This window comes from Rousettus aegyptiacus, unplaced genomic scaffold (genome assembly GCF_014176215.1).
Source record: "Rousettus aegyptiacus isolate mRouAeg1 unplaced genomic scaffold, mRouAeg1.p scaffold_m13_p_1, whole genome shotgun sequence".
Taxonomy (NCBI): Eukaryota; Metazoa; Chordata; class Mammalia; order Chiroptera; family Pteropodidae; genus Rousettus; species Rousettus aegyptiacus.
In genome coordinates this window covers 25,470,249-25,541,341 of record NW_023416284.1, presented here as the reverse complement: position 1 = coordinate 25,541,341, position 71,093 = coordinate 25,470,249, and the positions used below count along the sequence as shown (strand labels likewise).

Below are 71,093 nucleotides of genomic sequence, written 5' to 3'. Positions count from 1 at the left end.
CGTGAGGCTAAGTGAGGGGAAACAGACACTAGTTTCATAAACCTAGAATCAGGCCTCTTTTTCTGATAATGAGTTCGGTCATGAACTTGTCACTTAGAGATGCTATTTTCCAGGTACATACAGTCTTGACCATGTGTCTCCATTGGCCCTCTTGCCACTCTCCTTCCTACCCACTGACCCTCACAGCACCAGGCTTGGAGCCCAGGGGGCTTTGCTGAGGCTCCAGTCCACAGTGGGTAAAGGGCAACATTGCTAGCCCTATTAGCCTCATGATCCTGGAGCAGAGACCTGGGCCCATTCTTCATATCAATTTTTTTCTAACTAAGATAGAAATGAGGACAAGGCTTCTCCCTGAGGAGCATACAGACAGCTCCTCACTCTGTGGTAGGACCACCCTCCCAGTCATCTTTAACCCTTTAAGGTCTAGCCCACCCTCACAGTCTAGGGCAAATAAACTTCAGAGCTCCCCTTGTTGCTCTCCACCTGTCTGTGCACTCCTAGGGTGTCATGCCCAGCCTGGTGGGCTTTGTATACCCTAGCACACTCCCCTGAAGGCCTTTGGGGGAGATCACCAGGTCCCCTGAGCTTCTTGGGAGGTAGAACAGCAGAATTAAGTGCAAAGATTCCAGGAGACAGATTACCTGGCTTTGCGGCCAGCTTATCGCTGCCATTAAAGTTTACTTTTGGGCAAGTTAGCAAATCTCTTTGAGCCTGTGGGTAATAATTGTAACCTATCTCATAGGGTTTGCATGAGGATTAGGTCGGGTGCTTAGAACAATGCTTGGCACATAGTAAGCACTTTAAAAAGGTGTATTATTATTATTATTATCATTATCATTATTATCATTATTAATAGTAGTACCCTGGGCAAAATCTCACCAAGTAAGGCCACTTAAGTCAGAGTGGAGAATATTTGATGCAAATGGGTAGAGGCTAGCTTTATGTCTGGGGACTTACGGTGGTATTCTTAGCACAGTGGGATAATGCCAAGACAGGATTACCAGGTAGAGGTGTTGGGGTGTTAGTGGTAGGAGATTGTTGCTAAATGAAGGTGTTGTCAGATGCTGGTGTTGCCAAATAGCTTTCAGTCTGTTATCCAATGGTAAGATCTCTTCTGACCCATCACCCTGACTTTTGGAGGAAAGGAACCCAGCCCACACCCTAACAATACTTAGCTCAACAGCCACTGATAAGTTTACGTCCTGGGTGGTGGTGCCCTAAGGCCTGAGGCCAGGGAATGGCTAGGTTGAAGAGGTAGGGGCTGAGCTGGCCCTAGAGCAAGAGCTTCCTGGAACAGCTGCTGTGTTGGAAATGCCTCAGCCTGTTCCCCATTAGTCCCTTTGTTTGCCCTGTGGCAGAGGAGGGAGAGCAGGGCAGAAAGTAGGAAGGAGTGACTCTTTAGGATCCCAAAAGAGGCTCTTTGGGGAAGAAGTAGCTGAGGACCCTTGAAGTCACCTGAGGCTGCCAGTTCCTGCCTGGATGTTGGTTGGGCTTTTGTAGAGCAGAAGAGGTCTCAAGGCTGATCCAGGATGCCACAATGCTATAGACCACTCCATGGGGCGGCCCCCTATCCTGGGCTTCAGAACTAGCTGGGTGATGGGTCTGACTTCTGAGCCACAGTTGTTAAGGAGCTGAGGGGCCCAAAGAGTTCCCTGAGATTCCTTGTGTGTATGAATAAAAAGGGTTCTGTGGAAAGTAACCTCCCAGAGTGATCTGATCATAAATTCCTAACTGAGAAGGTTACAGTGGGTAGTGATGACCCAGACATATAACTTTTTAATAAAAAACTTATCCATTGATCTTGTGCATCTAGGTTAATAGACTTTTGAGATGTCAGAAGTAATACCCCTCAAAGGCATAACCATCCTCAAGAAGCACATAATCTTTTTAATTATCCTATAATCTAATCCCCACCTCACTTCCTCCCACCTCCATAAAATCTTCCTTATGTCCCTGCCTTAATTTCAAATACACAAAAGAAGTTGCAAAACTTATTTTCTGGAGCAATTGAGATCTTGCTCCCTAGCATATGTCATCGGTTTGGCACAAATAAACTACTATAAAAATTCCCTACAGGTTCAGACATTTCTTATATTAACACTTAGGACACCTGGTTTCCCCTGCCCCCACCAGCCCATGTCCCTGAATCTTCTCATTGTGGACTCCTGGACTCCAAGTTCAAGACCCTCCCTACTCCCCAGGAAGATTGACTGCTGAAAAGACCTAAGGAGGATGGAGTGGGAGAAGCTGTGGTCAGCCTGGGTTCAGAGAACAACATCATCTCAAGCCATAGCACAGCTCTGAGGGAGCCCCATGGGTTGGACCAACCTACCAGGTAGCCTCAGGAGACACAAGGTCAGGTGAAGTGCACTCTGGGCAGGAGCCACAGCCTGACCTCAGGGGAAGGGGTAGGGACTGAAGCCTGGCTGGCAAGGACTCTGCCCTGGCTTTCATCATTCTTATACCATGTTCTTGCATGGAGGCCCTGCCTTGGTCTGCTGGCCTTGACCCTCTCAGAGGTAGAAGAATCTTTAAGAGTACGTGACTTACTGGACTCAGGCCAGCGTGGCAGAAGCAGAAGCCCTAGAGTCCCGCCCTCTCCTCTGGACCTCTGCTTACCTATCTACTCAAAAAGCTTGTTGGATAACCCAGCAACATGTAATGGCCGCTTCCACTTCCACTATGCCATATGGAGACCTCCAGCTCTTGGTGGCTACTTTCAGACTTAATGGTAATCCCGTGATCCTCATGCTGATTAGGAGCAAAAGATAACAGCATTGCTGGGGTGCTTAACAAGTGCGGCCTGGAGTCAGGCTCATAAGGATTTGAACCTAGTTCTGTCTCTAGCTAGCTCTGTGACTTTAGGCAGGTCACTTATCTTCTGTGAGTCTCATTTATCTGATCTGTAGTAATACCTCATACTGTTGTCCTGAGGATCTGGTAAGACAATCTGTGTGCACAAAGCAAATCTTATAGTGGGCTCCCAACAAATGTTAATTTTCTTTCTTTTATTCATTCCCTCTGATTGACAGGATATCTTTGATTATTGACAATGGAAAAACACATTTATCTTCTAGGTTCAAGAACTTAAAACATGAGGGCCTTAAAAAAAAAAAAGGAAGACATAGTTCCATAATGTAGTGATTGGCACATCTGCTTTACACGCAGAAGATCCTGGGCTCACACCCCCAGTGGAGCCACGGTCCATGGTCTACGGCCATGTCACCCTGAACAAGCTCGATGTCTGATCTCGGAAGCTAAGCAGGGTCGGGCATGGTTAGTACTTGGATGGGAGACCTCCATGGAAGACCAGATGCTGTAGGCATAAATAATAATAATAGTGAGAGAGAGAGAGAGAGAGAGAGAGGAAGAGAGAGAGAGAGAGAAGGAATCTTTGAGGAAGTACAAAGGTTGCCTTGTCAGTGTATTCACTCTGAGCCTACTCTGAGCCCACCTAGCAACAAAGAGATGTCCTTTGAGGGGGTCACATCTAATTGTGGAGACAAACATTAGAAGACTAAGTTATAAAATAATGTGGCAGGGCCTAATGGATCTTAGTGCACAGACTTTAGAATACAAGATTTTGTTTAAGGGGGTGGAAGTCTGGGAAGGCTTCACAGAAGAGGAGATGATGGAACTGAACCCTGAAAGATGAGTGAGAGGTTCTGAGACATAGAAGATCATGCCAGGCAAAGGGAACACCACAGACATGGAAGTGCAATAGAAGACGGTGGGTACAGAAACAATAAGCAGCTTGGGTTGGCTGGGTGTTTGCTGAATGGGAAATTTGTAAGCCCTAAGGCTGAGAGGATGGAAGGAGGCCTTGAATCCTCATTCTGAGGATAGTGGGAAGCCATTAAAAGGATTCTGAGCAGAGGAGTAAAATGACCACATCTGTGCTTTGTAAAGATAACACTGCCTGCCAGTTGCCATAATCCTCAGACCCTCATCTCATCTCTCCTCGACTGTTGCAGCAATGTCCTAATGGGTCCCCTCTGGTTCAACATCCAACAACAGATAAATTTTGAAAAATGCAAAGCTGACCATTTCATCCCCCGATTTAAAGTCTATTTATTATATGTTCAACTAATATTTGATGAATAAAAGACTAAATGAATGAAAAGGCTATCTGTAATAGCTCCTTCCTTTATGTTTCTGGGGCTATGGGTCTAAATAAAGCACTTCCTGACTTCCTTTTTGGGAGAAGGAAGACCAGAGAAAGGAAAGGACTAGAGCTAGCAGCAGTGGGATTCTGCTTCCCATCCTGTTGGGATTCTTAGGGACAGCCCTTGAGGAGAAAACCCCAGGCCACATTTTTCCTGGTATCTGAGTCTCCAGGATGGACCCTCCAGACCAGGGCTAGGAAGACCACAGAACATTCCCCCTGCCATACATACAACCACTAGCTTCTTGTCCCCTCCAGTCAGAAGTAGGGTTGAGATCTGCAATTCCTTTTCCTCAGCTTGCAGCCTTGATCTCTCTCTCTCTCTTTCTGGAGCTGTTCTTAAGAAGAGCATCATGGATATGCTAGGCTTTGGGCTGGGTGTGGGGTTCTAGGCTGCCCTAATTAGTAGGATAGACTGAGTTCTAAAGCTAAGATGGGTCTTGCTGTGTTGTAGGCTTTTGGGTAGGTGGTTCTAAGCTGAATGCTGTGCTGCTCTAGTCTCTAGATTTTGGATTTGGCTTTAGTCTGAATTCTAGGCTCTGAGCTTCGGGCCTTCTGGCTCTGGCTTCTAGACTGTGAGCTAGGTGATAGGCCCTGGGGTTAGCTCTAAGTTCTAAGCCCTGGTCTTTGACTCTGGCTGGACTTTAAGCCTGGTCTTGTGCTCTGGTTTCTGCAGTCTTGGTTTTAAGCTCTGAAATTTAGTTCTGGATTCTGAGCTGGACTTTGGACCAGGGCTGGTCTTACTATGTTGGATAAGAGTAGGAGAGTCACAGAAAGGAGAGTAGCAAATTCTTGAACCTCTTCCCTCACCCCACTCTTCTTCCTGGAGACTCAGTTTTACTCCTTCCTTATAGTAGAAATGGCCAAAGTGAAAGTGGTAGTAACTTTGCTTGTGTTTTCCAAGGACTTCCCTGACCACCAGGAAGAAATGAGAGGTAAAAGATAGGGCAGGTAGAATGTGGAAATATTCTCAGGTGGCTACGATCCATCCTGCCTATTCTCAAGGACCTTCCCACAGATCAGAGAGCAATGAGGAAACACAGGTGTGGCCCACAGCCTGGGTCTGTGGGAAGGCATGGGAAGGAAACAGCAACAAGAGCTGGGAGTGAGACTGAGAGGCTCCCATCCCCACCATTCCTACCTTATTCCTCAAGACTTTACTCCACACTCTGTCCTAGCCAGAAGGTGAGCTCAAAAATCTCGGTTCCCAGAAGAAGTAATTCCCAGGGCTCATCTCAGCCCTTGTTCAAGTTTTGCTCTTACCCTGACTGCCTTCTCCCTCATAATGCACTGCTTCATATTTTATTCCCCTTCAAGGAAGGTCCCCATCCACCAATGTCTGCTCCAGAGCCTAATGCCCAGCAGGACTCCTCCCTAGCCCCACTGCTGGACATGATCACTCCACAATGCTGCCATGAACGCAAGGCCCATGTGCGTGTGACAGACTTCACTGAAGGGGCAGGAATTCCTGTAGGGAAGTACAACTAGAAGAAATAATTTTAAATTGTACATGTCACATAACTATCCAAGAGAAAAACAACCAAAACTTGTTAACAGGATGTCCCGTCATGAGTACACTCAGTTCCTAACTTTATTCTCCTGTCTCAGATCTTTCTTCCTTCACACCCACAGAAAGATACTACCTTTCTCAGCTCTCCACCAGGCAAAAATCTCTACCAGACTCTGTGCAGGAAACCTCACCCCCTAAGCCACATGGAGTAGGATCAACAGGATAAGAAATACTTCACAGAACAGTTTCCAAAATCTGAGTTATTAGGTCTGAAAGAATATCACAGCAAGAGGATGGAGGGGTGTAGGAAATGAGCTTCAGCCAAATAGCCTAGGGTAAGCTAGGTAATTTTTACTCTTAGTGTCCTGTCTCTTTAAAGTCTCTCCATCGACGAGAAGTGAGGAGCTATGCCTCCTCCTCATTGTTCAGACTTGGCCCTTGGGGGCAAGTGGGGATGATGGCGGGGGTGGGGGGGGCAGTTTAAATGTAGATCAAATACACATACACGTAGATACCTATAAAAGATAAATATTTATTCTCAGGAACAGTATAGTCTAAATCCACACTGAGGAAGAAAAACACTTTCCCCAGAACCTCATAGTCCAGTCCTTGCCCATAGTGTCAATAACTCAAATTATTTTTTAGAGAAATGTTAGTCACTCTGAGTACATCCTCTTGTTTCATTCTGTGTCCTAGCTTACTATGCATTTAAAAAATGGACCTGGCATTTTATATAATGTCCTTGTAAGTGCTTTGAAAAGATTACTTCCTTCACTTTGGACCAGATGAAAGTCGTGGAGGCAGGAGTGGAGGGCTAGAATTCTTCCCACTCCTGAGGAGAGCAATCCAGAAATGTGAAGCACTGGGTTTTCAAAGTACAAACTCTTCTTTATGTCTCAGATCCTTTCCCTACTCTGACCACTTCATCCTCCCTTACAGGTATTTGTCTGTCTTAGAAAAGCCTTGATCTGAAGCACACAGGGATGTAAACCTCCTGATCATGCTCAGTTCTTGCCATGTTTCATGTTCGTTCATTCTATCTAGCCAGCCAAACTGGGAGCACCAGGATGCAGGGACTTGGTCAGGATCCCTTCATTCAGATGTGCATTTACTGAGCCATGACACTGTGTCAGGCAGAGTCCTCAAGGAGTTCAGGATCTAGAGGGAAAGGCCAATACATAAACAAATCATTAGAGTAAATGTCTGATAAAAAAAAATTATGATAGAGGGAAAGAGAGGAAAGATATGAGCAAGGTTGCCATGTTGCACAACTCTGGGGGTCTATATAACTGGCCACATGTAAGATATATGTGATAGATCTGGTCATGTGCAAGTCTAAGGAGACATCTGACCCAGTCTGGGAAGTCTAGGCAAGTCCCTTAGGAATACCAGGTATTAGCTGAGACTCAAAGGGCAAGTTTACCAGGCTGATGAGGAATGAAGGGCAACCCAGGCACAACAAACAGCATGTGTAAAGCCACAGCGGCGTGAGAGAACATGGTAAGTGTTAGTAAATATTAGGAAATACATTTTGGCAGAAGCACTGGACACATGTGGAAGAATGCCTAAAGCTGGTTTGTTAAATGAATTAATGAATGCAACAAGGACTATACGGTTGACCCTTGAACGACATGGAGGTCAAGGGCACCGACTCCGCCTTAGTGCTGTCAAACATCTGCACATAACTATAGACTCTTCCAAAACTTGGCTATAGTCATCCCTTGGTATCCACAGGGAATTGGTTTCAGGAACACAAAGTCCATAGACACTCAAGTCCCTTCAATAAAATGTCATAGAATAATGCATGCAGTTAGCTCTCCACAGCCACAGATTCCCAACTCTGGGTGAAAATCCCGAGGATACAGAGGGCTGACTGTATATTTATTGGGGGGAAAAATCCACATATAAGTGGACCCATGCAGTCCAAATATGTTGTTCAGGGGTCAATTGTAATAACAAAAATCATAATCATCATTTGTTAACCACTCACTCTATATTGGGCATTATACTAAGTGGTTTATGTGAATTTTCTCATTTTAATTTCACAACAATCCCATGAGGTAGGTTTATTATTATCCTCCCTTCTATAGATAAGGAAATTGAGGCTCAGAGGAGTTAATCAGCTTGCTCAAGGTCACAGGGCTAGAGAATGGCAGAGCCAGCATGGAAACCCAGATTTCCTGGACTCTAGTCCTTGACTACTGCTTCCCTCAATACTAGTCCCCTTAACTTTGGGCAGGGGTGGCCTCAGTGCACACACGGGAGGGCACCAGCAGTCACCTCACTCTCCTTTGAACTTCACTGGCAGTGGTGGTTCATTGGGCATTAACATGAAAAGAGTCAGCTTCTCTTGAGCAGAAGGGGAAAATTTGCCCCATGAGCAAATTCTCTGGGCATATGTGAAAAACTCCTAGGATTTTCAGAGCTCTCTGTGGGAACTTTTAGGGAGGCTGGGGTCCTGAAGAACAAGAAAAACACTGTTTGGTGACTGTTTTTATCCTAGGTGTGGCACAGTTTGGTTACACCCTGAAAAAATGTCAAATTCTCTTCGGCTCTCTCACGTCTGCGTCTCCACTTCACCTGTTTTTCAAATCCATTAGGACCTCCCACTTCTCCACTTCTCTATTCTCACCCAACCTAGCAGTCCTTATTACAACTTACTTTGTTGTTCCTTCCCTACGGCTGGCATTCTTTGTGCTGACACCTTCCCCTGCCTTTATCCTGGGTTAGACCCAGCTGATTCCAATCTTTGTTTGTATCCCAGGTTACTGTGAGCTGTCGGAAGAAACCACGTAGTCACATACAGTCTCTGAGTTCACCTGCTCCACAGCCCTTTGCCCAGTCCTTGCCAACTTGCTGGCTTTCCTTAGCCTCATTCTGGGGATTTCCACTTTACATGGCCTTAAATGTTATAGCTCTAAGGACCTCTTCCTTTACTTTACTTGCATTTCTTCTTTACCCCATCCTCTCCCACCCCTTCATATTTATACTTATATCTCCCCAATCTACACCTCCACCCAAATCTGGATGCCTGAATATGTATGTCACATGATTGTTAATATAACTAACATTTTTTGGTTTGTTAGATACGGCACTTGGTGAATGACAAGGACCCTGCCCTTGTGAGCTCAGTCTTGTGAGCAGATAGAACTAGGAAGTTAGAATACAGTATATTGGCAGAGAGCTGAAGGGACAAGAGAAGAAACAGTTGATTCAAGTTAAGTGTATCAGTTAGGCTTGGGATGGCTGTGGGTGACAGAAAACCCCAAATCACGATCATTACAACCAGCACTATTCCAGAGGTAGTATGGTGGATCCACGATCATTAGAGCTCCAGCACTGTTTCATTGCTCCACCATCATCTGCCATTCTTGACACATTCTTCTATCTCATTGTCTAGTATGGCTGTTCAGGCTCCAATCATCATATTTGCATTCTGCCTGTCCAAAAGAGGAAGGTGGTAAAAGAGCACACTCTCCCTTTAAAAATAGTTCTTAGAAGTTACATGAAACACTTCTGTTCACAAGCTGTTGACTAGCACTCAGTCAGTCACAGAGCCATACCTAGCTGCAAGGAATTCTGGGAAATATGGTTTTTACTGCAGGCCAAACTGTACCTAGCTAAAAAGCAGCCTGGGTGTAGCTTGGCCTTAGACATCCCTAAACTTTCTTCTTGAGCCTGGAGCTCCGAGAGAAGCCATTTGAATTGGGCTAACTCCCTCAGCAGAGAAGCTCTGGGAGCTCTGGAGCAGGGCTGCATTACTGAGGCAATCATCTAGGACCAGCTCCTGGCTTCAGTGACCTCACTGGCCTCGACCACTGGTCAAAGGCAGAATTCCAGCTGGAGAATTCTGCGAGACACATCACCAGGACTTCCAAAGGTTATGTTTATTTCCCTGCGATTTTTGCAGACAACAGGGCAGGGCAGTTGGCTAGGTGTGTAGTATCTTGATTCTTTAGTAAATAGATCCAACCCCCTTGACACTGCCCCTCTCTGCTCCTACAGTGAATGGACAATGACCCTGGCCTGGACCACCTCAGAGAGTTTACCAGGAAATCCCAAACACACCAACACCTCCCCATTGCCTAACAGAGCTTTCCAGCTCACACTTTCCCTCTGTACTACTTTACGTGAGACACACATCACATATAGACACACTAACACACTTTGCTTATGCCACATACCCAGGTCCACATCTATCTCTACAAGTTATTCACATATGAAGTCACATACACATACCACACCCATGCTACATATAAGCACAGCCCTCCAACTACCCATATCACTTATAGATACACATATATTATAGATATACTTATAGATACACACAGACATATACATCTACACATGATGTTCTAACGTGGCTATACTTAGCACATACCATGCCACACGTACATCCATACCTACACATTCTCTCACCCACACATAACACCCAGACCCCCACTGATGTTGATTCTTGTGTTTGGGGGGCAGGGTCCCCAAGTTTCCTTATCCATGGGAACCATTGCCTTCTGAGTTTGATAAGACAGAGAGTCAGCGAGGTAATTGGAGGGAAAAAGGAAGCACCCAAATACATATACTCGACCCACAGTAAGGGAGACTCATAGAAGGGAGATCAGCCTTCCCTCTAGTACCCTCTTGATCTGTGTTTGCTCCTGATGTCAGGGACAGGGCGTTCTGGACAGGGAGTGTCTTGGCTCTAGCTCCACTACCTAAAATGTCCTAGGGACAACAATCTAAGTCAGAAGCCTGGAAGTAAGGCTGTACCAGGCCCACTAATGTCATAGTTACAGAAAAGCTCTTATGCAATGGGTACTGTGAAATGTGCACAGCGTCTGCAGGAGCTGAACTAATGGACCTTGGTAAGGGATAAAGAGGAAAGGCCCCCAGGGTTATTGACACCTATTCTGTGCCCGGCTCTGTGCCCAGACCTCAGCAGCATTGTCTCCTGTTATTCTCACATCAACTGTTATCCCATTTTATAGACAAGAGAATGGGGGCCCAAGGAGATCCTTAAATCCTCACAGCCAGTTAACGGTTGGGTCTTGCTTTGGACTTGAAATTCTTTGTCCCCATAGCACTGGCCAGAGCTCTGATGTCGGGCCAGAAAGTTGCAGCAAGGTGCCTCCAGGGCCAGGGTAATCCCAGAAGTGGGCAGGCTACATGAGGCTGTTTTAGTCTTCTCTCATTCTCCTTCCTTGTAACTAGGGAGGCAGAAAACTTCAGCCTAGGAAAATAGAGCTGGGACCAGGAGACTAGGAAACAGTTGGATGGGTTGTGAGTTTAGACCCAATGCCACGGGCTAAACAAATATTAGACCTGGATATTGATCCAAAGCTGGTGTCAGGCCAGGAGCTAGAGCTCAAGCTTGAAGTAGATCAGAGATCAGAGCTAGAACAAGAGTTGGAGCTGAGTCAAGAGCTGGACCTGGAGCTGCTGTTGTTGCTAGGGCGAATTTAGGCCAGGGCAAGGGGAAGAACCAGCTACATGTCCTTGGCACTCTGAGCTTCAGTTTCCTCCTCTGTAGAATGGGTAAAATTTTATTTCCTCCACAGGATTCTCATGAAGATTAGACAAAACATGTGATGGTGTCTGGCACATTGTAAGAGCCAAAGCATGTTTCAAATCTCAGCTCTGCTCCAGCCCAGATCTCTGGCTCCCAGGCAAGATCATTGGCCTCCATCAATGACAACTATAATACCTCCTGGTCACAAGGGGTGGGGTTCCCTCACCTGACCTGCAGGAATCCTACCACCTGGCAGCTACAGGTACCTCTGGTCTCCCAAATTCCCATCAGCTGAGAAAAATGTCCTGGGTGCTCTGTCTGCTCACTCTCCAGCCATTGGGGCCCAGCTGGGTCCTTCCTCTGAGCTTTGCTTCCCAATAGTGTCCCTGAGACCCACCAAGTTATCCTAGGGGACAGGCAAGTGCCTTTGAAGAGCACTGAGGTATCCTGAACTTGACTGGGGTCTCGCTCCACCTCCCCCTTCATTGGGCTACAGCAGGCTCTGGTCAGAATCTCTCCTAACCACCTATTTCTCAGTCTACCTCTGCAGTGAGGTACTAGGGAGGGTCTGGCCCTGCAGGATGGAGGCTAAGGTCATCTTAGGAGGCAGCTGAACCTTGCAGAGTCTTTCAAGCTTCTCTCCCACTCCTTTAACAACCTTTCAGACTCTTAAATGCCCTTAATCCCTTAATGTAACTTTAATGTAAACAGGATCTCAGGGTCTGTCCTAGATCCTGCTCTTCCCAAGCAGCTCTGGGGAGATTTTGCCCACTCCCCAGGCCTCCTGTCTCTCCAAGGTGCATCTTAAGCCCAGTTCTCTCCTGAGCACCAAACCTCTGATATCCCACTGATCACCTCATGACAGACACACATTCTCAGACCCCACATGGATAAAATCAAACTCATTCTTTACCTCTAGACCTTTAGGTCAATGAATGGGTCTACCTCCTCCTATCTACTCTTCTGGGCTGGAAATCTAAGCGTCAGTCTTGTCTCCTCTCTACCACATAATCCACATCCTGTCAATTCTACATTCTAAGTACTTGTCACCTGTCTGTTCCTTTTTTCCATATCCACTCCACTTACTAGTAAGGGCTCCATATCTTCTATTCCATATCTTCAATCACTAACTTCTGGCCTCTAGCTCAGCTGTGGAAACCCAACGGCCTATAGATCCTTTCTTTGATTCAGGGGATTCAAAAGGTGTAAACAGTCCCATTCTGACTTGTTTGAGAAATCTTGTTATCAGCAGGTGTCCTGGAAGGCAACATTTTAAAATCAAGCAATCGATGATAATCACAACTTAAATAAAATATTTGCCTTTCAAAATAAACTTGCCTTGCAGACCCTTGCAACAGTGGCTTACTCGAGAATTTTTTTCTGATACAATTAACACCACTTTGCAAAAGACATACAAAAATGCACTATAAAAAAAGAGACTGCCCTCCAGCATAATACCCAATGGCGAGCTTCCCAGACCTTCAATCTTTTTTTTAAAACCCGAACTCTGAGTGTTAGATGAAATTTCACAATGTTTAAATGTTGGCAATCAGTTTTTTAAAAAGTCTTTAAATTCACTGTTCAGCCCTCCGGTATTGCAACTTTGAGCATCTATACTGCATCCTCTACAGCACTCTTAAAATGGTCTTTCCCAATAATAAAAAAAATTATTTAAAAAAAAATCTTACAGTTAATGAATGCTTAGTAGTTGCAGATAAGGTTCTAAGTACTTCACATGGAATTCATTTTATCCAACACTCAAGAAAGTAATGGATCACCAAATTCTCTGCGCATTTAATCCAACACTCCACCTGCTGAAGCCCAGAGAAGTTAAGTAATTTGCCCCAAGTTACATAACTAGCAAGTGGAGAGGCCAGGATTCAAGCCCATTCATCTGACCTCAGAGCCATGGAACTGTGATTGTCCTTGGGATCATGGACTGTTTTGCTCACCAGCTCCTTCCACAGCTGAATAACCGATGGATGCGTGAATGAGTGAATGTATGAATAAATGAACCGAAGTGCAAATCTAGTCTCCTCTGCCCAGTTGCTACCTGCCTTAAAGCCGCATGCCCTGCCCCAGCCGTGCTCGCCAAGAAGTCGCGCCTGGGGTCCGCGGCGACTCAGTGGGAAGCCAGGGTTTTACAATGCAGGTGCGGGCTGCTTCCTCCCTTCCGCCACTTTGATGCTCATGGACAGCCCCGTCCGCTGCTTCCTGCTCAAAGCCCCCGGCCTGCGACGTCCGGCTGCCCGCCCTCTGGCCTCCAAACCCTACCCAGCCCAGCCCTGGAGTTGGAGAAGGGAGTACAGAGGAGGCTCCGCTCAGCGTTTGCCGAATCCTTGTAAGTGATCTGATTTCCCCGTCCTAAGTCCACTTCCTGGCTGTGTGCTTGGGACACGTCTGCCAGCCAGGAGCCACCATTGATTTGTCGCTTCCTCTTCTTTCCCGTCCTGCCACCACCTCCTTGACACAGTGTCCCCTCAGACCAATTTAAATTCAGCACCCACCCAAACCCTCCATAAGTATAAAAATAGCTTCTACATCAGGGAACACCTTCTAGAAGATGGTCGCCCCCAGCTGAGGGCTTTGCATGGGTTATCTCATTTAGTCTTCACAACAGCCAATGCATGATGAGTCTTCTTATCCCCATTTGACAAGTTAGGAGACTGGAAGACCAGATTGTCCCACTTCAGTGTCTTGCTTGTTCTGCACAGCGTTCAGTGTGCCCACTCTAACATTTTGGCTCAGGGACTTGAGCCAGGCCTGGGGACACAGATCCAGGTAGGTACTTCCCTGGCCCTCAGGAAGCACCCCTTATGATGAAGAACCACTTTCTAATGCTGTGCGAACTAGCAACTCGCTTCATTGCTGGGTGGATAGAAAGACATGCCTGAGCACTTAAACATAGAGAGATTTCAGGTTTGGGGAGCAGCTCACGCAAAGTCGGAGACTGAGTGGGCCTCTGGGTCAAGCTCCTACAACAATGCGGCAGTGTTCCTCCCACGGTACCCTCCTACAGCCGCGGCCTGCTGATACTGGGTGCTTCATCCATAGGGACATCTCTAAGTGTGTCTGTGTTGGCAAGACCTCTGGAAAAGGTTTTCTCCTCCCCATAAGACCTAATGTAGGAAAAGCCTAGGCAATGATGTCCTAGTAAATATTTAACAGCTGGCATGGGATGAGGGGAAACCCTGATACATAGAATTTGTAGGATTATTTATTCTATCATGGCCAATGTGAGGCTACCGAAGTTAGAGATGGACAGTAGCACACTATTATTTAGTACTTCCACCCTAACAGATACAATATGGTAAAATAAGTAGGGAATGATGAGTTCGGAGTCTTTACTACCTTGGTTTTTAGCATTTATTTAAATGCAAATTCATGTAATTAAAATTGTAATGACCGTGTTTGACAATCAGCTCCCACAATCCCTGAAAATGCAACAACCATCCCTCATCAAGCCAGTACAAGCAACTCCAGCATAGCATCGTGCCTAGGACACTCGGGTCCTGGGGAAGGCAGCTTCTTCTGCTTCCTTCTGCCTCAGGGCTCCTATGCATAGGATTCACCATCTCTTTAGTCTGGGTTTCCCTCTAGTGGACAGAAGAATCATTCCAGGTGATTCTTTTGCTCCACCTGTGTCAAGAGCTCAGCACCCAAAGCAGGGTGTGGTTGAGGTTTGTCACCCCTCATGAGAAAAGTTTCTTAAGGAGGGTCCATAGGGTTTCACAATTGTCCTCAGGCACCGAGCACTTGGTATTCCACCTCTCTGAGAGGTGGTGCCTGGAAGGCCCCCTCAGCTTCAGCCATTATCACAGTCTCCAGAGTTTCAACAATCCCATCTCATCCCCCATGTGATAGTTCAGGCTGACTACATTAGTCTTTCAAGTATGAGGGAATCCCTGATCAGATCTATCTCCAAGAAAGAAAACTGAAAGACCCTGTTTGTGTTAGGAATTACATATTCACATAACTCACAGCCCACCGGGGAAACACTGATGAGGGCCATTCATATGTTTTGGGCACATCTAAGAAAATGGAGTCAAATAAACATACAGCTGAGGCTCAGAACTCTCCCTCCTACATTATACTTGGACTATCTTCTTCTAGAAGTGATCTTTCCAAAGCACAGGTATATTTTGTATAAACAGATATATCTCCATTTATAAACCTCCTATAATTCTCCATTGTTTTCAGCATCAGTTCTCAGCCAAGTACTCAAAGCCTTGGTTGAAACTCCACCCATACTGTTTACCTTAAATCTCCAAAGAAAGAAAGAAAAGAAAACTGACTTTTTAAAAAATTATTTTCTGGGCCAGGCACTGTGCTAAACACTTTGCAAACAGTATTTTATTTAATTCTCCAATAATGCTGATGAGTAGGGATAACCGCTTTAAAGATGGGAAAACTGAGTCAGTACAGCTGGCTCAGTATGACAGTTTCCAAACAGATAAGTTTTATATTCGGTCTACTTCTCTTTGTTCTTGAAAGCTGGCCCCTGTCTCTTCTGGTCCCTTCCCCAGATTGGCTGCAGAGTGAGGCACAAAGTTTCCAGAACCCTTTCTCACTGCTCCTAAGGTAAGGCCACATTTCCAAGGGTTCTAAGGAAAGGACTGCTTTTTCAGTGAAACTCAAGCAGAGGTAACAGAGCCACGGACATGGGATAAAAAACCAGACTTTAATCTGATTAAATTCTTCTGTTATCACCAAAGTCCTTCCTCTCCCTTCCTCCCCTTTTTTCCTCCCTAACTCTCCCTTCTTATCCTCTCCCACATTCATGTCCTTAACGTCCACTGGAATCCTAGACATCTTTAAGGCTCAGATCAAATTTCTCTCCCCAGAATGCTCTCTCAGACAACCTGGTTCATAATCTGCCCAATGAAAGTGAGAATTGTTGCAGTTTGAAAGGAAGAGCAGATTTCTGGCTAAATGTGAGGATTGATCACATGTGTTTATTTCTACTCACTCCTGAAATTCTATTAAAATGACAATAAATGGATTAGGTTTAAAAAGTATGAACTGCTTAATGGATATGGGATTTCTTTTTGGGATGGTGAAAATGTTCTGGAATTAGTGGTGATGATTGAAAGAGAGAGAGAGAAAGAGAGAGAGAGAGAGAGAGACAGAGAGAGACAGAGAGAGAGAAAGAAATGGGAAAAGTTAGACTCCTACCAGCACATGGATGTATTGTTAACTAGAAAAGCTCATCTGAGCTTCGATGTCTAGAGTTTTTACTGGGGTTTCATTGCATAAGCATGACTGATGGAATCATTGTCAATTGAATCTTCAGGCTCCTTCCCCTTTCCCAGAAGTCAGGCCAATATCACATGACTCAAAGCCTCAACCCTCTAATCACATAGTTGGCCTTTATGGCTTGGCCAACCCTTATCCTGAGTCATCTTAAAATAATTAGGGGCCCTATCATGAGTACCTTCATAAGTGTAAACCATCAAGGACCACCATGAATAACAAAGACAGTCCTTTCACTTTGGAAATTCTAAGGATTTAGAGACTACCTTCCAGGAATGGGGGGCGTGCCACTTAAATTTTATTTATTATATAATAGACCCACACCAAGGTACATCATTGAAAAAATTCGGAATGCCAAGGCAAAGAGCACATTCTAAAAACTTCCAGAGAGAGAAACAGGTCACATACAAAGATCTAATGATCAAATAATATCAATCTTCTGAGTAGCAACACTGGTTGCTAAGAAACAGAAAAGCAATATCTTTAAAATTCTGAGGGAAAATTATTTCTAGCTGGTATTCTGTACCCAGCTGAACTATCAACCAAAGATATGGGTATAATAAAAACAATTTCAAAAAGGCAAGGTCTCAAAAATTTTACTTCTCGAGTGCCCTCAGGCAGCTGCTAGAGGATATGCTCCACCAATAGGAGGAAGTAAATCAAGAAAGAAGAAATGAGCTCCAGAAAACAGGGAAGCCAACATAGGAGAGAAGCAACAGGAATTTCCAGGATGATGGTGAAGGGAAGTTGCATAATGACAATTGTGGAGCAGGCCTAGAGATCGGTAAGTTCAAATTGGGACAGAAAGACAAAGGGTTCCAAGAAGAGATGTTTTCAAGAACAAAATGCAATCAACTGACGAGTTTGACCATATGAAGTGATCTTTGTTGCTCTAGTAGGAATGTATAGGGTTAAATTCATAGTACATACATAAAAATCTAAGCAAAAGAAAAAAATAAGATATCTCTGAAAAAGATTGTGTAGGAAAAAATATAGTTAGACTACTCCATACTCATATAGTCAAAATACTATTAATTAATACTATAAATACAATGAATACAAAATACTATAAATAAATTAAATATTTTTTTTAAATTGAACTACAATTGTATGGTGAGAATAAGGTGAAGATCAAATACATGGGGGTGGGAAGGGAAATACATCCTCTCCTTCCATTTTAAAATGTCAATAAGAATTTAACAATCAGGAAAAAATAGATTATCTGAACTGGTCAAAATATGGAAGTAAATATGAGGGACAAAAAAACTGCTGAAAGTGTAGTTGCCTCTGAGGTGTGGGAATCAGAGATGGGGAGGGCAGGACAGAAGACTGCTTTTTTTTAAACCTTGTCACACATTTAGTTGGTTTTTAAAAACTGCACATGCATTATTTTGATTAAAAATATATTTTTAAGAAAAATAAAAGAAATTAAAAATTGCAGAAAAATTGAATGTCCCTAGGGTAGCATTTGTTACCTTGGTGAATTCATCACCATCCTGTAGGTCTAGACATCTCTAAACCAGAACTGTTAGCCCTAAAAGCAGCAGCATCTCTATGGAACAGATACACATTAACCAGGTTCATGAGACTGATATTTCAAATCAGATGCCAATTTATTAATTTACAAGGGGAAGCAGAGCTTTAAAGCAGACTAGATCTTCTTGTTCGCTGATGAATGCATTCTCTCCCTGGGGGCAGATCTACATAGGGAACACAGTGGTTTTCAGTGAGTTGCTTGGTGATCAGAGCATGAGTGAGGTGGGGGTTGAATTGGGTGGTTGCAAAGAATGATGCCCTCGTTCCTGGACCAGCGTCTTTGTCCCCAGACAATGCTAAGATGAACACTCTGGTGATTGCCTTGACAATAATTCTTGATCTTCACTTCATTGCCAGTCTAGACTGGGCCTGAGAGTTATTCTGTTTCCATCAGGTAAGTTGGCATTTATCTCTGTGTTAAGGCATGGGAGGCTTGTGTCCAGTCAAACAGGTGGTACCTTTACAAAGCACCCATGATGTGCCAGGCTCTGTTCTAAGCCCTGGAGTTACAGCAGTCAACATGGTGACATCAGTCCTTGCCCTCATTGAGCTTACAGTGTGATGAGAAAGATCAATATTAAACAAAGTGTAGAAAGAGAAGGAATGCCTAATTTTCAGACGACAACTTGATTTACTTTATTTGAGTTCTTGAGGTTGGGTCACCTCCTGGTGCCTCCAGATATCACCTACTATAATGAACCACAGGAAGGGGATTTTGAGTAAGGATTCTTGTCTAGATAGAGAAAGAAGACCCATTTTCCAAGCATATATTCCCAGTTTCCCATGACCCTTAATCCCAAATCCTTCCAATAAAGCAATTTTCAACTTAAATTTATCTAGGATTGGTTTCTGTCACCAAGAATTCTGACTCCTACAGCAACCATCTCAGACATCTGTGAACCAGAGAACAAGTCACCAAAAGGCAGTTCTAATCCCTCCGCCTCAGGGCTGCAACCAGACCTGAAACCTTTCTGATCTGTGCCTTCCATTCAGTACAAAGCAGGGCACACAGGCTGTCTCAATAAAATCTGATTGGCTGAGTCACTCAGTAAGTTACAAATACCGGCCAGAAGGTACTCAGCTAGTAAAAGCTAGTTGCTACTTTCAGAGATGTCCCACATGCATCTTAGACCCAAGATATCCAAAACTAAGGATGTCATCTTCCCCGCCTTTTCTCCCATCTCCTATATTGACTCGCACCTGTGCCCCATGTTCCAACAGCACTGAATGGCTTGCACTTTTCCCTTCCCTCTGTTGGGATGCCAACAGTGAGTAGTTGGTGTTCTTAGACCACAGAGGTAGGAGGGAAGGAGACAGGTAGCAGCCAATCAGCTACTTGTAGATAGGGACCAGACCTTGAATGCCAGGTCTGGATGAATTGGCAGTTATCTCATACAGTTTAGCTTTTTCCTCTTCCATTCCTCTTCTACCAAAGGTAGTCTCTATGGAAGATGACATAAAGGGCTTATATGTCCATCATCTTGACCAGAGATGCAACTGCAAGCAATGTTCCCACTTTACAGGTAAGCAAACAGAGCCTTCAAATGTCTTGGCTCTACAGCTAGCAAGTAGTAAAGCAAGAGCTTGAACCAAGTTTCCAGACTCCAAATCCCCATTCTTTCCTCTACTAGTACAGCTCTCTCAGAGATTTTTGTGTGTGGTATGAGGGAGGGGCGTCTCAGCCCTGGCCTGGCCCCAGTGGAAAAGTTCTTCCCCTCACCACCAGCCCTAGGGGCTAAGTCAGTTCCGGGGCCTCTCCTGGCCTACCTTCCTTCTCTAGATACTCTATCTTCTTAAATCCTCACAACAATCCTGTTAGGTTTTTATATTTGAAACCGAAGCTCAGAAGTTGTGTTTCACGCTCCAAAGTTCAGAATCTTCACCACCTTGCCTTGCTACAGTCCAGGTTTGGAATACCTAGCTAAAGAAACCGGCCACCCAGCGATGAAGCGGATGCTGGGGACCAGCCCCAGTTCAGGGCTTAGGGCCGCCAGGTGGCGCGGTGGAAGTGCGGCTGCTTCTCCATCTCGCTCACCGCGGGCCCGACGCACCTGAACTAAGCCGGGAGAGCCTAGGGAAGTAGGCTCGCGGGGTGGGGCAGGGCGGGGCGGGAAGTATCCCTATTCCTCAGTCTACAATGGCAAGGAACACTGGGACCGCCCAGGCCTTGATAGAGTCACGTCCCCACCAGGCGACCGCCAGTCTGCATCAATTTGCAGCATGCCCTGCGCTCCCCAGTGTGCAATTCATTTTCGGGGCATAGGGACTAGAAGAGAGGAGAAAGCAGCCAGCGGGGGTGGGACGGAGACTACACCGTCCCCACCTGTCCACTACCGGGAGGGGGCGTGTCTGGGGCGGGGTTTGTCCCGTAGGGCCCGCCCCGGGTCCCAGAACCCAGGGCGCGCGACGAGATATAAAGCAGCTGGGAAACAATGCGCCTGCATCGCGCTCCCGCGCGGATCCTAGTAGCGTCTGTACCGCCGTGCGCGAGCGAGGGTGGGAGTGCGCGCGCGAGGGGCGCGCTCTGGAATGCAGGCGGCGCGCTCGGTGGCGCGCATGTGCATGTGTGCGGGCTGTCGGGCTGCCCCGAGCCCGCCGCGAGCGGGTCTGCTCCAGGTGGTGGGCGGCGGCAGCGAGGTGAGGCTGCGGGCGGCCAGGGGACGGGCGCGCGTCCCGGGAGGGCGGGCTACAGGCTGCCTTCTGGGCAGAGCGCGCCGCCGCCCGCCCTGACGGGCCCTGGGAGCTGCGCTCCGGGCGGCGCTGGCAAAGTTTGCTTTGAACTCGCTCCCCGCTTCCTCGTCCGCACGCTGTGAGCGGCTTCCCTGGGCACACTGACCCAAGGCCAGGCTTCCCGGGACGCGAGGGAAGGGAACGGGTTTTAACCCTAGAGTTGGGGAGGTACGAGAGCTTGGTAGCCGGCTGTGCTGGAGAAATCGGGGACTCCTGCTTCTTTGGGCCCTTACCCTAGTCAGCACGTCCCCCTTCCCTCTCGTAGGGAGCGGACATGGACTTCGACTCGTACCAGCACTATTTCTACGACTATGACTGCGGGGAGGATTTCTACCGCTCCACGGCGCCCAGCGAGGACATCTGGAAGAAATTCGAGCTGGTGCCATCGCCCCCCACGTCGCCGCCTTGGGGCTTGGGTCCCGACGCCGGGAACCCGACTCCTGGAATTGGTCCCCCAGAGCCGTGGCCCGGAGGGGGCGCCGGGGACGAGGCAGAATCCCGGGGCCACTCGAAAGCCTGGGGCAGAAACTACGCCTCCATCATCCGCCGTGACTGCATGTGGAGCGGCTTCTCGGCTCGGGAACGGCTAGAGAGAGCGGTGAGCGACCGACTCGCCACTGGTGCGCCCCGGGGGAACCCGCCCAAGGTGCCCTCCGCTCCGGACTGCGTTCCCAGCCTTGAAGCCGGCAGCCCGGCGCCCGCTGCCCCCTGTCCGCTGGGCGAGCCCAAGACCCAGGCCTGCTCGGGGTCCGAGAGCCCTAGCGACTCGGGTAAGGACCGCCCTGGGCCATTCGAGAGGGGGGCACCCCTTGGGTGGCCAAAACTCTGCCGCTGTCTGAGGTCAGGCACTGGGTCTTCGTAAGCCCTTTGGCCACCTCCCCCTTTCTCTGGCTGTAGCTGCTGGTGTAGCCCCCAGCGGTGTCTGTCTGGCACGTGGGTGTGTTAGTAAACAGTTTGAAGAAGTGGCGTGGGAGCCAGCGTCCCTTTGATGATGATTGAAGCCCCAGGGGACAAGGGAGACTGGGTGAGGCTTGGCGTTTAGAGAGGACAATACTGGTATTTGGCTGTAGGGGATTTCTGTCCTCCCGGGCTGGAAGGGAACCTTTAAGGGTCACTCCAGGCTTGAAGTTTTTGTTGCTGCCTCTTTCCCTGGGAAACTCACACTCCCCTAGGGAGAGAAGAAGCTGATGAGCCTTTTGTACAAAGCCAAAGCCTTCATCCTTTCAAAAATCTGGTCTCCTATCTGCTTTACTTTAAAATGCTCCCACCCCTTACCATTTGTGCATGTGCACCATTACCCATAAGACAGGTAGGGAATGAACATTTTCCATTAACAGATGGAAGAACCGAAGCTTAGAAACAGGAAATCACTAGAAGTGAACTCAGCTTCCTGCCGTCTAGCCAACTTCTTTTGCCCAACCCTCCATAGCAACCAAGCACTAATTCCTTGATGTTTAGAAGATCTTCATGGTAGTTTACCTGAGAAGGACTACACCTTGCCTTGTTGCTTTGGCCTAAAGTGGAAAAGTGTCCCTTTAACTCCCCCTTTCCTGCCCCCCCCCAGCCCCGCCCAATCCATCTGAGAGCTTCAGCTCCCTCCTTGCATCCAACAAATGTTAACTGGCCTCTAATTTGTACCAGTGGACTAGGTGCAGAGGTCAGGGATATAGAGCTCCAGGCCCCCTGCCCCATCCTCCCTGTCCCATCCTTAAATGCGAGTGTCAACTTCACTGAGGGCAGCGTTCGGCCTTCTGTGCTATCAGACTACATTGTTCTTAGTCTAACCTCTCCTAAGACCTCTGTACCCATGAGTAATACTGGAGAAGAGGGTGCTTTTATGAGGTAGACTGAGGTTAGCATGGGGTAAATTGAGACAACACTCACTGCCGCGTTTAAGAATAACTTTTACATGACTCTTTAGAGGAAAATGAGGAATGGGGCATGGAAGCCATCATACATTTGAGGGAAAAAATAAGAATGACAAGAAAAATTAAAAGTCATTTTTTTTCAGTCCACTGTGTTAAGGTCATTTTTAATCTGCTTTCTACCCCAAGAGCTTGTGTTTGTTTAATGGCTGGAATGGGAATTTTGAGATCAAGAAACCAATAAAGATGTGTCTCTGCAAAGGCCAATGGAGTGGTGGAGTGGGAGGAGCACCGTTTGGGAGTTTGGAGATCTTAGTTTGAGATCCAGTTACAAAGGTGATGTGTAGACTGGCCAATCTGGGTCTTTTTCTCCCTTGGCACATGAGGGGATTGTCCTTGACCATCCAGCTGAGGACATTTCCTTTCCTGAGTAGAGTTAGACACTACTCTCTGAAAGGAGAATGGTATTTTACATGGTCTCTTTCTTAGGCCACAACTATGAGGTTTAACACTGAAATATTAAAGGTTTGGGATATGGGGAAGCCTCCTGAATCATTTTCTGACCTGCCCTTTAACCTGAACCTGTTTGCAAGCTCCCGGTTCACTCACAGGCCACATGGCCCAGAACAAAATGCAACAGATTGCAAACAATGAGGGGGTTGGGGAGAGTGATTGACTGCAGAGCTCAGCCAATAAAGGCTAGGAGCTGGGTAAAACAGCATTCCAAACACAGCTTAGCCAGCCAATCCCAGGCCTTGGGGCCAGGAGGGCTGAATGGTCAGGTTTTATTAATGGAGAAATAATGCGATTGTCCACACAATGGAAGCCTTCCTGACAAAGGGGCTCAAGCATCCTGATATGCAAAAGAGGCAGAGAACTGAGCTCTTCTGTAGTCAGGATAAAATGCATTAAGGTGGCCTTCTATGTGAGGCTGCAGAACATGTGGAGCAGAAAGGTTTTCCCTCAATTGCCTCTCTCCTGGCTGAGGTAACCCAGGAGACCTCCAAGCCAAGGAATGATGGGGTCATGTCCAGGTGTCTCCAGGTCCCTGGTGTTTCGGCCCTTGTACGGTGACATTCCCTTGCTGCTCAGTTCCTACCTCTGGCACAGGTAGCTTGGAAATGGTTATCCTTTGTGAAGTTACTGCAGCTTTTGCCGACCTGGGATTATAAATCCAACCCTCTACTAGTCCAGGGAAGGGGATGGAGTGGGCGACCTATAAATGATGGATGATTTAAGAAACCCATCGAACCCAGGAGCAAAATGCCCTTAAGGGAAACCTTTCCCTCCCCTCTGTGGGTGAGGAGGGATGGCAGAATAGAGAGCTGAAAGGGATGGCAGAATAGAGAGGTGGGGGAATAATAGGATTTATAACTTGTGAAAAGTAACAATTCCCCAAGTGCAGGCTGTGCTGGGCAGGAACAAAGGGCAGCTCTGCCCACAGACCCCTCATTTACAATTCTGATGGGGCATGAAAGAGCCGACTGGGGAAGATCTTTATAGCTAAACTTTGTCCCAGGCCGATAGTTCTTTCTCTCTATCCCTTCAGTGGGGGAGGGGAGAGCCTGTGCAGACTGGGGGCTGTTGGCTTGGGTCTGCCTTTTGTTCTTATCTAAGCTTTGCTGTGCAAAAGGAAATTGGAGAATATTTTCCTTCTTGCTTATTTCCCCTCCTTTCCTTCACACTGCCCTTACCCCATTACAAATGAATCAGCTGCCTTTCTCCTCACTTCAGTTTGTTTATATCTAAGTTGGGAAAACACCACCTCCTTTCCAAAGCTCCAGCATAGGGTCCTTGTACGTGCTTCTCATGGGGTGTGTTTCTTCTCTTCTTCTCCTCTTGGACAGAGGGTGAAGAAATCGATGTTGTGACAGTGGAGAAGAGACAGTCCTTGTGTGTACGGAAGCCGGTCACCATCACGGTGCGAGCAGACCCTTTGGACCCCTGCATGAAACACTTCCACATATCTATCCATCAGCAACAACACAACTATGCTGCCCGTTTTCCTCCAGAAAGCTGTTCCCAAGGAGGGGCTCCAGAGAGAGGTCCCCAGGAGGCTCTAGGGAGAGATGCTCCAGCAGAGAAGGAAGATGAGGCCGATGAAGAGGTTGTGAGCCCCTTGCCTATAGAAAGCAAGACTCCTCAGTCCGGCCACCCCAAACCTGTCAGTTCTGACACTGAGGACGTGACCAAGAGGAAGAACCACAACTTCCTGGAGCGCAAAAGGCGGAATGACCTCCGCTCAAGGTTCTTGGCCCTGAGGGACCAGGTGCCCACCCTGGCCAGCTGTTCCAAGGCCCCCAAAGTGGTGATCCTGAGCAAGGCTTTGGAATACTTGCAGGCCTTGGTGGGGGCCGAGAAGAGGATGGCTACGGAAAAAAGGCAGCTCCGATGCCGGCAGCAGCAACTGCAGAAAAGAATCGCGTACCTCAGTGGCTACTAACTGACCAAAAAGCCTGACTGCTGTCTTATAAAAACCCAAGTTTATTTTTTAACCTTCCTTCTCCCCCTTAGTAATTTGCACATTTTGGTTACGGTGAGACAGTCTGGACAGTAGATCTCAGAATGCTCTGCAGCCAGTGCATACACAATAAGGGCTTGCATTCTTGGAAACCTGGAAACCCAGCTCTCCCTCTTCCCGACTCACTGGAGTTCTATATCTTCTTTGGCGCCCTCAGCTTCTCAGGCAGGCATCTGACTGAGGGGCCTTGGGGTCTGCCTAGCTCACTAGCTCTGAAGAAAAGCCTGACAGATGCTATGCAACAGGTGGTGGACGTTGTTGGGAGCTCCAGGCTGCATGAAATCTCACACTCCGGATGAGCTTTAGGCTGGGAAAGGATGCTCCCACTGGTGTCTCTGGGGGTGATGCTAGGACAGCTGGGCCTGGATATTCTCCCTGAGGCTCCTTTTTCCAGGAGACACATGAGCTGTCGTGGGTGAAGACAAGCTCGCAGACTTGATCAACATGGACCATTACCTCACTGTCAGACACTTTATAGTAGCTGAGGAGTTGAAAAACCTTTAATATATATATTATGATGTTAGATGACACCCACTCCCACTCAATGCTACGAACTTGAGAACATTTAAAGAGCTTGGCCTCTAGATTCTCTGTCTCAAAGCCTTCTGGGCCCTTTCCTCTGAGGGAGAGACCATTCTGTCATCACAAGGGACTTTTTTGTTTCTTTCTGCCTTTGTTATGCAATGGGCTCTACAGCACTCTTTCCTTGCAGGCCAGATATATTTCCCCAATACACAGGGAAATGGGTGCTAATTTGAGGACTAGGGAAAGCTTGGAGTCCTGGCCATGAACTTGTTTCCTGCCTAGGTGTTTTCCATCTTGGTATCTTTTTTTAAGGCAGATGTCAGGGATGTCAGGAGTGAGAACTGTACCACTTCTTTCCCACTTCCCTGTCATCTCAGTTCTTCACTGATTAGTTTGAAGTTCTACTAGAACCATGCAAACCTGTCCTTCTTGTACAACTCTGAGGAGCTTGCTGGCTCTGTAGCCACCCTTGGGTCCCCTGCCAGCCTGACATGAGTCAGATCCCTTTCCCAGAATCTGGGCCTGACTGAAGTTCTTAACTGGGAGAGCTGCTGGGACTCATCCAGTGCTCCACATTGTGGCCCAGCTTTCTGGTGGGTTTTAAAGGAACTTCCAGGAGCTCTGCTTAGTTGGACCATGACGGATTTTGGCCCAGATGGACTTGGTACCTCCAAGTGGATTCCAGGTGCAGCTTCCACTCTTGCAAAGGCACCCAACCCTACAGGTGTCTTGTGGGCAACCTCAGGAGCCCCTAAGCTTAGCTTGGAAGAAGGACCAGCCCCTCCAGAACTCTGCCCAAGAGAGCAGGTGCCTGTTGGCTACCCGTTTGAAAGTAGGGGAGGGGAGAATGGTAGAGTGCTATATGGCTCTGGAAAGTGAGCTGCTCCTTCCAAAACAATTATGCACGATGTTCTGTTTCTGAAGTTGCTTCCTGGCCTGAGAACCTCAATGGAAGTTTGGGGAAAGCCTCTACATTTTGGAACATGGTTTTCGGGAGCCAACTAACTTCTGGAACTGTCTTTGGAGAAGAAGTGGGATGTAGGTTACTGATGTTTCACCTAAAGAGCTTGTGTTTTATAAGCTGCTGTTGCGTATTATGCTGGGAGCAGTTTTTCGTTTTTTGTTTTTTGTTTTTAATACTGTATTTTTGTATGCCTTTTGCAAAGTGGTGTTGTTTTTGTACAAGAAAAAAACTCTTGGGCAATTCTCCTGTTGCAAGAGTCTGATTATTTTGAAAAGCAGGTTTACCTGAAATTTTGTATTTAGTTGTGATTATTAATCGCCTGATTTTAAAATGTTGCCTTCTGGGACATCTTCTAATAAAAGATTTCTCAAACATGTCAGAGTGGGGGCAGCTTATGCTAAGCAACTCCCCCTGAACCAAAGAAGACTGACTATTTCAGGGTAGGCACAAGGGAGCCAGAGTGTTGCATTTCTCTTAACCACGTTGCTAACCTGTTCATTCCACTTTGGGTTCCTGAAATGCCGTTTCAGACGTGTCTAAACAATGTAGGCTCTGCTCTTGGTGAACAGGAAATTCTCTTGTGAATTGCAGAGTGCTGAATTTGCCTTTAGAAGGCTTGAAATTGTGGTTCCACCACTTACTTGTTTTGTGCCTTTTAGCTTTATCTTTCCAAGTCCTAGTTTCTTTATCTGTAAAATGGGGATAAATGCTACTTCACAGGAGTATTAAATGAAGTAGTAGATGATGAACCACTTTCTGAACTATAAAGCCTTATGTTCTTTTGGGTGGTACTTTTCTTACCTTAGTGGTGTGATGACCCTTTGCAGGACCTGTTTTTAAAAATTGTCTGCGAATTTGCGATATGTGATTTTTTTTCTCTTTCTTCCTGGATTAATGAAGGAATATGCAGCCTCCCTTTTCCTCACATAATTCTCATAAACTTGCTGCAAATGCAAGAGGGGAGAATTTAATAATAGCTCTTCCTGATAAAGCACCTCCTATGTCTAAGCTTGCTTCTCCATATTATGCTTTGCCATCCATGTGCCAGGGCTACTGAAGAGGAAATGAGGTTGTAAGAATGAAACAACATTATCCAAAGTTACAGAGCTAGTAAACGAGGCGGGATTTGAAACCAGCTCTGCCTATCTCTGCAGCCAAAAGTCTTAGCCACTGCATAGTAATGATCAGTTTGTTCTGTTAGCATAGTGTATGTGCAAGAGGTAAACATGGAATTCCATCACTTAACTGCTTCTTGGAACTCTCTCTTTGTGGCCATTGTGTCTGCCACTTTCTGGAATGAAGTGGAGCAAATATTACATGACCAGCACTTTTGCTGCATTTGTGGGCTGGAAGGGTTAGTCTTGTCCCAAAGAGGCCCCTTGTGGGACTGAAAGGAAAATGGCTGCTGTTCAGAAAGGCCACGAGCATCATAGTGGGAGAAGGCCACTTTGCCTTAGCTCCTCTTGCTTTACAGCTGAGACCTGAGTTGGTATTGCCTGACTGCATATCTGTGGAGCCTGAGTAGAGTCAACCAGCTACTGTAAATTACTCACATTTACCAAGTGACCTTCATCACAATGTCTGCCATATGGTACTAGAGCCCAGAAAGGTTTCTTGGTCAAGGTCACATAACACAGTCAGAATCTCAAACCCAGTCTCCTGTCAGGTATACTTTCCATTCTACCCTTACTGCCCCTAGAGCACCAAACCCAGTCCATAAGTAGCTGTTTGATAAAAACAGACTTGGATTACTGGGACTCTTTTCTCTTTTTTTGGGGGGGGGGGGCCTGGGGTGGGGGGCTCTTTTCTTAAAACTACATTTCTCTTTAGCGATTGTCAGTCACTCTGTCCCATCCTTTTTTAAGGGCATTTGTCAAGAAACTAAATCTGTAGGACTCCTCTCCCTTTACTAGATCTTGAAAGAATTCCTGGGCCCGCAATAAGGTGTTAGGGACTCCTAGGTACAGGCACTAATGCTAGTTGTTTTTACATATCTTAATTCTCACATTACTCTAGAGAACATGATGGTGTCACTCCATTTCACGGATATGCAAACTAAAGCTCAGACATTTAAGTCATTTATCTAAGCCCACACAGCTAGTACCAGCTGCCTGACTCCAAGCTTCAGCTCCTTTGAGTCCCAACTCCGCTAAGAAAGGAGTGGGAATAAAGCCATCTCCTGGGGGGAAGGGAGGGTGTTTCTGGAATGTGAAGTATTTTAAGCTCCTTCCTAACTCCTTTCTACAGACTCCTACCTCTATCTCTGTCTGAAAATAGCCAGGAGTTTATTTCTGGATTTCAGAGAACAATTTCTACAAATTAGGTTTGCCTCTGAGTAGTACACCTAAGGGACTACATCCCCAACTTGGGGATGTAGAGGTAGACAATAAGGGGCAATGGAGAAGCCACACTTGGTGTAGAAAGGAAAGGTCATCTTCTCTGTTAGACAACAAAAGGCTAAAGTGTGTGCTTAACTCCTGCCTCTTGGCAGCTATTTTGGGGGGACTGAGACAAGTTGAGCTATCTTAGATGTGCTGAGTTTGTCTAAAGTGCCCCCGTAGGTAAGATATTGCAGAATATTCACTTCAGAAGGAAAAGAGGGGGTGGGGATGTCTTTGTTGATCTGGAAGGTGATAGGGAGTGTGAGAGAGTTTCCTTTCAAGGATAAGATAACCAGTTGGGAGACGATTGATGACTGGGTGACTGGGAGGGGTGAAGAGGAGGGATCTAAATGTGTCAGTGGAAGTTCCATGGGGTGTGGGCTTTTCTACTTTAAGCCCAGTGGGCAGCTCTTGTTAATGTCTTTATTTAGAACTGCTGCCAAAAGGATCAACTATTAGTGTTAACATTCTTTCGCAGAGAAAATATAAATATATTCTTAAAGTCTTTAATCAGGTAAGTTACTAAACAATGAGACAGTACCAGGGGTCCAGTAGGTGCCCAGGAAGTGATACATCACTTTTAAACTTGTGGGAAGCAGTATGGTTAAGAAGTCTCTCGTACCAGCTTAGATCTCAGTTCTAAATCCAGCTCTTCATTTTCCAGCTGCCTGACCTTGGACAAATTATTAACCTCTCCTAGCCCTAGTATCTGTAAAATAGGTATAAATAATACCACCTACTTCACTGGGTTGTTGTAAGCAATAGTAAGTGCTCAGTAAATAATTAGTGTTGTGTGCGTGTATGTGTGTGTGTGTGTGTGTGTGTGTGTGTAATGAATTATTGTATGTGGAATGTTCAGTCCTTGCTGCACAGTAAGCATTCTGTTGATGCAGGACAGAACAATTCCCCCAAGTGAGACTAGACTCAAGCTCTGTAGTGAGAGAGAAGAGTGTTCTTGGGGGAGTATGAGAAAGCATTGAAACATATGCCAAAGTTAGAGTCAGAAGGAGAGTTTAACACCATAAACAGCGTGGTCTCCTCTCAAAGGCAAAGTGAGAGCCTGAGAGACTCAGAGGGTCAGAGACAATAGAGAGAAGGACGGGAGAGAGTAAAGGCACAGAGAGACCTGAGTGTCCAGGGAATTCAGTTTATATATCATTCTTTAGTTCCTGTGAATTACAGTTTAAAGACTTTACTTACCCATTTTCCTTTGATATGGACAAACAGTGAGGAAGGATAAGAGTATGTATGTAGAGTGAAAAGGTAAGCATATGTAGTGTGAAAGGCCTGCTGGCAGTTCCCAGCCCTTAATCCATAGGTTCCCCATGGTTTTAGCCATAGGGAATGAATGATTTAATTTTGTGTAAGGCACCACTTAAAGACTCTGTTTTTCCTGTTTTCTCTTCACAGTGTTGGGAAAAGGGTTGTTAGTAATCTCAGCAGAAATCTTCCTTTGTTCTGCAGGTTCCCTCATGGTCTGGCTACAGGGCTGATCAGCATATTGGAGTCTCTGAATGTAGCTTGAGTTAACATTTTTATTCCCTTGCCTCCTCCCTACATTACTATGAACATATTAGCTATTATCTTTTTTTTCCAGTTATTTTTATTGAAGTAAAATACACATAACTTAAATTTATCATCTTAGCCATTTTTAAGTATTCAGTTCAGTGGTATTAAATACATTCATAATGTTATGCAACTATCATCACCAGCCATCAATATAACTCTTTTCATCTTGTAAAACTAAAACTCTGTCTCCATTAAATAACTTCCCATTCCCCCACCCTCTAGTCACTGGCAACCACCATTCTACTTTCTCTATAATTTTGACTAAATTATTTCATATAAGTGGAATTCTACATTATTTGTCTTTGTGACTGGATTATTTCGCTTGGCACAATATCCTCAAGTTCATCCATGTTTCAGCAAGTGTCAGAATTTCCTTCCTTTTTTAAGGTTGAATAATATTCCATCGTATGTATATACCATATTTCACTTATCTATACAGATGTCAATGAACATTTGAGTGGCTTCTATGTTTTAGCTATTGTGAATAATGGTGCTGTGAAAATGTGTGTACAAACATCTCTTTGAAATTCTGCTTTCAGTTATTTTGGGTATATACCTAGCAATGGAATTGCTGAATCATATGGTAATTCTATTTTTAATTTTTTGACAAAACTCCATATGGTTTTCCACATTGGCTCTTCCCTTTTACATTCCCACCAACAGTGCACAAGACTTCCAATTTCCCCACATCCTCTCCAACACTTGTTATTTTTTTTTTTATGGTAACCATCCTAATGGATGTGAGGTGATATCTCATAGTGATTTCGATTTATATTTACCTAATGATCAATGATGTTGAGCATGTTTTCATATGCTTATTGTCCATTTGCATTTATTCTTTGGAGAAATGTCTATTCAAGTCCTTTGCCCATTTTTGAATTAGATTTTTTTTTAGTTTTAGAAGTTCTATATATATTCTGGATATTAATCGCTATCAGATATATGATTTTCAAGTATTTTCTCCCCCAAATCATTAGTGTTATTTAAACCATTTAAAAAGTCATACCTAAAATACAGATTCATCATAGTGGAAGATGATAGAAAGGATTGGTAAAATAAGAAAGCTACCCAGAAGGAATACCTGAAGTAATCTGGAATACACATATTGATGCCTCAGGAGGCAGTAAACTATCAGGGAAGGAGTGGCCATGATTTGGGGAGACTGAGATAAGCAGAGGATGAAAGGAGGTTAAAGACCTGAGCCTCTGGTGGGTCCACAGCATCACATGACCCATGGTAGGCAGGAGCTGCAAGTCTATGATGCTACCGCACATGTGTCCTTACTTGGCACTGCAGTGCTTCAAACTGAGCTGGAGTCAACTGACTCCAGTCATTAAACCTAATGTCTATTTTGTTCAGGCTGTGAGTCTCAAACCTGAGTACATCTTAAGGTTAGGGCCAGAAATCTACATTGCTGACAAGCAAGCAGGGAGGTAGAATCCTGAGATTATACTTAGAAAAACACTGGAATAAGGGTTTGTAGCCAAGTCCTGCAGAGATATAAAAATGTTCACAGAAGGTGGTATAAATGGTATAGTATAAGGGTTAAGAAAATGGTCTTAGGGTTACTACCTACATGACGTTGGGCAAATCACTCACCTCCCTGCGTGAATTTCATTCTTTAAAATGGATATAATATTAATACCTACCACATAGAACTGTTGTGAAGAGTAAGCAATAATAATATGTAAAACACTTAGAATAGTACCTCCCATATAGTTAAGAGCAATGATATATGAAGCTATTATTCCTATAGAAGTTTATGAGCATGCAAACATAATTATGAAATAAGGCATTATGTGTCTCAGACAAGGGCTGCAAGCCTCCAAAGGGGAAGAGAGTACTTTCTTTGGAGTCATCAAGAAAGTTTTTGTTGGGGGATATTGTGACTTTAACTGGAACAAGATGTACAGTGGTATCTTGCTAAGTGAAAAGAATAAGGTATTCTAGGCTAAGGGAATAGATTTGAGGAAAAGGGGATTAAGAAGGTTGTGTGGAACCTGGGGAAAGAGGGAAATCTGGTCTGATTTGCTGGCTGAGTGGTCTAATTTTTACAAAACGAGAGGGGTTGCACTGGATTTCTAAGAGGGTTTTTTCAATGGCAAACACCCTCTGTGATTCCTTGAAATAGGGAAGTCAGGGAAAGAAACCGATAGTGGTTTGAGACACAGATTGAAGTGATGGGGTCATCCAAAACAGGAAGTTGGAAATGTGACACTGAAGCTTTAGAAAGGGATTTGAAATGAAGATACAGGTTTGAATCTCATCAGGAGATAAGATGATGAAGGTCCAAAATGCCAAGCCATGAGAAAGAGAAGGGGCCGTAGAAGTACAGGAAAAAGCTTAGAATAGGCAAGGATCTCTGATGGCTCTGCATCTTTTGCCCCTTGTACCTACCCTACTCTGATTTTGCAGCTTTCAGAGATCCCCTGTGGGTGTGCAGCCTCTCTTAGCTGAGAAGGCCCGAAGTGAGCTCCCTTTGAGAACATTCTGGTGTGCTCTGAAGCAAACTCTATACTCAACTTTAGGTGTAACATAAACTCTACAACATGGCGAGCTCTATTCTCTTTTTTCCTTCACTTGTTTTGAATAATTCTAATGCTCCTGAACTCAAATTGGCCAATCACCAATGGAAACAGCAATTTGCCAAACCAATGCAAGGTGTTGTGATTACTCACAGGTACTATACCAAATTCAGGTTTATCCAGAACTTGTGAATGTAACCTTATTTGGAAATATAGTCTTTGCAGATGTTAAAATGAGGTCATACTGGAGCAGGCTGGACCCTAATCTAATGACTAGTGTCCTAAAGAGAGGAAAATTCAGACAAAGACATACACACAGAGAAGATGACCATGTGAAGATAAGAGACAGGACTGGAGTCATTCTGCCACAAACCAAGTAATTCCAAGGGTTGCCAGCAACCACCAGAAGCTAGAATAGGCAAGAAAGTGTTCTTCCCTAGAGCATGGAAGCATGGCCCTGCTGACAACTTGATTTTGGACTTCTGGCCTCCAGAACTTTGAGAAAATGTGGTTATGTTGTTTTAAGCCACCCACTCTGTGGTAATTTGTTATGACAGCCATAGGAAACTAATACAGGAGCCAAGTTCATCATGAAATACTCCCGCAGGAAATGTTTTTCATTTGGGATACCCAATTATATGGGGTTAGACTGCAAAGTTACCTTAGGTTGTACCAAAAAGCTAGGGTTTGTCTTTGACCCAACTTTCTTCTCTTATCTTGGAAATCAATGCTTCAGGACTCACATGGAACATTCTTCTTTTGATCCAGACTCTCACATCATCTTCCAGAGTTCTATCTTGAGTGTTTGAGCTTTCTGGATGCTTCACTTTGAATGGCCCTTGGACTTCTGCTTTTACCTCTTTAGTGAGGTGGATGGGGTGTTACTATGGCCCTTCCATTTTAATGGTTTCACCTTCAGCCTTCTTCTTATGCTTCTTTCTTTTTCTAAAAAATTTTAAAGTAAGTTATTTAAAATACACAGAGGATAGAAAATAATGCAATGAACACTAATGGGTGATTACCCAGATTTCCCTTCTACCTTCCTGCCCTTCTTTTTTCCTCCTTTTCTGCCAAGTTCCCATGCATATCCCACTCCATGTACTGCTCTCAATTTCCTAAAGAAAGTGAGGTAGTGCAAAGGGGCCCAGCCTAATTATACAGCTGCCCCTAGAGTATAACACACACACATTGTGGGTAAAAATTAGGTGACTGGCTGTGGACTTTCAGAAGGGCAGGCAAGGAATTATTACCCTTCAAGTAATTTGAGCATCCCTAGTACCTCATTCCTACATTTTAGATACGCTATTCCAGACTGAACCTATCCCAAGATTTTTGCCTTTTACATTAGAATTCTTTACCCAAAATAATCTGTAAGCAATGGAGTATGTTGGAGATGGGCTTCTGCATTCTCCACCTCTGGATATACACATACACTTTAAGTGAGAGATTCCCTTTCCTCTTGAGCTATCTTTCAGAATAAATTGAGCTATATCTCATCAGGCCTCTTAAAAGGTGGAGAGGGGGTCAGGGCTAACACCTGGACATGACTACAAATAACGTTCCCAATTCCCTTTTGTAGCCTTTTGTCTCCTTATTACCCCGCAAAACTTCCCATTAGAGGGCTTTATGTTGTTGTTGTTTTTTTTTTTAAAGAAATACTTATTAACTCTTGATCATAGACTTCAATTTCCTAATTTTCCTCTGAACTTTATCTTTTCAATTAAGATTTCAAGTTACAGATTATCTCACAGGAACTATTAGTATAATTCGGAGTTCAGAGGATCATTAGGGAGACAAATAGAGATACAAATAAAATAGTATAAAGGCATTAAAAATACATTTCCATTCTCTTTTGGTAGGATTGGTAGAATTACCATAAATGGAAATGCTATGATGTTTTTCTCACTTCTCTTTTGTTTTGGACCATAGCTCCATCCTGATTTAGGAGTCTTTCCTGCTCAGCATTTTAGAGATAATTCTCCCCATGGTCTACAGGATCCCTGTTCTCTTTGTTTCTATAGCAACAGTCCCGTGTTGCTTGGCTAGAAGCAATTTTCTGCTGCTGTGGTGAAGGCCCATTTTTTCATTCCTTTCTCCTCAGTTGCCTTGGTAACCAGCCTCTCCCTCTTCTGGTCTCTCAGTGGTAAATTCCACCCCCTCTTTTTTTTCTCTCTCTAGTAACAGTCACCTGGTCATGACTTGGACAGTGCTTTCCCATCTTTGAGTGAGCATACACTGTTATGATCAGATTGTCATCACGAAATTAGCTTCCCTTTTGCCTTATTTGCATCATTTCTCCAGCCTGCCATCTTTCTGTTGGTTGTCATGGTAACTGTACCCTCTGAAAGTCTCTAGGCAAAGGCTCTACAGTTAACAACCGTCATGTGAGAGTGTCTGCCAATATGTGGCCACACATCTCGATTTTAAAGCCAGCCCCGGGCAGGTACCACAAATTGGAGAGAACAAGGCTTTTGATCAAAGCAGACTGGATTGAGAAAAGGAGATACAGGGACCCCTGGGATCTGGTGTTCTCCAAACAATACATGGGCTGCAAGAGTGACCATTAAACTGAGGGTGATCTAAGTGATTGAGAACTGTATTGGCAGTTATTCCAGTAAGGCCTATCATATGCTCTAAACTTCCTGGAGTGGCTCCTCTGGCCAAAGGGATCCTAGTGATGTGACCTGAGAGCTAGGCAGAGCCAAGTAATCTCTGGGAGAAAGCAATTAACTCTTACATTAGCTAACAAGGGGTTATTACAATAGATTTTCAGGTACTTTTACACATTATTGAAAATTTTTCTGCCCTCAGGCTTCTGCTTTTACCTCTTTAGTGAGGCAGATGGGGTGTTACTATTATAATAATACAAAATATTGGACAAAAGGTGGTTGTTATGTGCCAGGGCATTGTGGCAGGCACTTTTCAGACATTACTTCATTTTCTCCTTATGGCAATCTTGAGAAGTATTTAATGATAAGAAAATTGAGGGTAAGAGGTAAAGTTAATTGTGTGAGATCTCGCAGCTAATAAGTGACAGCTGGGATTTGAACATGAGTCCATCTGATTCTAAAGCCCTTTCTTAAAGGTTGTGGAGGCTCTTGGCTTTTGGTCCTCTCTGGGGCTAATTTTCCTCACCTCCACTTTTAATCTAAGGGTTGCTACTACTTTATATTTCTGCCTTTCTTATTTTTCCTCTTCATATTTCGTGGGTTGTTTACTTGCTTTTCTCTGTTCTCACCCCATCTCTTGCATCCTTTAGCCAAAGACATGGAAAGTTTTGTCCTGCCTTCTGATTATGTCTGTTGTAGGATGAAAACTTTAGAGCAGCGGCCCTTGCATGATAACTGGTCAGATCTGATCCTGGAGAATGCCACACCTTGAACTCACTAGCTCCAGCACTAGATAGGTAAGCCATTCTCCTCTCCATTTAACAATTATTGGGAGCCTATTCGGTATCAAGTACTGTGCTAGTTACTGGAGATACAACAATGACCTAGGCAGAATCTGTTCCTTGCTTTTATGGAACTAATAGCCTGGAGTGTAAGTCAGTTAACAGACAAGAGGTCCATTTAGAATTTTATATTGTAATTAGCGTTATGAAGAAAAAGAACTGGCTGTAGTGAAAGAAGGAATAATAGGGATAGATCAATTTTTGATAGGAGTGATATGCCCCACGTAAAAGAGTTGGTAGTTAAAGCTCGGACGCCAGCTAGCTGATGGCAGTTATGTCGGGAGCCTCTCAAGCTTAGGAACCTTGTTTCCGCGCCTTCTCCCTCTCTTCGTGCCCTCCCTCCTGAGTCCAAAGTTTGAGCAGGCGCACTGACAGTTGTCATGGGGACAGCTGCTCTCGCGCAAGCGCAGACAATTTCAAGATTTTCAAGATGGCGGCAGCGGCGGCTGCTCGGGCAGTTTGTTTGGGACCTGGGCTCCGGGGAGTGCAACGGACACTGCCTCTTGTCGTGATTCTCGGGGCCACGGGCACCGGCAAATCCACCCTGGCGTTGCAGCTAGGCCAGCGGCTCGGTGGCGAGATCGTCAGTGCCGACTCCATGCAGGTATGACAGTGCTGCTGGCCCCGGGCCTGTGAAACACGGAGGCCCTATGAGGGCCTCTGGCTAGAGTGGATTCTCTGTCGCATGGTGCTAATGGGTGAATCCTGGTGCTTGGGAGGCGGAAGGGGTAGGTGAAGGGAACACATAATTACTAAGCGCCCACCAAATGCCAGACATGGTGCTAGGCGGTTCACTTTAATCATCTCATTTACTTCTCACGACATTATTTGGTAGGTACCATTTTTATCTCCATTTACTGATGACGGATTTCACCAAGGGAGGTGAAACAGACTTTTTCCTTGTCACATAGCGAATAAGTGGAGGAACAAGGTTGACATAGGCCTCCAATAAATATCTTCTAAATGAAAATTATTCCAGAGCTTTTGCTATTCAGAGTGTACAGCGACACCAAGATAAGTTGGTTACCATGAGTTAGTTTCTGCTGAAGGACTAGAACAGGGTGGATAGTCAGGAGACCTGGATTCTAGTCCCGAATCTGCTATTGGCCACGTGTCGTAACCGTTTTGTGTTTTGTTTTTGGACGTTCCTCATCTATAAAGTGGTGAAAATGCTACCTACTTCACAGGGCTGTGGTGGTTAATACGTGAGATGATGAGCGTTACAATGAAGAGCAGAGGGTGGCCTGTTCTGAAGAAGACCAGGCACTTAGAAAATATTTGTTGATGCTGAGAATTTTAACCCACTGGCTGATGGGAATCTGGAGGCTTTGTCCTCGTTCTTGAGTAGGAGGTAGGTCCAGAAGGAGTGTTGTGCACATGGCACCTTGGAGCATTTATGCTCAGATTGAGAAGGGGTGACATTTGGGATAAATTTCTGATGGAGAAATTACAAATACTATTTGTTGAAGAGAATTTAGTTAGGAATTTTCACAGAGTAAAAGGGATGCTTGATGTGAAATGCCTGGCACCAAACCTACCACCTTTTGGGTATTGGGCATAGAAGGGCAGTTCTCCCCATTCTACCCCATAAACCTTTGAGCTAGATTTCTACCCTTATTAGTCCATTTGAGGTAACAGGACCATCAACACACATAAGCAATTAGGATAGTTCAACAACATATATTTGTTCACAACCTCTACTTTGTGCCAACTTCGAGAGACAAAAGTTTACCTCAGATTCCAGCCCTGTCTTTCTAAGATTGCGACTTCAGCCCGACCTCTTCATACCCTTGTTTCTTCTGTAAAATAGGAAGAATAATATCAGTAACAACATTGTAATGATTAAACGAGATGAAATATGTAAAGCACTTAATATATGGCACATAGTGGTAAAAATATAGTAGGTGCTGTTTTCTGAAGGGCCCTTTTGGAGAGAGAGAAAACTATAATACATGTCCTCAAGAAGTTTTAGTCCAGCTAAACATGAAACAAAACACAGTTAATAAGTGTTTAAACCGGGCGATTAATAATGCTCTGCAAGGAGGATGGGGTGGGGAGGAGAGAGACAGACGATAAGTGTTAAATTTTATGATAAACCATAGAATTTTTGAGAAAGGGTGGAAGGAGATGATATTTTCAGTGACTTGCCGTTGACCCAGAAAATTTTTGGTAAGCATGTGAACAAAATGACATTCTTAATCTTGGATCACCAGCTCCTTGAAAGAACATTTTTAATTTCGAATAAATCTACAGGCATAATAATAATAATTTGTATAGCACAGTTTATAAAATGCTTACATATGCTTTTTTTTATCCTCAAAATAACTTTGTAAGGTAGAGTTACTAGTTCACGGATAAGAAAACAAACTCAATGTCTTACAGTAAGTAGCAGACCTGGAGTTGAACATAGGTCTTATCCACACAAAGCCATCCCCTTTAGAAGAGGCAGGATCTGTGGGATTCAACGATTAGACAGTATTTTTTAACTTTTTTTTTCACAATAGTGTGCAGCATTTTGACCAGAATATAAAATATATTTTACGACCTGTATTGTGAATCAAAGTGTGAATTCATAGTGATATCTGTCAAGTGAAGTTTTGAGCCTAATGATGGCCACATGATGCATTGCTTAGGGGGATAAAATATGCCGCAACTAAGAGATTTAATTTAATGTCAATAATTTAATGATAGCAAAGACAGAGAATGTTTATTGAAACAAGGAAAACTTGACCTTGTGGAGAGCCTAGACAGAGTAGTAAACTTCTTCGTTATAACAGCCACACAGACTAAATGGAAAGTGATAATTAGATATTTTTTTCAAATTTCCAAGTCGATCTTTTTTTTTTTTTTTTTTTTTTTAAGCATTTGGATTTTAATCCATTTTAGGATGCTGTCCAGAATTTTGTATTTCAGAAGTATGCTATAACTCAGAAAGGACTGTGAAGTACTGCATTAAGTCTTCAGTTACCTTGCACCTCATACTTGGTATGTCATCCCTTTGTCCCACCTTAACTGTAGGATCATCCCAAGGCAAGCCCTACCAGGGCAGTTCCCATCCAGGGAAAGTGCTTGTTTTTGGTAATCATTGAATGAGTGCTTTAAGTATTGAGGTAGTTTCTGTGTGGTAAAACCACAATGGAGTGTCGAGGACAGTATTTCTAGGGTGATAATATAGTCATGCAGCCTAATAGATAATGACTTGCTTCTGTGGTCATGTAGTTTCTGAAGATTCTGCCTGGCCTCTTACTTTCCACTCTTATGTACCTGATTTGTTGAGTGGGAAGTCAGAACTGCTCTCTGAGGGACTCCTGCTGGGTTTTGCTGTAGATTCTGTATGGCAGTTCTGACAAAATAAACATTTGTGCTTATTTTCTGAGTTTTCCAAACCCCACTGTCACAAATTATAGAAAAATAAATATTTTCAGTCAGCAAGAAGAGTCTAAATTCAAGGAGGGGCAGGTATTACAATTCCCGTTTTCCAGGATGGAAAAACTGAGGTATACAAAGATTAAAAAATGGACTGGAGATCACAGTGCAAGATACTTGCACACCTGGAAATAGGATCTGGGTCTTGTAATTCATGTGTAGTGTCTCATATGTTGCAGGAAGATGATACTAGAGGTCTTTTTCAGTGAGTCTTTTTCTTGGCATGTAAATTCAAGGTACAATGCATTGCCTTCAGTGACTGGATGAAACATTGTACTGAGAAACTTGAAGGCACTTGCCAAAAGATGTACAATGACTGCCTGGAAATACAAGCTACCAACTATATGCCAAAAGAAGATAAACAAAAGTGTTCTATTTGGGTTTATAGAGAGGAAGTATCTCTAACGCCTTAGTTCTTTAAGTCCTGTAGAGAAGCAGTAGTCATACATAGGAGCACAGTTCTATTTGTGTTTGTCTAAACCTACAAGAGGATAAGCAAATGATTTTTGGCAGTCTGACTAGTAAGCAGACTTTGTGTCATTTAGTAGATGTGTAGTTCTGCTTTCTTTTTGTCTGCTTTGGGACATAATCTAGGAGCAGTGTCTTTTACTAAAGGACTGCTGTCTGATAGTGCTCAAGGGAGATCTGGTATGCATGGGGGATGGATATGAAAGGAGAGATGGCATAGTGGATTACAGTGGCTTATGTGAAATAAAAGTCAAGAAAACCTGTTAACCGGGAAAGATGATGGCTATCTGGGGGCTATTGGCAGAGGCAGTCTTTTAATAGGCCTGAGCCTAACAAGAGGTTAAGAGGGAAATCTCAAATTTTTTTTCCCCCAAATTTTTGACTCATCTAAAAAAATAAAGAGTTTCTGAGTTCCCTTGGTTCACCTCCATTGTGAATGAATTTGGTTTTCCTTTGGCTACAGTATTAAACTTGGGCAGGTTGTACATATATATATATATATATATATATATATATATATATACACAATTTTCTTGAGCTATGGGAAGAAACTCCTATGTTATGTAAGAAAGGAGAAGTGACTATTGGCCAAATGGGAAACCACAGGAGAGCATAAATGGGACTTGCAGATTCAGATTTATGAGCATGAGGTGTTGCCTGATGCTTCAGAGCCTGGGGCAGGCTGTTGGAACAGCTCCACTTCAAAAGGAATATTGGTTTGAGGGGTATAAGTTACTTGGGGTGTATAGGAATTCACCTTTGTGCTTTGTGTGTACTCTAGTATGGCTTAAGCAATTTGATTTTATGTGTAGTTTGTTGAATAAATTTGAATCAGACTGGTGTCCTGTTTGTCTCTTTGCACCCTGCTTTTGAGCTGGAGCCTCACCACTGCTCCCTCCTTATTGTGGCAGCCAGAGTTCAAGCTCTTAGCACTGTACCATAATAATAACACTGAAAATAACAGTAATGTATATGCCAGAGACTGTTCTAAAAGTTTGACATTTATTATCTTATTTAGTATCCTCACTCCATCCTTATGAGGTAGGCTCTGTTATTTTCTCACCTCTACCAAAAATGGCTTTTGTGAACCCTCATCTTCATGCTATTCTGTATTTTTTCCTTCACCCCCTGTTTATTTAGTTATCCATCCTCCTTCCCATTCTTTTCCTTTATACCACTGTATACATTTCACCAGGCAGGGAAGGAAGAACATTCTTGACAACAGAACAGCACGAACAAAGTAAAGGAAGACTAAAAGTACATGCCATTTTCAAGGAATGACCAGCAACTGTCTGGCATCTAAGATACTTGAGGGACAGCAGTAGGATGTGGAGCTAAAATTACAGACTCTAGGAGCAAAATTTTAGAAACCCTTGAAAGGCTTGCTATGAAGTTTGGGGTTTTAAACAGGAAGTGATAGTCTGTTTCATAAGGTAACTCTGATGGCTGAGTGGAGAGTGGGCTAGGGGAGGGATAAATAAGTTTAGGATTCTGTTACATTAGCCAGGTTGAAAGAGGCTGGAGTTGCACTGTGGTTGGGGATAATAGGTAATCATTTTGACATTTTGGAGACATAATGAAGTAGGATTTTGGTTATTGATATGGAAGCATTGAAAGAAAAAATGAAAAAAAAATGATAGAGAACAAAAGCCTTTTTGTGTTTGGAAAAAAGGATATATGCTTAATGAAAAATATCCAAATAACACAGAAATGTACGAAAGAAATATCACCATAGTCTGTATACAGATATAACTATTTTAACATTTTGGTGCACATCCTTCCAGGCATTTGTCTTTGTATTTATGCATATATGTATATGTGATTTTTTCCCATTTTTTATTGTGGTAAAACATAAAATTTACCATCTTAACTATTTTTAAGTATACAGGTCAGTGGTATTCTATAATTCATAATGTGTGACTGTCACCACCATCCATCTTCATAAACTCTTCACATAAAACTGGAACTCTATACTCATTGAGCAATAATTCCCCATTCCTCCTTTCTTCTAGCCCTTGGCAACCACCATTCAACTTTCTATGTCTGTGGTTTTGACTACTCTTAAGTATTTCTCTTATAAGTGGAATGTTATAGTATTTGTCTTTTTTGTGACTGGCTTGTTTTACTTAGCATAATGTCCTAGTTTCATCCATCTGTTTGTTTTTACGTAAGTGGATGCATACATTTTATGCTGTTCTGTATCTTGCTTTTTCTTTTTTTCTCTCTTAATGGTATATTAGGGATATCTTTATATGTTTTAATGTATATAACTCTCCATCGGTGGTCTTGATCTTGATAATCCCCCCCTCTGGGGGGGGACATCTGCCAATCTCTGGAAATGTTTTTGGTTATAGCAACTGGGGAGGTGGGTTCCTGGCATCTAATGGGTAGAAGCTAGTAATGCTGCTAAACATCCTATTGTGCGTAAAACAACTGCTCACAACAAAGAATTATCCAGCCCAAAATATCAATATATTATACTGAGGTTGAGAAATCCTGTTCTACATTATTATTGTTTTTAAAATTTTGAAGTGCTTGTCGATTTATACAGGAGTTTCAAAGAGTATAGAGAGTTTTTGTATACCTTTTACCCACCTTCTCCTCAAGTTAACATCTTATATAATCACGGTACATTTATCAAAAGAAATGGACATAGATACAATATTGTTAACAAAACTGTAGGCTTTCTTTAGATTTCAGCAGTTTTTATACTAATGTCCCTTTTGTTTCAGGATTCAGTCTAGGATACCATACTGCTTTTAGTCATTATGCCTGCTTAGTCTCATCCAGTCTGACAGTTTCTCAGTCTTTCCATGTCTCCCATGCTTTCGATATTTTTTGAGGCTAATGGTCAGCCATTTTGTAGAATGTCTTTTAATTTAGGTTTATCTGATGGGTTTCTTGTGATTAGACTGGCATTATGGATTTTGGAAAAGCATACCACAAAGGTAAAGTACCCTTCTCATTTCATTATATCAGGGTATGATATCAACATGAGATGATTTTGATTTATGTTTCCCTTATAAATAATGATGTTGGGGACCTTTTCATGTGTTTGTTGGCCATTTATATATTTTCTTTGGAGAAATATCTGTTAAGGTCCTTTGCTTATTTTTGGATAGGTGTAGTTAGTTGTCTTTTTGTTGTTGAGTTGCAACACATTACATTTTGATACACTTTACCAAACTGCTTTCAAGAAAGTTTGTACCAGTAGTATGTATGTCTGTTTCCCCTCACCTTTGTACTTTGTGTATTACCTATCTTTTTCATTGTAAATAAGACAGAGATTTCATTTTAATTTCATTTTTTAGGCTAATTGCCTTTTCAAGGATACATGGACCATTTGTGGGGTTTTTTGTTTTGAATTTCTCTTATCCATACCCACTGTGTCCACTTCTATATAATGGTTTTCATTTTTGTATTTATTGATTTGTAAGAGTTTTTTTGTGTGTGTGTATTGTGAATTTTAGCCCTTTGTATTGTAACAATACTGTGTATTGTGAGTCTCATTTATTGGAAATATTTTTCCAGTTGGTCATTTGTCTTTGACTTTTATGATTTTTTTTTTTTTTGCCTATAAAGGTTTTAAATTGGTATAATCTTGTACTCTTTAGGATTACAAGTTTTAACATTCTTTTAGAAAGAGTTCTAGTCTGAAGTTTATAATCCATTTAACTGTTGGAATGTACAGATGTAAATAAAAAATGTCATTGTTTCTCTAGTGTAAATGAAGATCTATCCACCTGTCTTCACTTACACCTGTTGCTCTTCCTATGGTGTCCCTTACATATATGTGTAGGTAATTGCAGATGATATATAAGATTCTGCATTGCCCAGGATTACTTAGATGTGGATACTTTTGGTTAGCTACCCAGTTAGTTTTGTTCTCTTTATTTTGGGGGTGGGGTAGGTGATGGTTATATCTTGTTGCATAGCACGATACTTGCACCAGTGGTTCTCATGCCCAGCTGCACATTGGAATCACCTGGAGAGTATTGAAAATAATGATGCCTAGGCTTATAGTAATCAGTAAGTAATCTGTTGATTAGAATTAGATCATTTGCTTAACTCTTCAGGTGCCTAATTCTTTCCTAATTTATAGTCAGTCTTTATTCAAAGGTCTTTGTTTCACCTGGTAGGCAGTTTTATTTACTGAGAAAGCTGGGTCTCAGTCCCAGTCTTGACACTAATTTACTATATATATAATTTTGAACAAGTTACTGCCCCTCTCAGGGCTTTAGTTTCCTCTTTGGCTATATTAGGGAGGGAAAACTAATTGGATTAGTTCAGGGCAAACTTTCTGTTAAGGTCCAGGTAGTAAATAATTTAGGTTTTGTGGGTCATGCAGTGTCTGTCACAGTGTCTAAAGCTCCTTTCAGCTCTGGTAGTTTGTGGTTCTCTTCTTTTAAACCATAGGCAGGGGTCTCGTGAAGGAAAATCTTGTTTAAGCACCACCAATTAAATATAGATAATAACAAGCACTTACTACTTACCATCTGCCTGGCATTATTCTATACATTTTACATATATTAACTCTAATCTTCAGACTAACCCAGTGAGGAGTACAGGCGTTATTATTACTTCCATTTTCTAGACAAGAAAATTTGAGGCAAAGAAAAATTAGATACTTAACCTGCCAAATGAAGGCTACAGCTGGCTAGTAGGACCAGAATTTGAACCTAGGTATTCTGCCTTCATTATACTCTACTGCCTCTCCCTAACTTACTCATTATGCTCCAAATAATGGAGCACCTCAGCTATTTTACTCTATCACAGATATCCTAAAATAAAATATCACTGAAACCATCAAAAGTAGGCAATCATGAGCCTATAAAGATAGCTACAGAATGGAAACTTTATTCATTTTCTCAAAAGAACCCTTTTGTTTCAGTCTCAGTGTTGTAGTCACATGGCATTGCCTTTGTATGTATTTATCTATCATACTTACTCTTGAGAACCTTGAAGGGGTTCAGTGTATAGTGACTGTCTTCTCAGTTTCTGCAATTTTATTTCACCTTAGTAGGAATTCATTACTTCAAGTGAACAAACAGACCAGAGTCAAATGGGGATAAATATTCTACTGGTAAGAGGCAGTAGAAACAGCTTGGGTTATAGGCAGAGCATCCGGGCTTTAGGCCTCTCTCTACTACCAGCCAGTTAGTTATATGGGCAAGGGAGCTGTATTCTCAAGTATAAAATTTCAGGTGATTGAACTGAATGGACGATTTCTGAATTTCCTTATAGCCATGCTTTACAGGTAGACTACTAAGCAACCACTGCAAAGGTTCTGCATTGCAAAGTTTGTCCTATTTTAACTTAAAAATATGTGCCAATTTTGCATTCTCTGCCCTAATCTGCCTGTTTATTTAGATGTAAAAAATGTTTCAAATTCTTTATACCACTTAGTAAGATTGATACTGTGAAAGAATGCATCATGTACATACTATGTATATGCTTCTCAATTTGAGAAACATGGCCTTATATTATGATTGTAGTCCCTTTTCCCTTAGAGATAGGCATAGGAAGAATAAAAGCCATGATTTACACTGTGAATTCCAAACCACTCCTCACCAGACTGAACAGGTCAGGTATAGGTTCTCCTGCTTACTGTCTTAATCTATCTGATTTATTTAGCATGTCTGCAGTTGAATTTCTGCCAAACAAAGCTATAATTAATAGTTGCCTGCCATGACACTTCTGCAGTTAATTCATTCTTTCTAACCTAGTAAAGTGTAAAATTTTTAAAAGTCATCCTTTTATTAAAGAAAAGTTAGCCAAGAGACTGCCCATTTTCCTGCTCGTCAACATCTCTTCAGTTGAATAATCAAATTCAAATTCTTTTAATCAAAAAGGAAAATCAACTTTCTGGTGAGTGCCAACATCCTTTAAAATATAATTTTTTCTTTCATCCTCTTATGCCAAAACTTTTTCTGAAGTTTTGTCTATTTAGAAGGGGTGTTAGATGTGAGGAACTTGAAGTCTCAGGAGAGAAAGCCAATTTGTACAGAACAGAGATTAGCAACATAGTGGAAAAAGAACATGGACTGTGAAGTCAGAAGACATGGATTCTGAGTTTGCCTCTGCCACTTAACTAACTGTATGACTTTGGGCAGGCTACCTAATATGTCGTAAGTTTCTATTTCCTCATTGGTAAAGTGAAAGCAGCATAATTTCGTAGGGCGTGAAATTCTTGGCAGTCCTTACCTCAGATACCCAGTGTTCATTGAGTATGATTCCATGTATTAGGCACTGTGCTAGGTGCTGGGGCTAGAGATAAAATACAGATTTCTTCCTTTAGAACTTGTCTAGTGGGGAAGATAAAAATATTTTAAAATTATGTACAATAAGTTCTGTGATAGAGGTAAATACAGGGTACTGTGGAAGCACAGAGGACAAGTACAGATGGGAAGGACTGGGGAGTGATCTCAGGCTTTCATTAGGACATAATGCCAAAGAGTTTGGGGCTGGTTAAGATCAGGTTTTCATTTTAGAAAGATCACTGGCTGTAGTGTGGACATAATTAGAGGCGTTATATCCTAGAGATAGGAAGATCAGTGAGGAAGCTGATGGAATAGGCTAGTTGAGAAATCAGGAAGCCTTCAATTGATGTTTTAGAAACTAGTATGGATAGAAATTGAGACAGACTGGAAATGTGAGGAGAGAGACAGAGATATTAGGATCACTTCAAGGATTTTAGTTTGATTATCTAGATGGTTAATTCAAGTACGGCCGGGAAGATAAGGAGTTCAATTTTGGACATATCAGGTTTTAGGTGCCTGTTTGGGGTGATGATGTTGCTAGCGAGCTAACATTTATTGACTGTTTCCTATAGGGCAGGACCTAGTCCATATGCTTTGCATGCATTATTTAATTCTCACAATTACCCTTTGAGATTAGATTTGAGATTAGCCTCACTTTATAAGTAAGATATCTGAGTCAAAGAGAAGTTAAATAAACTTGTCCAAGGTTACATAGCTAGTAAGTGGTTGAGCCAGTACTTAAATTCAGGTAACCTGGCTCCAGAGTCCTTTCTGTTAACCACGTCACTATATTATATGCCTCTCATTGATAACAGAAAGTCCACTAGGCAGTTAAATATCCAGGTCTGGCATCACGAGAGAGAACTAGATTACAGATATGGCTCTTGGAAATTATCAGCACAGAAGTGGTTATAGAAATCATGAGTGTCACCCAGAGAAAGTTTATATTATAGAAATGGAAGCTAAATGCCATAAAAACTACCATTTCTCAATATTGTTCCCATGACAGACATTGCTAATAGATCAGTGGCTGGCCTCAGTAAAGGAAACTGAGGAAGGGCCAGTGAGATAGGAAGAAAATCTAGAGAGATTGGTGCCATGGAAGCCCCAAAGGGGAATAATTTAAGAAGGAGAGAGAGCTCAGTAGTATTAGATTTTGTGGCTTTTTCCATTATGCCTTTTGAGAGCTTAGTATAAAAGTGTTATATTTGGCAGTTTATTAGTGATCCAAGAGAGTGAGCGATGGAACTGTGGCGTTGGGGGAAGGTGGGGAGGAGTGCAGTAGAGAAGGTGGATGATTGTATTGATCCATAATCCACATGCGCTTCTGGTTGACAACCAAAGCTCTAGATTCTGTTGGTTTTCCTCTAGGTGTCTGTGGTAGGTTTCCCTCACCTTCATTAGCTCCTCTGGCCACTTCAGCTCTGTTGGTTTGGAGAGTTCAAGTTATTTCAGCCTTGTGGCCTTTTCCCAATTTTTTTTTCAATCTGGAAATAAACCCTCAATCGAAGTGAGACAAAGAGACATATTTCCCTAGATGGTACCCAGTTAGATACCTAGAAAGAACATTAAATGTGTAGAGGTTATGATATTTAGAGATTGTACCATCAAACTTTAATATCTCTCTTATGAGCTTATATCACTTATCTCCTTATAATACAGTTATTTGTATCTGTCTCTTACTTAGCCTGGACTTCTGGAGGACAAGGGATCCTTTCTTAATCTTTGCATGCCTAACATCTTGCAGAATACCTAGCACATAGTAGACTCTCAGTAAATGTTTGCTAGGATAAGTCAATTATATTGGTAATTGGCTAAGTAGGTTAAACCTGTAATTTTTCAGAATGTTTCAGTTATCAGGCCTTACAGAGGCCAGAGTTCTCTTAGTATTGCCAACATTTGATTTGTGCAGAGAGACATTTTATCTGGTCATCTCTGTGTACACAGGTTTCAGGTGTCTTCTGGGAGAATGGGAAATGGAACACAGTGACATGCTTTTAAAAGATAATACATCCTTTGAGCTCTTCCTAGCACTCAGGGCTGACTGTTCTGTAGGTAGAGTCACACTGTAACTATAACTGAAGCTGGAAAATAGGCGAAATGTAAGGCAATCAGCTACAAACCTAACCTATTTTGTTGGAAGAATGTTTTCTAGATAGGTAATAAAATTATAAACCCGATTGTGGCATTTACTGTATGTTTATAGACCAAATGTGACATTTATAAAATTGGTTGGTTTTCGGTTTGTTTAGATATTTTCTTAGTGCAAATATGTAAAACGTTGCTGTTTTTGCTTTTTGGCTGTGCAATTGTTTTAATTGATAAATAACATGCACCATAACATGCATAATACAGTTCAATAAATTACCAAAAAGTGAAAATACTTGTGTAACCACAACTAAGTTCAAGAAATAGAACATTACCAGCTCTCTCAGTAATTTTGAAAATTACTATGTGATCCAGAAATTCCACTTCTGAGTAATATAGTCAAAAGAATTGAAAATTCTAACAATTTTTTGAAAATTTGATATCATTGCAAATATTCACTAGTTTCTCATTGAACCTAAAATTTATCATCCAAGTCTTTTTTATTATCGTTGTGGTAAAATATACATAACAGAATTTACCATAACATTAAACATTTTACCATGTTAGTGGCATTAAGCACATTCACATTGTCCTGCACCTATCATCACCCTCCATCTTTTTCATCTTCCCAAACTGAAATTCTGTACCCATTCATTATACACTAATTCCCTATTCCTTGCTTCTTCAGCCCCTGGCAACTACCATTCTACTTTTTGTCTCTGAATTTGACTGCTCTAGGTATGTCATATAAGTGGAATCATACAATATTTGTTCTTTTGTAATTGGCTTCACTTAGTATAATGTCTTCAAGGTTCATCTATGTTGTAGCATATGTCAGAATTTCCTTCCTTTTTAAGGCTGACTAATATTCCATTGAATGTGTATAACACTTTTTTATACATTGATGATGGTGGGCATTTGGGTGGCTTCTACTTTTTGGCAGTTGTGAATAATGCTGCTATAAACATGGATGTATTAATTTCTGTTCAACTCTCCTCTTTCAAGTCTCTTGGGTATATACTACCTAGAAGTAGAATTGCTGGACTCTATAGTAATTCTATTTTTTATTTTTTGAGGAATTACCATACTGTTTTTCATAGCTGCACCATTTTACATTCTCCGCAACAGTACACAGGTGTTCGATTCCTCTACATCCTCATCAACATTTGTTCTTTCTTTCTTTCTTTCTTTTTTTTAAATAGCCATCCTGATCGGTGTGAAGTGCACTCAAATTTTTTAAAGAAACTTTCTGTTTTGGAAATTTTCCATGTTAAAAAATAGAGCGAACAGTAGTTGAACTCTCATATATCTGTCACCTAGTTTCAATAGTTATGAACACTTGGCCAATTTTGTTTCAATTTTAGAATATTTTCCCCTCCTCTATTGTTGGAATGCAGACCCCAGTCATATACTTTCTATTTTTTTCTGTTGTTAAAAACAAAACACAATTTTAATGTTATCAATATGAATGTCATTGCAAATTTTACTTGGATTGTTCTGCCTTTGACTCAGAGATCATAATGCTTGTGTCATTTTTAACAGGTATGTTCTCAGTATTATTCTTGCTCTCATGCTGTGCAGACATAGATATATTCTACATATGCCCTTCATATACCCTTGCTGCCTTGTTAAAAATTTATTCATGGGTAAAATTTTAAAATATACAGCACTTATAATCACAAGTTACACAATCATTTGTAAGCACAATTACAACAGCATATCAGTACCTATCAAAAGAAGTCAGATTAGAATGGAAAAGAGTGAAGCAACATCATAGACAGAACCTTGAACCAGCTCCAGTTTCTTAAAAAAGACATCGTATATTTTCGTTAATATGTACTTCAGTACTATATACCTCAAAGTTAAAGACTCTTTTTTTCATAAAACATAACTGTAAAACCATATTTATCTGAAAATTAATAATAATTCTTTTATTAACCAGATATCTAGTAAATGTCACCTATATCTTTATGCCCAGTTTCTTTTAATCCGATGGTAAAGGAAACAAAAGGTCCACAGATCACTCGAAGATGACAATTTACATTGGTAACCAAGATGTAGTCCTTTTATGAGTTACAGTTTTTTAACTCTGTGAGCAAGAACTCTGCTTTCTTTAAACTATTAATACTCTTTCTTTTCTGATATTTGTTGGCATTTGTATGTAACATAAACAGTACACTAGGCCACACTTCCTTTAGTAAATAAGGGGAACCTAGTTCTGGGGTTACCGTCTGTTTGATTTTTGATTATGTATTTGTTTAAACTTGCCATCTTAAGAGAGACTCTCAAAGATATACCTAAATGCAGGGCACAGGATGAAAATTTATCTACAAATTTATCTACGTATCTGATAGAATGTGCTGATACAGATGTTCACATTTTGGCTGTTTTGGAGGTAGGGGTGATAACTGTACATTTGCAACTATGCATTTCCTTAACATTAACCTGTGTATTAAAAATGAGGATCCACCTAGAGAGTTCAGAAGTCTGGCAAAATCAAGTTGTTGCTATTTGGAACCCTAAGCTACAACAGAGCCAACTAAAGACTGTGGGAAAAAGAGAGACAGGAACACACGGTTTCTAACTCCTTTTCCCCCTTCGGTTGTTTTAATTTGCAAGGAAGACCCCAGTATACACCATTCCCTATGGCACTTTATAATGGGAAAAGGAAGTCTTGTTCCAGATACACAGAAAAGAACATCCTGTGATTTAAGATTCCATCGATATTCAGGTGTAAGAATGCAAGTCGGCTATTAGGCACAGATTACGTGAGTTAAAGGCAGAGCTGATTGTTTCTCTATGACTTTATTTTTTCTGTGCAGTTTTACTAATTAATGGTTTTCTTTTACTTGAAGATAGTTTATATCTTTATTGGGTAAATAACCTCAGTAGCTAAGAGCACAGAGGCTTCAGAGTGATAGTGACACTAAAATTATTTCCTGTTCTCCCTGTCTTGTCATGATAATAGTAGTGGTATTGGCTGTAATATAAGTGGTGATATAATGATCCTTATGTAGCATTTATAATGTGTCAGGAAAAAAACTAAATGCTGTACGTGTATTAACTTATTTAATCCACACAACTCAGTGAGATATTATTATCCTCATTTTACTGATGAGGTATTGAGTCACAGAGAGGTTAGTAACTGACTACTCCCAAGTACAAATAAGTAGTAAGTGGCAGGGCTAGGAATTGATCTGAGGCAGCCTGGCGCCAGAGTTCTTCCTCCTAACCATTATACTGTACTGTGCTTATTTGACACCCATATAAGTAAAGGGAAATGTGAGATAAAAAATGCTTTTAACATCTTTGTGGGCTCTATGGAACTTATTATTTGTTCACTCAGTGCTCCCTGTAGAATCAGTGATTACAGAGAGAACATTCAATCTCAAAGCATTCATCCCTACTTTCAAATTAGTATTTTCAAATCTGTTCTCCATCTGAGACCTTACATTTAGAAAGTACAACTTTTGAGTTGAATTGGCAGATCAAGAGCTTACAAACAGGATATTGCCTTTGAGTATTTAGACTATAGGTGCCACCCCCTGAAGCGGTAATTTGGATAGATCACATCGTTTCTACCAGAGTACCAGCAGTATTAAGGGGTCTGACTTCAAAGTGTGTGCGCTTTATGTATGTATGTATGTATGTATTATTAAAGTATAGTTGACTGTGTTTTATATACATCCTTGCAAATAGGTCACTTCTCCATAAATGGAGCCAATCTAATACAAATTCTAAAAACCTTTCAGAGCCATTTAAGTCCAAGAAATATATAAGCATTTGAAGTAGAACTATGAGCAGTGTAAAATGTTCCCTTTCTGGAGACTTGTGATAAGTAGAATAAATAAAACAGACTATCCATTTTTAAATGCTTACAGTTCAGGTCACAGAACCAACCTCTGGTTAATCTTGCAGAATTGGTTCTCATCTGGGCACTGGTTTTACATACTCTTTTAATCTTTAAGTGTGAGCTAATAGCCACTACAAGTATCCCTGCTTTTCAAAGGTGTATGTTAAAGCCACTTTGCTTTTACAAAAGACCTCCATTAATAGCTGTTATGGCCAACCAGAAGAAATCTGAAGAGCATTCAAAATTAATTAATTAATTTTGAGGGTTTTAAATGGATGGTAATTGCTTGTTTACACAATTTTGTTTTATGAAAGGTTTCATAGAAATGCTCTTCTTTTGGATAGCAGGGAAACCTATACCATTTTTGCTAACCGAAAAAAAATCCAAAAGAGAATTTTTGCTTTTATAGAAAAAGGCAAAAAGTGAAAATAGAATTCAGCATTTGTTTGCAGCAAGTCGTTGTGGAGGCAGTGCCAAAGTACTTCCCTGGGACTTACACTCATCATCTCAGCATCAAACCATCGTAGTTTTGAACTGTGTCTGTGAACATCTGTGTTTTATCTCAATTTATTTTGTGCATCCATTATCAAGAAGTGTTCTAAGGTATTAGAAGGCCTAAGAGAGCTCGTAAGGGTATTATGCTTAGTGTAAAACTGAATGTAATTAAGCATTTTGATTGTGGTAAATAAAATAAGACATTGTATGTACATTGAATTTTGGGCCTGGGAAAGAACAAATTTTTTGTATAAATTAATGGTAAGTGCTTCTTTGCTTTACGCCATTTTGTCTTACAAAAGGTTTTGTAGGGATGCTGTACTTTCAGATAGTAGGGGAAACCTGTATTTGATTAAAAAGCCAGTGTTCTATATTCTTCTGCTTCCTTTGTCTTGAGTTTTGTGGATCTGGCTGTGATTAGATGGTTAGATCACATATACTCTGGTGCTTTGGGTCAGTTAAGTGGCTGGAGGGAGGAACAAGGTCACCATTTCCACTCATCAGATGTGCATTTTATGGAGGCAGATGACTTTTTCATGCTAATTTTCTTTCCTCTAGGTTTATGAAGGTCTAGACATCATCACCAACAAGGTTTCTGCCCAAGAGCGGAGAATGTGCCAACACCACATGATCAGCATTGTGGATCCTCTCGTGACAAATTACACAGTGGTGGACTTCAGGAACAAAGCAACTGCTGTGATATCCTTAGGAAAGACAGCAGCTAGGCCTGGTGGGGGCAAGGCAGCCCAGGCCAAGAATGTTCTCTTTCTAGTGACAGTTTCTTCTAAGCAGGGCACCCAGGACCTAACTACCAGTAGGTAGCATCCCCATCAGTGCTATGTGGTTTGAAAGATATAGTTTCATTGCTACTCAGAGTCCTGTCCTCAAGCCGGCAGCCTCAGCATCCCTTCAGAGCTTGTTAGAAATGCTAAATTTGGCCCTCATTCCAGACTTACTGAATCAGATCTCATTTAACAAGAGTCCCAGGTGATTCATATGCACATTAAAAATTGAGAAGCTCTGTTTTAGTGGAGAGAACATTGAGGAACCAGAAAGTCTGTGTTCTAGTCTTGTAACTACCTCTTTTGACCATGTGAATTTTATTGAGCTAAGCATTTACCCCACTGAGCTTCAGTTTTCTACCCTTGAGATGAGGATATAAAATAAGTATAATGGAATTCCAGTTAGAATTTCAAAGGGATTGCTGTGGGAGGGACTAGAAAAAAATAGTTCTGGGTAACACCCAAGAAATTTTTGAAAAAAGAGTAATATAAGGGGGACTGCCTTTATATTTTTTTATTTTTATTTTTTTCCCTCCTCTTTAATCTTCCTCCTCCCAACTTCTACCCCTGACCCATGGATGTTGCCTTTTTCCCTTAAGAACTGGATCTCTGAAGGTGGGCTGTCCCCTCCCAGTGCTCGCGGCGTGCACCCAGGGCCTGGCACCCCTGGCACGCTTGGGGGGCCTGGCATACCCGGATGTGTCCATGGCTCCACCTGGGGCGTGAACTGAGGACCTTCTGCATGCAAAGCAGATGTGCTAACCACTACACTATGGAGCTACCCCTGCCTTTATATTTTTATGTTCAGACTGCCTTTACTATTTGGACTGCCAGATAGTAAAACATACTGAAAATTCATAGTAACTATAAGAACATGGATCTTATATAATACTAGATAAACATATGGCACAGAATAGAAAACTCATATACAAATTCAAAGGAATGTATATATTTCGTCAAGGTGGCATTTCAAAACAATGGAGAAATAATGCAGTAAATAATTATTCCTGAGATAGTTCATTGTTTTTGAAAAAAATTAGGTCCTCATTATATATGACATAAATTCAGATGTCAGAGTTAAATATATTTTTTTTAATGAAACTTTAAAACAAATGGGATAACATATACTTGAGTAGTTATGTGATTTTAGAGTAGGAAAAGGCTTTGTAGACATTCTTTTTTATTTTATGTTTTTTGGTTTTTTGTGTGTTAAAATACACAACATAAAATTTACCATCTTAACTATTTTTAAATGTACAAGTTCAGTGGTATTACATACATTAATATTGTTGTGCAGCCATCATCACTATCTGTGCCTGTAATAGTTACTTTTTTAAAAAGGAAAATAACTGGAGTTGAATATGTAAGAGTTAAGAATTTGTATTAGCAAGAATGTATATCAAGCAGAACTCCTAGTTATCTACCCTAGAGAAACATTGCTACAAGTGTATCAGGAGATATGTGGTAGATCTCATTATATAAGGCATTACTCTTAACAGCAAAAACATGTAAACACTGAAATTCCTACTGATAGAAGAACGTATAAAATTTGCTTTGTTCATATAAGTTAAGGACTTTTTCAGCAGTGAAAACGAATGAATTGTAGCTATATCAATATAGAAGAATCTCAGAAATAACAAATTTGGGAAATTATGGAAAGATGCATACATGTTCATACCATTTATTATAAAGGTTAAAGGCAAACAAAACCATATATTAATATATTGTTATATATAGTATATATTAATGTATGCTTTAGGGGTACATCAGTAATAAGTTGCAGAAAAACAATGGAATAATGAAACAAAAACCTTGAAATAATTGAAGATAGTGAATAATTCAGAGAGGGGAATTTGGGAGTTGGGATGGGAATGAATACACAAACTTCAGGGGAATTAATAATATTCCTTTTCTTACATAGGGTTCACAAGTATTTGTTTTATTACTAGGCTTTAAATTTACATATGTTATAATGTCCTTATATAATAGAATATTTTATAATAAAAGGGAAACAGCCCATTATAAACAAAATTAAGAAACAGACTACAAACCAGGAGAAAAATATTTGTAACATAGGAAAAGCAAATGGTTAATATGCTTAATATGTGAAGAACTCTTATGAATCAATATGAAAATAAGTCATGAGTAGTAATTCACAAAGGAAGAAATATAAATGTTAATAAACATGAAAAGGGGTTTACCCTTGCTGTTAATCAGGACCATGCAAATCAAAATAATGAGATAATATTTTTTGCCTCTCAAATGGGCAGAGATTAAAGTGCAGATAATAATTCTTGCCCTACCTGCTTTACAAGCCAGTTGTATCAGATGAGATAATGTATACAGAAGCCCTTTGCAAATTAGAATGTATCACCAAATGTACATTATTGCTGTGAGACACTTGGTTGTTCAGAAATAAAAAGATAGAAAATGGAGAGCTAGTTTAAATTTTCAAAGAGCAGCAACAGGGAATGACAGATTCCTTCTAGAATTGGAGATTTAATGAATTTAGGTAAGAAGTACAATCAGAACCGGCAAAACTGAAAGTACCTTAAGAAGTATCCAATCAACCTTCTTGATTTGACAGATAAAAGTACTAGATACTGAAGCCCTAAGAGGAGAAGGCTTTTTCCCAGGATCACAGTTGTTTCATGGCTTGGGCAAACAAATTTCTTCCCACCACATACCTCCTATCCCTTTTCTCTCTCTATTTTCTGCGCTCTCTCCTTCTGGTATCACACCATTTTTAACCTTCCCTTTTTATTTTCTTTGTTCCCTTTCTCTCTGTTATTCATATTATATATTTAAAGTTTTATTATAATTACTACGTAATTGTATGCTCTCTTACAGGGAGAATATAGAATTTCTCTTTAAAAAAACACAAATATGTAATGATTATTCTATGTGATGCTTGATTGCTAACATCTTTCCACCCCACCCCAACATCTTAAGGATTAGTGGGCTTCTGATAGAGGTCATTTATGCCTGTGCCCACAGACTGGCTCCTAAGGGGAAGAAGTGTTAAAGGAGTCTTTGCTTGGGTTGAAAATCTCTTTTTATCTGTTCACAGAAGCAAAGCCCTTAGAGCAGATAATATCTGTTCAACAGAGATTCTAAAGAGAATTCAAAGTAGTAGAGATACAAAAACAATAGTGACTAAATTGAGTGCTTACTCAATTGAAAAAATATTTCAGGTGTTGTGGTTGGGGATTTATTTGCATTGTCATATTTAATGCTCATAAGAACTCATGAGGATTTTATAGGTAAGAAAACTGAAGCTCATATAGGTTGATTAACAAGGCCTAGAACTGGCACTGGTAATTGAAATCTATTTGTCTTTAGAACCAGTGCTTCTCTTTTTATCTGGTGCAGTCTAAAGTGGCTAATATGTGCATGCTGCCACATAATGGTGAAGACTGAGTCTAAGAACCGTGGCTTAGAGAAACGGGCTTGTACAATGTACATCACTTTGGTGGCTTCCTGAGCAGCTGACTCTCGGTCCTGTGAAAGTCCTTGGGCTTATGCTCGTTAAGCTGATTTTGAATACTAAACAAGCTATGAATTTTAGCAGCAAGGCCTAGAAAGTTCTGAAACTGGAGGGAATTACAAACATACCTTTGTCTCTGATTTATGCAAGTCCCTCCATAACTGAAAGGAAGCGATTCTGAAAACTCATGGGAAACAGTTAAAACTAGTATCAATTCATCTTGGTTTCTACCCTTTCTCCTCTGTTCTCCAGACAAATAAATGTGGTTTGTTGTTAATGCCCTGCTTCCTGAGTGAGTCAGGATTCTCTTCTTGATATTAAATATTATGATGTCTTTCTTAATATTCACATTGAAGATATATTTGCTCGGAACAAAATTCCTATTGTCGTGGGAGGAACCAATTATTACATTGAATCTCTGCTCTGGAAAGTTCTTCTCAGTGCTAAGGTATGTTTACTTCACTTGTAACTCACTGAGGAAATGGGTTCTTCTTTCTTGACAGCTAATTTTAGTGGGAGAAAGGTTGACTCTTGCCTCTTTTTTATACTCAGCAACTGTAATTTTCCTACTTTATATTCTGAAGCAAATGCTACCTCCATATGTGAAGTGTGTTCCTCCAGGCAGGCCTCAGGGCAGGGGCTGTCTGTGGGAAAAATGTTCCTCTGTGGATTAATTAGTATCTCCATGTAAGTTAACAGTACATTGGTCTGATTCAGCATTTCCTGATTGTCGCAATATGTGTCAGGGAGATAGCAAACACTAATCTTTCTTACAAAGATGCTTGCTATTGCATAAGGTGGAACTTCGCAAACTATAATGTGCTGGCCATTTTGATAGACTTTTTGTTCACACTTGCTGAGAGGACTAGACTCCTGGATGTGTTAATATACACATGTTAGCCCTGGTACCTGTTTGTACTTCCAACAAGGAAGCAGAGTATCTGTGTATTTCCCCAGACAGTAATTCCTCTTTCTTCTTTGTTTGCTGTGTCCTCACAGCACTACATGGTATATGAGACTTTTCTGTTTATGATCTGTCTCTCACTAGATCTTCTGATTCATCTCTATTCTGTATCCCTAACACTTAGCCAAATGCCTGACATATACATTGTCTTCAGTATTTGTTGAATTGTTTAATTAAATTTACTTCTAAATCTTCATTTAATAGCCCCAGGAGATGGGCACTGAGAAAGTGATTGACCGGAAAGTAGAGCTTGAAAAGGAGGATGGCCACGTACTTCACAAACGCCTAAGCCAGGTGGACCCAGAAATGGCTGCCAAGCTGCACCCACATGACAAGCGCAAAGTGGCCAGGTAAGAAATTCTTGGCCTGTTGACCCCAGATTCCTTTAGAGTTAGAGGGCAGTCAGTTCTTCATTGTGCCTAGGTGATGAGAGAGAGGCTGGGTAATGTAGTTAATGGAGATTGATGTGTTCTCTAGCTCAGCAGGGTGAGTCCTTATGTTATTACCTCAGTCCAACTTGCTCACTAAGTAGTTGCACCCTACTTTGTTGTTATATTTAAAATGCATAATACAATACAGTTTTCCCTAAGGCCGATGAAGTCTTGCCTCATTTTCTATTTGATCTTGGCTTGTATAACATTTTTCATATAAATTTTTTTGGCATACAGTTGGTTTACATTGTGACTTAGGTTTCATAATTGATTCCGTAATACTGAGTTCTGCCCCAGTGGCTTTCCCAGTGAGAGGAAGACAGTTTTGTAAATTGTCTCATAGATCAGCTCGCCTTTACACGTGGAGATTTTCTTGAAGGGAAGAGAGAGGTGGTGAATGAACTCTTAAGTCATGTTTCCTTAGATTCTTTTGAGATTGCAGTGTTGTGTGTTATGTATATTTTTCTGAATTGTGGAAGTGGTACCATATCTGGCAGAGGATCTAACAAAGTATCTCCTGTATGGATGGTTATACAGATTAAATATTGTAGCAATGTCTGGTACTATGAAGTATTCCACTCTAGATCATGTTTCTTCTTTTTTCATTATTGCCCTCCACCTCACCCAAAAGCCTTTTTAGAAATTTTTTTCTTAATTGTATTTCCTTCCATCTACATATGGGCTCCATGAAATTTTAATACTGAAGAATAAGAGTTTTGCGGGGAAAGGGGGTCTGGTTGCCCTTTGGAGGGCCACATGCCTTGTAATATCTACAGTTTTTTTCTCTTTTGAGGGCATTGTCACCCTGGTGATAATATGTATTTTAGATAAATGAAATTTATACTTTATAATATCCAAGCCTTTTATTTAAACATTTTAATAGAAATCTTTCAAAAAATTTTTGGAAGACAGGAACATTATGAACATAAACTTTTACAGTGTTTTATGATATTATTCTAGAGCTTCGTCTTTATTATCTTTTATTAATCAGTAATCTTATCACCTCTCATTTTGCTACTTCTGGACTAGTTAGTAATGAGTTGAGAATTACATCTTTATAAGAGTCAGTAGGTTCTAAGCAAGAGCTCTAGAGTCTCTCTTTTAGAGAGGATTGGAGGACCTTTTTTATCTTTCTTTCAGTTTGAGCCTATCTTCTAAACTCCAGATAAGTAAGCTCGCTATTACTATACATTTTTTCCTCATAGGTCCTCTTCGAATGACCAGTGATACAGAATGACAAGGGGCCTCTACACTTGTGTTAGGGTTTCAAGAAGTAGAATTGGGTCAGGAAGGGAAAGATCACTTTCAAGCTGATAAGTTGCAATCACCCAGAGTGGAAGAGTATAGATTTGGGAGTTAAATTACCTATGCTGCATAACATAATAGATACTGAGGCAGTGGATGGGGGCTTAAGAATATGCAGGTGAGTTTATTCTTTGGTGATCTTTGTGCTAGTAGAGCACCAAATTAGTCAGAAGCATTCTTCATTAATTTTAGACATATTTAAAAAGAAAGTTGATGAGCTGGATGTACAACATACTTTGTACTGTGGGAAAGGCATTCCAGCAAGACTAGACTTGTTGGCTTGTAACAAAGTGTCCCAAACAAGCTCTTTTACTGCTTACCTGAAAGTGAGTGATTCCCATTCTGTTTGTGTATAAGAAACATGTTGTTTCTGAACCTGTTTAACTGATTTCAGAAAAGTTTATTTGTGTTTAGAAGAATAGTGTTATTTCTTACATTATCTAGAGTTTTCTTTAGGACCCTTTTCAGAGTAGCTGTAGAATTGCAGTAACCCTGGACCTTCATGTCTTTAAGGGCTTATGCAGTGAAACTGAGAATGAGACATTCTGTAATAACCTCTTTTCTTGTTTTACTTGAGAATTTATAGTTCCTAATAGTTTTTATGGTTGTGCGCCTCCGCCACCCTCCTCCTCCCCCCCTGCCCCCCCGCCCCGCCCCAAATGACTTAGGAGCTTGCAAGTGTTTGAAGAAACGGGGGTCTCTCACAGTGAATTTCTTCATCGTCAACATGCAGAGGAAGGTGGTGGTCCCCTTGGAGGCCCTCTGAAGTTCCCTAACCCTTGCATCCTCTGGCTGCATGCTAACCAGACAGGTAAAAGCCCTTTCATGCCTAGAGTCTGTCTGAGATAGAGCTTTTAGTAATACATTACTATATATGAAATTCTTAGAACCATAATAATAAACTCATTAATTTTACTTTCATTACTATTATTTTTGACTTGGACATGTACAACGTCATTCTCCTAAGTGTACGTCTGGAAAGGGAGTAAGGGCAGCTCTGGCACTAGGATAAGATACCAAGAGTGGGATGATATGGGATGGATGGGATAGAAAAGAGACTGGCATCCAGGGAAGATCCAAAGGAGAAAGAGAAGGAAGGCTCCTGTGGAAGACTTCTGACTCCCTGAGTTGGCTGGAGGCTGGATCACTGATTATTCTAGAAGCAGTAGGCATAAGAAGTGGATATGATGGTTAGCTAATTAGCCTGATGTTGTTTTGGGTTTGCTTTTTTTTTGTCGTTGTTGTTGTTGTTTTTTTTTTGCTAAAATATAATAATGCCCTGTGATAGTAGTAATTTCTGTATCCAGTAGACATTTAGTAAGCATTCAGTGAGGTATCAAGTGTTCTGCATAATATTTGGATTTCAGAGATATCCAAGTATATGAGATAGTGCCTGCTCTTAAGCTCCCAGTCTAGTGGGGCAACAAATAAGATAGATACTACATTGTGATAAATGCTAGGCTATAAAGTGGGCCACAGAGAAGAGGTGATAAGCATTCTCTGTGGAGAGTCAGGGACCAATTTGTAAAGTAACCTGTGAGCTAGGTCTGAACAGATGAGATTATTATGAGAACAGACAGTATAGTGTAGTTATTAAGAGCACATTCTTTGAGCCAGACTGTTTGGATTCAAATTCCTATTTCACCATCTTCTAGCGATGTGAGTTTTAAGGCAAGTTAATTTAACTTTCTGTGCCCCAATTTCCTCTTCTATAAAATGGAGATAATGATAGTTCATATCTCATAGCTTTGTTGAGGATTAGGTGAGTTAACACATACAAAGCACTCAGAATGTGCCTGTCACATTGTGAGTCCTCAGTAAATGCAAACTTTTTAGGAAGATAGGAAAAAGGGTTAGTATCCTTGCATAGAAGAGCATGACTAAAACGGTGAAAATTTGTTATTAATCTCAGCTATAAGTTTATAGAAAAAGATAATTTTTAATAATGAAACATTTATAAATAACATGTACAATTCAGCATAAAATAGTGGCATCTGATTTATAATAATAAAGCTGTGTTTGACCACCACATCCAAATGATGATGACCTCTCACTCTTTGCTCCTTTGGGTCAATAGTTCAAGATATACCTAGGACGGCTTTGGACTAAATTTCCTCATTCCTATCCAAGATGTCATTTGAGAGTTCTTAAATGTAAAATAACACAAAGAGTAACCAATATAATGGGAAAAAGTGAGAAGGGATAAACCAGGGGGCTCTCAGCTGCCTCTAAAATAAATAGTAGATATACATTCCATATGAGAAGAAAATATTTGTCCTTCCTAATAGCTATCATTATGCGCTTTGATTTTTATAGTAAGGAGATGTGTGTTTCATTCTGGCTGTTTTTATTGGAGTTGCAGAGTCTTAAGTGTGTCTATAATATGAATTATTATATAATCCTTAGACTCTGAACCCTTTCTTCCATTTAACAAATTCTGTCTTTGTGGCAGTCTACCCATTCATCATGTAAATGTAGGACACACCTACAGTAGACTTGCTGGTGATGGGCTAATTTGATTCAAGTTTTAGATGAGCGCTTGGATAAGAGGGTGGATGACATGCTTGCTGCTGGGCTTTTGGATGAACTAAGAGATTTTCACAGGCGCTATAATCAGAAGAAAGTTGCAGAAAATAGGTAAGGTTTTGACTATTATTTATTACTTTCACCTACTCTACATCTCTTGCTTATGGTTAAAAAGCCTATAACACAATACTGGCTTTGGATCTACTTGTTTGTTAGCTTTTGTCTTTAGTATTGGCAAGGCTCATTGGAAGGTTTGGTGTCTTGTTACAGTTATAATTTTCTAAACTGCCAAACATTCCCAGGAGTTAATTTTTCAAGGGAAGTAACCTGGGAGCTGATGGGGGGTGGGGGTGGAAGAAGGATTTCAGAGAACCAATAACTGCTAATGATCTCAATTTCCTCATCTAAGGGATGAAAGGTTTCACTTCAGCTAGATCATCTCCAAGGCCACTGCTAGCTCTCAGATGCAATGGCTCATCTGCTGATGCTCTCCTGTTCCCAGCCAGGACTATCAACATGGTATCTTCCAATCAATTGGCTTCAAGGAATTTCACGAATACCTGATCACCGAGGGAAAATGCACACCAGAGAATAGTAACCAGCTCCTAAAGAAAGGTGTGAATTCTTCCATTTAACCTAGCTTTGGACATCCTTTGTTGACAGAGTACCCTGCTGGTACGATCCGAGAAAGAGCTAAGGCTAGAAGAGTCCCAAATGGCTTTCAGCTCATAACTGAGATTTTTGTCTACCAAGTGTCCACCAGTGTGCTGCTGTGGCTGATTTTCTCTTTTTCTGGGTCAGGTGGGCCTGCCTTTCAGCAGAGTGAGAATTAATTACTTATGGGCTCTTATATTTACCTTGTGTTTCAGGTATTGAGGCTCTGAAACAAGTGACTAAGAGATATGCCCGGAAGCAAAACCGATGGGTTAAAAACCGTTTTTTGAGCAGTAAGTCTCATGTTTTTCCTTATCTCCAGGTTTTCAGTGGAATATAGATGTCCTCAGCTCACCTGTAAAATGAATGTTAGTTTCTGGACCTGTTCTAAGATTGGGGACCTGACCTGGGGGAGGATCTATTGCATAAATGATTTCCCAGGGATATTTTTTTGTAATGTCTCAGAAAACAAATTAAATCTTTCCAGTAAGGAGTCTGCCTTAATCCTTCAACACATGTGTGCTGGCTGCAAGCAGGTAAGAGCAAAATAGCAGCATCTTAGTAGAATTGGTACTCAGAGTTGATTTTAGCTTCAAATTTTGTGCCTTAAGAGCAATCAAATTTCTGTAGGGAGGCTTTCCTAATTAAGATGGTTCTTGGGTCAGATGAGCAGTATAAAAAGACAGAACCTTTACCAGTTCTCCCAGCAGCACCTTTGTGTGCAGATATATGGTACTTCAGATGGCTTCAACTTTAACTTTAGTTGAACAGCACTTGTAAGAAAAGGGGAAAGAAAATCTCATTCATTTGACCCTGTATTGACTCCTTGGCAATACATTTTGGGCTATAAATAAATTATTGAGCCTTTGAGGTAGGTATTCTTTTCTTTTTGCAGATAAAGAAGTGGAGACTTAGGTTAAGTAACTTGGCAAAAATCCCTTAGCTAATAAGCAGCAAAGCATTGAATGCGGGCCTGAAGCTGGAGCCCACACTCTGCTTTTTATTGCTCTTCTTGTTTCCTTTATCTATAACTAGCTAGACAACGTTGGTACTGGCCTTGGCTAAGAAATTGTGTGCTTATGAGCTAAAAAGGAGATTAAGCCTAAATTAAACTCCAGTTTTATCTTGTGGACACTTTTCAAATTATGCTTCTGAATCATAGCCCTGTGTAACTTCTACTTCTGCTTTCAGTTAGAGATGAGGACAGCAGAGGCCTCCACCCCTGCTCCTTAGTGCTTCTGAACGTAAACACCTTAATTCGTGTTGTTGACCACCAGATTGCTGAAATTCTCTCTCCCAGCTCTCACTCTCTGACAGAGCTCTCCAGTGTAGTTCTGGCGCCAAGAGACTCTTTACTCTTTCTTCTTACCCTGCATTCTCTACATGTCCTGTTAGAAGAAGTCTGAGTTAGCTGAAATTGAAGTTTACTACTACAAATTTCTAATGGCAGCTTCTCTTTTCCCCAGGGCTAACAATTAGTTTGTAACAAAAGATATTTTTTGTAATGATTTGGAACTTCCTCCTATGGTAAAGCCACAATAACTCCCCCATCTCTGAGTCAGGAGGGGTTGATGGCACAGTGCATCATATTCCCATTGCTCATTCAGGCATATGTCGGCAGAGTCCTGGTGCTAGAGTGAAAGGCACAGCTGCCCTGTAAATCAGGAGCTGTGTGTGATTGGCCAGTGCTGGTCTGCTGGGATATGGCTCTGGCAAGAAGCCAGAGGGACTTCCCCACCCCAGCTTGGCCTTGGATTCAAGCCAAGAATAGCAGCTGGGAGCCGAGAACTTGTTGAAAGGTGCTTAGATGGGGCACAGAAGCCCAACAAAGGACTTAGAGGGAAAAGGAAAATATAGAGTGGCCTGGAAACAGGTGCAGAGCTTAGCCAAGGCCAGGTGTGCTGTGGATGCTGCCTGCACCCTCCCGGTCTCACCTTTCCATGTGGTGGCAGGTGCAGCCCAGTCCAGTTTAAGAAGAATCTTATTTGCGGTTGGCACAGTCAAAAGGCTAACACCTGCCAGCCGTTGGCATCCTGAAGACTTTGATGTTTTTGTCCATAGGGCAGTGCTCTTTGCTTTTAGACAACTGACTTAACCTAGCTGTGGAAGGCAATTTAGTATGTCCATGGACTGGACACACTAAAGCTACTAGCAGAGAATAAACATGGTTTGCTCAGATGGATGAAAAACCTGTAACTATACTCTTGGCTACCCTTAGTCTCATCTCCATTCAGAAGTACTTCAGGCTATTAGTTCATTGCCTTCTGAGGTATGCTGTCTTTATACTTTAGCTCACACAGTGGCCACTAGAACTGTTACTCTATATTGTTTTCCTGACTAACTTGGAAGATCCTACACCTGAGATGCTGGACTTGTTGGCTGCAGATTATACAACTAGACTTGTTGGCTGCAGACCCGTCAACCATCTAGGTCTTCCTTGGACTGTATGTAGCTGTTTGTTTCATTTTTCTGGTTAGAATGAATGACATGGTCAGAATGTTTATTTCTTTTACCCCCATATGTTTCCCTTGAGGATTTTGGAGTTCTGGGAGCAGAATAGATATGATCTTGGGGGCTGACCTCTTACAACTTTTCTTTGTCATCATTAGGACCTGGTCCTGGTGTCCCCCCAGTATATGGCTTAGAAGTATCTGATGTCTCGAAGTGGGAGGAGTCTGTTCTTGAACCTGCTCTTGAAATTGTGCAAAGTTTCATCCAGGTGATTATTAGTCATGGTACTGTCTATTGTCTTGTTTCAGACAGCTTTCCTTAGCTTACACCTATGTTGCTATGCTGGGAACCAAGTCTTTTCCATGCAATAGAGCAGAAGGGCTGACTGCTTTTAGATCCCTGAAGGCTGCGTTTCTACTTTCACATTCAGAAAGGTTGTTACTAAAATCTGTTCACAGCCCACTGGCTCTCTGGGATGAGAAAACGGAATCTTGGGAAATCCCACTCTCCATAATATCAGAAACTGTTATCCAGTGTCTTTGAATTGAATTCTTCTCCCCCATTTCCCTCTTGTTCTTTCAGGGCCATGAGCCTGCTGCTGCTCCAGTAAAGATGCCATGCAATGAAACTGAGAACAAGAGAAGTTATCACATGTGTGACTTCTGTGATCGAATCATCATTGGAGACCGTGAATGGGCAGGTAGAGTCTGGGGAAGGGCACAGAGAAATCGAAGGGTGGGCACATTGACTTCGTGAAATGTAAGGTCTTTGCTAGGTTGAATGTTGAGTCCACTTGTTTGTAAAGGGAGTGCCAGATCCCTCTGAGAGCCTGTACGCAAATTTCATGGATGCCTTCCCAAATTGAAGAGTTATCTCTGTATTCTGAATTTCAAAGGAAGATTATATGCCCTCTACCTTTAGCTAGAGTAGATATTTTATACTGAAAGGTTTGCAGTTAACTTTCTAGAGCTCCTTTGACTTTAATGATCCTCCCTTATAGGAGTTCCTTGGCCTTTCATATTTAGACCTCAGTGGGGTGAGGTAGGACTGTAAGGGAAGCCAGGCAACTCACCCAAGAGACCAAAGAAGCAGAAACAGCTAGGCGAGAGCCAGAAGCTCAGTTACTTTCCCTGAGCACATTTCTTCAGAAATGGTGTCTCTAGTGATTTTTAAGGTAAATATATTGATATAATGGTGGTTGCTAAAACTAATGAGAAGTGTTAAGGGAAAGTTTGTTGAAAGCAAGACTGTCAGATGTGTATAAAAGTGATTAAGGGTAATATCTTCTTTCTAAGATACTTCTGACCAGTTCGGGGTCTGCCCTGCCTAAAGGTTCTGTCTCTCTTGTTTTAGAGCGTGGATCTGCTTCTGCCACAGAGTCACACTGTATTCCACTGTTGGATTTCTATAGTCATCCAGTGAAAGCTCTAAGCCTTGAATTTATACCATATTTAAGGCTCACTCCTTTTAGGTACAGTAGAGCTTGTAGTTTACTCAGTGGCTAGAATCCTTCTGTTCAGAGTACTGCTTTGCATGGGATTCTCATAGAAGTAGGTTTTTCTACACATACAACCAACAGAATGATTAGTTCTATTAACTGGTAACCCTGGCAAAATGAACTCCATTGTCAGAGACTGGGGATGGCTGTGATTGCCCAAGCAGGAGAAGAAACCTCAATTGTGGTTAGTTTATAATAATGAAAGGGGAAGAGAGAGTGTCTGATTGTTTTTTCTCAAGGAAACTTAGTGGTTCATTTTGTCAAATGTCCTTCTGGGATAGCCTTAGAGAAGCAACATTTGTGAGCCTTTCTGAGCTTAGCTTGTGTAAGCCTTCTATAGTGCCATCTGTCAAATCCTTGCTCCCGTCTCCTGCTGCCATGTCTCAGGCTCTAGCTGGAGAACAAAGCTGACTTTTTTCCCTAAGTAAACTTTTCTTTGATTTCTAACCTCTATCATTTTTACTTCTAAACCCTTAAAAATGAGGATGTAATTATGTATAAAAGAATTTAATCTAGTTGTCTATTTTTTTAGGTGTTCCCAAATATGATTTCCTTGAAAAAGAACAGGCTAGTGAAAAGGAGCTTGTGTGGGTTAGTCAGAGGATGGGAACTGTCTTTGGGGTAAGAGGTCAGAAATTGATATAGGCAACAGTAGCTTTATTGCTTCTGTGGACCCTCAAAAGGGATCATTAGAGAAGAATTTTTCTTGTTATCTGTCTGGAGCATTGTGTGCCTGGAGAATGTGAGCCTTGTGGGGTAGTCATTCAGATGGCTTATCTGACCCAGGCAGAGGGATTTCAGACTGGGGGGTGAAGGGCAAACCTGTGCAAGCAGGGAAGAAGTGGGAAGGGCATCTTTGGGTGCTATAGGCCTGTGGCAGAACAGGGTACCTGTCCTGAAATACAAAGATTTGGATTTGTAACTTTTTAGTTATATGAGTTGAAATGTAGCTGTAATGGGAAAGCCCATACTGAAAAATTCAGTCAAGAGTCCCGATCCTGGAAAATGTGGCCTCTTTGGAGCTATAGGTAAACTGAAGAGTTTACCTGTTATGTGGTCTTGGACAAAATGTAAGATCTCTGAACGTCAGTTTCCTCTTGTATAAAATGACCAGAATAGTACTGTCTGCAGGACTATTGGGAGGATTAGTAATGGAAAGCACCTAGCAGGGTGCACTTGATATGTGGTAGCTCACTGTAGTTTGCTAGCCAGCTGGCCATATAACTTATTCCCTTAAAAATGAGGAGCAGCTATACCAACATGTGTTGATCCTGTTATTAAAGACAAGGACTGCATAGTTAATATTATACTTCTAAGATTAATTCTAGAAAATCTTAATGAGTTTTTGTTGTTGTTTTGTTTTAGCACATATAAAGTCCAAATCCCACTTGCACCAACTGAAGAAAAGAAGAAGATTGGACTCAGATGCCATCACTATCATAGAAAGTCAGAGTATTTACCCAGAACATGACAGAGTGCTTAAAGAGAAGGGATCTCCAGGGCAGAATGATGAAGAGCTGAAATCCAGTGTTTAAGAGACATGTCCAGTGGCCTTTGCAAAGTTGGCAGGATCCAGTTCAAAGAGGGCCCAGTCTGTTATATCTGTGGCCCAGTCTGGGCCAGGGAGTGCTCTGCAGAAAGTTCCCACCATTTTCTTTCAGTTATGTGGTTTTAAAGTCTCCTGTTCTCTGTCGTGAAAACAGCAGGTCTTGTCAGCTCCTTGTGTGGCTAATGGGTCTGGCTGGCTGTGTTGAGTTCAGGAAGGAAATTTTTTAACCTTAAGGATCTATTTTTAAGAGAGACACAGATTAGACTTTTTTATACTTAAGGCTCTTTTTGGTAACAAATGCCAGGGTTCACTATATCACTATATCCCTTAAGAAAAGGGATATCTTCCTGAGTCTAGCTAAAAATATCTCATTTCCAGACACTTATAGATGACTGAAATATTGTGAGCCAATCAGGAGTTCTGGATTTTCATGAATGGCAGGAAAAGATTGGCCCTAGTGAGATGATCAAGTGAACCAAACCAGTTCTCGGAATTCTGTAGAGAAGAAGAGAATGAGACTGAAGTGGCTGTGACATGGGACTTGAAAAACTGAAGATTTCTACATTTGCAAGCGCCTCCTCCGTGTTAATTACTATCACTGCTATCTTTCTATTGAGTTAGGAAATCTCTATTTTTAATGAAAATTTAAAGTTTGCAAGAGCCTCTTTAGTTCTTAAAAAGATATATATGTCCACATCTAGTTTATACACAATATGCTCTGTAAGCAACATGATGTTTTTTTTCTTAAATTGACATTCTTCATGTGATCATTCTGACTATTTAGCAAATGTTTATTGAGTACTTAATTATATTCCTAGAAGACATCTGGAGAGGATCTCCTATTGGAGATTTTAGTTATCGCCAGTTGGAGCTTTCTTTCTGGAATGACCTAAGGTGCCAGTAATGTTAAGTATATGTATGTATGTATATAACATAAAATTAAGTATTTTTAAGTTTACAGTCCAGCAACATTAATTATATTTAGTGTTGTACAACCTTCACCGCTATTTATTTCTTTTCTTTTTTTTTTCACCTCTTTCTAAAACTTTTTATCACCCCAAACAGAAACTGTATGCATCAAGCAATAACTCCCCTCTCAAATGATACCTTACTTGTTCAGAATCTACTATGTGAGAGGCCCTGGACTAGGCAAGAGGAATACCTTGATAAAATAAGACGTGGTTCTTGCTTTCAGGGAGCTAATAAATATATATAAAAGTACACACACACACACACACACACACACACACACACACACACACAGACAACCAATCTAGGTAAAAGAAAATCAAAGGCCATAAGAGCTGTGTAGGTCTCATTTTGGAGGGGCGGGGAAGGGATTGTGAAAGATGGAGCATTTCTGCTGGACCTTAAAAAGCAATTCTTGGTAAATGTGTTGTTAACCATGCATAGGAGAGGTTCAAATGAAAGACCTGTCAAACTTGATTGGCCTTTTAAACAGTGCTGAATTCCATAGCTTCACTTACCCTTTTTTTCCTTCTAGCATTTTTAAAAGTTCTATTTTTTACTAGTTTTTTAAATATAGTTTAGAACTCAAAATGATATAAAAAGACAATCACTGAGAAATCTCACTCCCATATCCATGCCCTGTGTCTTATATATTTCTCAAGAGTTTTCAACCAAAACCAAACAAATACAAATATATATTCTTATTTTATCGCCTTACCCAAAAGAGAGCATGTAGCACATACTGTCTTTATCTGTCATATTACCTATTGGAACTTCCTGGGCATGCATGGATTTTTCCTGCCATCTCTGTCAGGTCTCTTGTTTTGGGCCCCTGACCATCTACCCTAGGGTCTACCAATATACTCATCTTCATATACTGCTTTATCCGAATGCCATAGCTTAGGCCAAAACCAGCTTCTGAGGAATTCTCAAGCTATGGCCAGCCCATTTATTCAGCCAGGAAATATTTTAGAACTTATTATGTGCCATGTGCTGTGTTAGACTCTTAGAATATAGTGGTGATCAAAAAAACTCCACATTGATAAAATAATTATGGAATTAGACCTGTGATAAGGGCTGCAAAGAAAGGATACTTGCTGTAAGAGCAAGTCATGTGAAGACCTGCTCCACCTTGGTAGGTGGGAGTGTGTGCACACGTCCTCACACGTGCACGCGTTGGGGGAGGCATGTGTTGCAGGACCTGGCATCTTGAATCTCAAGAATAATTTTTTTTTCTCTAGTCAAATAATTATTGTATCCACCCCATGTTGTTCTTTACATTAAACATGGTATATTTTCCCAATCAGATTATTAACTACTTCAGGCCTTAACGGGGTGGGAGGCCACATCTTCCCACTGGAAGTGGAGAGGAATACTTAGTGTGAG

The 71,093-nt window shown here is 41.7% G+C and overlaps 2 protein-coding genes, 1 long non-coding RNA gene and 1 pseudogene across 5 annotated transcripts in view; all 4 read left to right on the top strand.

Annotated features, from left to right (window-relative positions):
- Nucleotides 1–2,797, top strand: part of LOC107508328 — a 5,398-nt gene extending 2,601 nt beyond the window's left edge. Inside the window, exon 3 of the long non-coding RNA XR_001596291.2 lies at nucleotides 1–2,797. This exon is cut by the window's left edge and continues 253 nt beyond it. This is a non-coding gene — a long non-coding RNA (uncharacterized LOC107508328).
- A 412-nt stretch (nucleotides 2,798–3,209) lies between these two features.
- On the top strand, nucleotides 3,210–3,325 carry LOC118605489 (annotated as a pseudogene).
- Nucleotides 3,326–20,384: 17,059 nt separating this feature from the next.
- On the top strand, nucleotides 20,385–28,276 carry MYCL (MYCL proto-oncogene, bHLH transcription factor). 2 transcript variants are annotated; one of them, XM_016140077.2, is made up of 3 exons: nucleotides 20,385–20,607; nucleotides 20,966–21,470; nucleotides 24,413–26,947. In XM_016140077.2, the coding sequence occupies exons 1-3, from the start codon at nucleotides 20,500–20,502 to the stop codon at nucleotides 25,006–25,008; spliced, it is 1,209 nt and encodes a 402-aa protein (XP_015995563.1). In that variant the 5' UTR covers nucleotides 20,385–20,499; the 3' UTR covers nucleotides 25,009–26,947. The 2 variants fall into 2 exon arrangements, with proteins under 2 accessions (XP_015995563.1, XP_036088234.1); XM_036232341.1 differs by lacking the exon at nucleotides 20,385–20,607 and adding an exon at nucleotides 20,671–20,779 and having other exon boundaries at nucleotides 24,413–28,276.
- Nucleotides 28,277–36,920: 8,644 nt separating this feature from the next.
- Nucleotides 36,921–69,696, top strand: TRIT1 (tRNA isopentenyltransferase 1). 2 transcript variants are annotated; one of them, XM_016140078.2, is made up of 11 exons: nucleotides 36,921–37,105; nucleotides 53,650–53,790; nucleotides 57,710–57,808; nucleotides 58,529–58,674; nucleotides 60,729–60,871; nucleotides 62,586–62,697; nucleotides 63,089–63,201; nucleotides 63,456–63,533; nucleotides 65,850–65,959; nucleotides 66,274–66,391; nucleotides 68,555–69,696. In XM_016140078.2, exons 1-11 carry the CDS (start codon nucleotides 36,932–36,934, stop codon nucleotides 68,722–68,724), a joined length of 1,404 nt encoding a protein of 467 aa, XP_015995564.2. In that variant the 5' UTR covers nucleotides 36,921–36,931; the 3' UTR covers nucleotides 68,725–69,696. The 2 variants fall into 2 exon arrangements, with proteins under 2 accessions (XP_015995564.2, XP_036088224.1); XM_036232331.1 differs by having other exon boundaries at nucleotides 53,650–53,905; nucleotides 57,717–57,808.
- The last annotated feature ends 1,397 nt before the right edge of the window (nucleotides 69,697–71,093 follow it).

What these genes read in the sequence shown, in the direction of transcription:
- MYCL (XM_016140077.2), top strand. Translation starts at nt 20,500, where the DNA reads ATGCAGGCGGCGCGCTCGGTGGCGCGCATGTGCATGTGTGCGGGCTGT. An exon ending in TGGTGGGCGGCGGCAGCGAG is followed by an intron (nt 20,608 to 20,965) that starts GTGAGGCTGCGG and finishes TCCCTCTCGTAG; the next exon opens with GGAGCGGACATGGACTTCGA. An exon ending in CGAGAGCCCTAGCGACTCGG is followed by an intron (nt 21,471 to 24,412) that starts GTAAGGACCGCC and finishes CCTCTTGGACAG; the next exon opens with AGGGTGAAGAAATCGATGTT.
- TRIT1 (XM_036232331.1), top strand. Translation starts at nt 36,932, where the DNA reads ATGGCGGCAGCGGCGGCTGCTCGGGCAGTTTGTTTGGGACCTGGGCTC. An exon ending in CACCCAGGACCTAACTACCA is followed by an intron (nt 53,906 to 57,716) that starts GTAGGTAGCATC and finishes TTCACATTGAAG; the next exon opens with ATATATTTGCTCGGAACAAA. An exon ending in TAACCAGCTCCTAAAGAAAG is followed by an intron (nt 63,202 to 63,455) that starts GTGTGAATTCTT and finishes CTTGTGTTTCAG; the next exon opens with GTATTGAGGCTCTGAAACAA.